Source organism: Anastrepha ludens, chromosome 4, assembly GCF_028408465.1.
Source record: "Anastrepha ludens isolate Willacy chromosome 4, idAnaLude1.1, whole genome shotgun sequence".
Taxonomy (NCBI): Eukaryota; Metazoa; Arthropoda; class Insecta; order Diptera; family Tephritidae; genus Anastrepha; species Anastrepha ludens.
In genome coordinates this window covers 75,488,475-75,551,664 of record NC_071500.1, presented here as the reverse complement: position 1 = coordinate 75,551,664, position 63,190 = coordinate 75,488,475, and the positions used below count along the sequence as shown (strand labels likewise).

At 37.1% G+C, this 63,190-nt stretch overlaps 1 protein-coding gene across 2 annotated transcripts; it reads right to left on the bottom strand.

Annotated features, from left to right (window-relative positions):
* Positions 1-11,866: 11,866 nt before the first annotated feature.
* Positions 11,867-44,371, bottom strand: LOC128859864 (uncharacterized). 2 transcript variants are annotated; one of them, XM_054096979.1, is made up of 6 exons: positions 42,955-44,371; positions 28,117-28,325; positions 20,123-20,306; positions 19,981-20,038; positions 18,956-19,921; positions 11,867-12,685 (listed from the first exon to the last, which is right to left on the bottom strand). In XM_054096979.1, exons 2-6 carry the CDS (start codon positions 28,193-28,195, stop codon positions 12,464-12,466), a joined length of 1,509 nt encoding a protein of 502 aa, XP_053952954.1. In that variant the 5' UTR covers positions 28,196-28,325; positions 42,955-44,371; the 3' UTR covers positions 11,867-12,463. The 2 variants fall into 2 exon arrangements, with proteins under 2 accessions (XP_053952954.1, XP_053952953.1); XM_054096978.1 differs by having other exon boundaries at positions 43,923-44,371.
* Positions 44,372-63,190: the final 18,819 nt, after the last annotated feature.

The window sequence follows — 63,190 nt, the reverse complement described above, 5'->3', positions numbered from 1 at the left end:
ACTCTGTTCCAGTTAGTATTGAAAACGAGTTCAATGATATGATTAATATCAACATTAATGCGTTTGCCGAGGTAAATAGGGCATTGCCCTATAACACCAAAGTACAGGGCAGAATTCGTATGACCACAAATGAGCCAATTTATACCAAAAGTTATCCCTACCCTGTTTCCGCTGCAGAATTCATAAATTCTGAAATATCGACTCTCCTAAAAGATGGAATAATCCGCAAATCGTTTTCCGCTTACAACTCTCCCGTTCATGTAGTTTCCAAAAAAGGACTAGATGAAAATGGTAGAGGAAAATTACGAATGGTGATAGACTTTAGAAAAATAAATGAATACACAATTTCGGATAGGTATCCTATCCCAGACACTTCAGTAATTTTGGCGAACTTAGGAAAGTCGAAATATTACACTACTCTTGACCTTAAATCTGGATTTCACCAGATTCTTTTGTGTGAAGAGGATCGACCAAAAACAGCTTTCAGTGTCAACAATGGAAAGTATGAGTTCTGCCGCCTCCCGTTTGGCCTAAAAAATGGCCCTAGCATTTTTCAACGAGCCATCGATGATGTTCTTCGTGAATACATAGGAAAATGTTGTCATGTTTACATGGATGACATTATCATTTTTTCACCGAATGAACAAACACATTTAGAACACATAAATACGATTTTGCAAGGTTTAGAAAAGGCAGGAATGAGGGTGTCATCGGAAAAATCCAGATTTTTTAAAACTGAGGTTGAATTTCTGGGATTCTTAATTTCACGAAATGGCATTCGGACATGCCCAAGTAAAGTAAATGACATCCTCAATTATAAAACCCCAAATACTCTCCGAGCATTACGTTCATTCCTCGGGTTAGCGGGGTACTATCGGAGATTTGTGAAGGACTACGCCGGCATTGTAAAACCGCTTACAAAATTTCTTAGGGGTGAAAATGGGAATGTTGGCGCGAATAAGTCCAAAAGTGTTTCTATAACTTTTGACTCCGAGGCTATAAATGCATTTCAAAAAATAAAAAAAATATTGGCATCGGAGGATGTTCTCCTCCAACACCCAGACTACAGTAAACCATTTGAACTTACCACAGATGCATCTTCGAGCGCCTTAGGAGCAGTTTTATCACAAAATGATAGGCCTATTACTATGATTTCCCGTACGTTATCTAGTACAGAACAAAACTACGCTACCAACGAACGAGAACTCCTTGCGATTGTGTGGGCATTAAAAAGTTTGCGCCATTATTTGTACGGTGTTACTAAAATTAACATTTTTACTGATCATCAGCCACTAATTTTTGCTATGTCGGATAAAAATCCAAACACAAAAATGAAAAGATGGCGCGCTTTCATCGAAGAATTCTCACCGAACCTACACTATAAGCCAGGCAAGGACAATAAAGTAGCCGATGCATTGTCCAGGCAATACATCCACAGCCTGAGTCAATCAAATGAAGTTGAAACCGTTCATAGTGAGAAGTCTTCTAGTAAAGTAATTAAAACAATCAAATACCCTGTCAACCAATTCAAAAATCAGTTAGTGATATCTAAGTCTGACCACTTCAGCAAAATAACAAAAATCCTTTTCCAAAGATTACGACGACATATCATTTGTTTTGACACCATCGAAAGACTAATCGAATGTCTGAAAGATGTTATAAATCCAACAGTTACAAACGGCCTGCACTGTGAACTTGAAGTCCTAGCCAAAATCCAGAATGACCTAACAAAGCATTTCGCCGGGACAAAATTTGTTCACACCGAAAAGTTTGTGATCGATTTAGTCAATAAAAACGATCAATTAGAAACGATAGCCACAGAGCATAACAGGGCTCATAGGTGTCTCCATGAAAATTTTCAGCAGATTTCGAATGAATATTTTTTTCCAAATATGAGAAAAATGTTAAAGTCTTTAATTTCCAACTGCAAAATTTGTATGGAAAACAAATACCAGAGGAAGCCACCTAACCCGGAGATAGGGAAAACTCCGATACCAAATTACCCTGGGGAAATACTCCACATCGACATATTTATTACAGGAAAACAATATTTTTTAAGTTGTATTGACAAATTTTCTAAATTTGCCATTGTCAAGCCAATAACTTCACGTTCTACCATCGACATTAAGGATGCTATGCTAGAAATACTTTTAACATTTAAAAATACAAAAATCATAGTGTCTGATAATGAAAAAGCCTTCCATTCTAACTTAATAAAAACAATTCTAAGGGACAATTTTTCAATTGAACAATTTTTCATCCCTACACTTCATAGCGAGAGTAATGGACAGGTCGAAAGGTTCCAGTCCACACTGCTAGAGATAGCTCGTTGTATCAAGGAACAACAACAAATATCTGAGACTAATGACCTAATCTTAATAGCTACACATAAGTACAATAATAGTATCCATTCAACTATTAAATCTAAACCCGTTGATGTTTTTCACAGCCCATCGATAGATACACTAGAAATTATTAAAAACGAATTGATGTTAGCCCAAGAAAAAACTTTAGAAAAATTTAACAAGAAGAAAAGCACTAAAACCTATCAGCCTGGTGAAAAGGTGTTTCTTAGACGAAATAGAAGATTGGGAAATAAATTTGACAAAGTGTTTGTGGAAAAGGTAATTGAAAAAGATTTAGGATCTACTGTTTTGATAGATGGCACTAGAATTCACAAAAGCAATTTACGTTAAAAAAATTATACAGAAATGTATTGTTGCCTCGATGAAAGGGGACTATCTGAGAAAGGTTAAGCAAGTGATTGATTTCGAAGCAAAACCAACAAGCATTTAAACTTGAATATTTACCATTATGGTTTAATACCTATGTATGAAAAAATGTATAAAAAATTTAAATGTTGTTTAAGCTAATTAATATTTTTAAATCAAATTCTGTAAGTGTTAAAAGCCAATCTTAAATGCCTACGTGTGACCGCTCACGCAAACTTTTTGATAACCAAAACTTACGTGTACCTGCATTACATACATGCCAATAACCGCTTTTACCTAACGATTTCACTACGCACACAATCTCGCTATCGAACCGCGGACGTTCCGATATTGAAAGGGGGGATAGTTAGTGGAACGTGCTAACTTCCCCAACTTATTAATTCATTCAGAGAGTAGTGAGAGCGAATGAGAACGAAGCTGCAACTACAACTATATGAATGATCTTCATTGATTGCAAAGGACAAATTGCGGGAATGGAAAAGGCTTTGCACACGGCACGCTAAGCGACAGATAAGTAGTAAGAGCGAATGAGAACGAAGCTGCAACTACAACTATATGAATGATCTTCATTGATTGCAAAGGACAAATTGCGGAATGGAAAAGGTTTTGCACACGGCACGCTAAAGCGGTAGATAAATTCCTGGAAAATGTTATTTGATGGAATTAGCAAAAACATATTCGATTAACGGTTAGCAAAATTGGATAGGCTTAGCTTAAGTAAAATATTGTAAGAGAAGTACAGAAGAAGATCGGCTTTGAAAGTGATCGGTTCATAAAAATAAAATTTGAAAATAAATTGAATTGTTTAATTTGTATAACACAGTGAATGCCGACAAGAGCAGAGAGCAAAGCCGATGAGTGCGAGAAAACAGTTTCAAAGCGTTTTGGGCGCTTTTTAGCATTGTTGATGTTTACATTTTAGAGTGCAGTTGTGTTTTTTAAAAATAAACAAAAATGGATATGGATCAAATAATAAGTGAAATTTTTTCCCGGCCTGCTTTGTGGGACCAAAAAAACATTACCTCAGAGTCACTATCAATCTTTCGCAAGAAGTTACTGGCACCTTAATAAAATTTGTCCAGTTTTTGTTTAGTTTCACACCTATCTTGTCCAGAATGTAATCAAATGTTTCAATTTTCATTCGGGTATATTGTTGAAATTTAGCGGGATATTTTCTTAAATCATTATATAAATGATGAAATTCACCAAATTCATTCCTTTTTAGTGTAATTGGATGTTTTCCAAACTCTTGTGTTAATAATTGCATTAATCACACTAGGAGAAGCAAAATACTCGTCATCAGATGAATCCATTACCGTGTACAGCAATTTTATAAACACAAATGAACAACAAAATGAAATGACATAAGAGCAAAATATATGGAATAAACAAAATTTCAGCGCTGATTCTCGCATTCACTGTGTTATATACAAATTTTCTTCTCGCATGAAAATAAGCGTCAATAAGCTCGGCTCGGCTCCGCTCGGCATCAGCGCTCACTCTGCTCGCACCCTTACTTTTCTTCCTTCGACGAGAGTAATCCAGGAGGGGATTAAGGCCTGTGGAGTTAGGCGGCCATAAATTCGGTTTATGTGGTCATGGAAATTTAAGCTATCCAGTCTTGTTTCGCCATCGCATTGTGTAAAGGAGCAGAGTCTTGTTGAAAGATGTGTGGAATGTCAACGCATACACTATGACCGCATACATACATATATACGGCGTCGCGAGTATTCCCCATGAGATTCACGATTAACCGAATAATAACAAACTGGCAAAAAAATTCTAGATACTAAGAAAAAACGTATTGTTCACTATTTTTGAGTGGATGTCAATGATTTTTTCACTTTTAGAATTAGAGTTTTGACTTCGTGAAGAAAAATTTCCGAATTAGGTGTGTGAGGGGAGATGTAATGCGCCCGTTTTGTGAATGCAGGGAATACATACATCCATACCTTTTTCCTAGTGTGGTGGAACTTTTGTTTAAATTGTTTTCGTTGTGCAATACAATATTTCAGACTGTTCAGTGCCCTAGCGGCTAAGAAAATTATAGCCGTTTGCATTGCGCTTATGAATGCCTTTTGTTTTTGAAGTTGCAAGGCTTAGAATTTTAGCTTTGGACGACATACGCATGTAGAGGTGCGGTTACATATATACGAGTAAGTAAATACATGTATACACTGAGAAGGATAGTTTTTTAGGCAATTTAGAATCCATGTATATATAGTAACAAAGTTAGAGCATCAAGTGTGCATACGTACATATGAGTACTTAAGTATCGTTCCCACGACAGTCGGTTCTACCTAACCGGAACTACTCGGATTTGTGTTCGGCCAAGGACTGTCACTTCAGCTGCATTCCTCATATATGCAACAACAGTACATGAGTATGTATGTACATATATGTAGATGAGATTAGTTTTTACATTTGTTAGGCAAAAATTCGATCATCTGGGTATTTACTTCTGAACTATTGTAGTAATATACATATGTATGTATAAGAATGGTATGCATCGTAAAGGGGTTGGTGTCGAAATTCTGTATGTACAAAATTCTGCTTTTTAAAATTCTGCTTTTTTAAAATTCTGCTTTCTAAAATTCTGCTTTCAAAATTCTGTATTAAAATATAATGTTAACAATGTTAAAGAGGTAATGTAATTATTTAATTTACTATTATTATTATTTTTTATTATTATTCGAGATATTAAATAAATAATAATAATAATAATTTTTTCTTCAGTTTCGATAGAATCCACAGTATTTTTGCGTAGAACTTCTTTTCGCAAGAAATGAATTAAGTCACACTACATATTTAAAAAGAATTCCAAAAAATATTGTAATTGGTTAAACTAAAATATTGTTATCGCTTAAACATATACATATGTATATTTATGGAATAAATGTTTATTTTGTTACTTCTTGTATGACGAAAGTCACAAAACTTGAATAAAGCAGAATGTTTCGCATTAAACATGCAGAATTTTAGAAAGCAGAATTTTAAAAAGCAGAATTTTAAAAAAGCAGAATTTTAAAAAGCAGAATTTTGTCACCCAGAATTTTGTAATACAGAATAATGACACGCTCCCTCGTAAAGTAGGTGGCTTTTCCCATTCCGCTGTCCACTGCCATATCTCTTTCTGCGTCAGGAGTTAACATGCTACCCGGAAAATGGGTTTCCAAGAGAGTGTTGTATATGACTAAAAGTAACGTGAACCAAAATCCATCAGTTTTCTCAGAGAACCTAGCCTAACCGCTATGTTCTGTTGGAATGCCTTACATAGTCTGGCAGATTCTTTCATGTCAATACTACTGCTGAATTTTCTATAAGATCTTAGTTTCGATGGACGAATTTACCCTCTGCACGATTTGATATTCGGAGCAGTTCTTTTTTCAAGTCTTTTATACTTTATTCAGAAGCCTCTTGGACCAGTAAAAGTAGTTGTTACCTGTCGGGTTGCCTCTTCAATTGATTTAAGATTTTTGAGTTTAGGGAGATTTGGAGCATCACTTTGAGCATTTTTGCATATGTACATATACATATATAATATTTATATACCAAATTGATATATGTACGTCTATATCTATCTCGACTCCTTTATGGTGCTACGTTATGTGAACAAAATTATAATACCATTAGGAGTAAGTGCGCGGGACTATAGTTTGTTTTCAACTTTAAATTAATAAACCCAGTTTAAGGTGATTATTGTTTATTATGAACCCATTAATGGTATACTCAAAGAGGCCAAGCGCCTCGGAATGTGCGGGACTGTCTCGCAATAGCTGCTATAATTCTGCTTTGTAATAATTATTAAAATGCCCCTTGGAAGACCTAATACTTCCCGCTTTCTAAAATCGGTTATTGAAGGATTTTCATGAATTACAGAATTTATTGCACGCGATTCGTTTGTTCCAATATCTCTTTCCAGGGCTTAAAGTTGCTCCAACATTTCCTACAGCAATGATTTTAGCGCTGCTTTGGCTTTGAAATGGAAGTAGCGACAGCACCAGCCCAAGTATTACTTGGCAATACGAGGGAGGGGGCTGTTGCTTTGACTTTGAACCGAACGAATTGCAGATGCGACATCACATGACAGGGCTGCAGCACACTTCGGTTGTCAGTTGTGGTAAATTTTACAAAATGATAACAAAAATATAGATCTTGTGAAAAAATGTCAAAAAAGTGACAAAGATTATTCTAAAAATAAATGATCTTACTACGTATTTTTACTTCACATATTTTCTTTTTAGGACCGGTATTTTATCCCCATCCGCGTTTACACTTCTTATTTTTTCTTGAAAGCTGTTCTACTGTGCTGTGCTTGTGATTCAAATTTACTTTTATCACTGACCATGAAGCTCTTGGCAACGTAAATACTTTTTTTACCCACACTGATTTAATGGTTTCAATCCCGATTAAGACTCGACTTCGATCAAGACTCATGCATGGTTTTTGGTATTGTTGTACTTACAGTTAGTAACAGAAGTAAGTATACACCGGATACGTTTTCAATTTCCCCCCAATCGATTCCTTCAAACAACCTAAGTTATAAGTTATGAAACACAAAAATCATATTTAATCCAAATAATGACAAAATTTTAAAAAGCAACCAAATTATAGTTTTTTATATTAAACTTTATAAAAATTCATGTCTCAAAAGTAAGTATACAGTTCATCATATTATTAATTTGTGAAATCAAAAACATAATTAAAATCAAATCCTAGTATTTACAATCTCTTTAAGTCGTGATGGCATTGATTTCACCATGTTTTCAGTTATAGCTGGTGGTATTTTATTTCATTCCTATTGCTCCAAGGGCCGATTTCGTAGCGCTTTCTTTTAAAATATTTTTCAAAATATTTAAGTAACCATATCGGTCCATAATATTTTCGATAAATACCAAGGTTTCAACCCACGTTCGTAGCCATCACAGAGCCCCCTCCATGCTTCGTTAACTTTTCTCCAAACTCTTTCACGGCCATCAGATCCACAGATACTGAACTTATACTCATCAGAAAATATGACTTGGTTCCAAAACGTTTGATCATATTTTTCATGATCTTTTGCGAATAAAATCCGTTTACTCGGATTGACACTACTCACGAAGGGCTTTTTCCTAACATTGCGCCCATGATAACCAGCACTATGCAAAACCCGGCGAATAGTTTGGGTGCTAAATTGTTTTCCCGTCTCATTTTCAACTTCAGATTTCAATTTGGTGGCACTTATTTTGGGGTTTGTCCTGATTTTCCGTACGACTAAGCTTTTTTCTCTGGGACTTAAGAGCGGCGGACGCCCACAACGCTCTTTATTAGTGGTGTTTCCCGCACTTTTATATTTATTCACAATCTTTTGAACTGTAACAAAAGTCCTATCTATCAAAGGACCGATTTCTCGCAATGATTTATGTTACTTGTGATATTTTATAATCAGTTTTTTTAAATCATCAGAAAGCTCTTTTCCTCTTGGAAAATGTTGCAAAAATTAATACAATTACTAAAAATGTTGCAAAAATTAATACAAAACGTACTTCCCTAAATTTTTATACTTACTTCAATTATTTTCTTTTTAAAGTTTTAACTTTTTTAATCAATGCGTAAATATAAATGTTATGCTAACTGAACAATCGTTTGCTGTATACTAACTTTTGTGACATCAATTTGGCTGGCGTCAAAGACAAAGCAAAGCGTGGATAACGGTACTTAAAATTTACAGCTAAATTAAGGCGCATATGAAAGCTTATCCCAGTACACAATTACCATGTAAAATATTTTGATTACATATTAAGGAAAGTGTTAGCGTCAAACAATTCCATAAATCAGGCTCCTGTATACTTATTTATGTTACTAACTGTATATTGAGGACGTGGTTTTTGGCTAAGCATTTATTGCAAAGGTGTTTGCCCCCAAAGTTTAATACGCAGTGTAGTCGGCTTCAAGTACGGACTTTAGTTTTGTCTCTTTCGTGGTTTTCCAAATATTTTACCCAAAAGAGTCAGCTGTTGTCAAGAACGCAGCTAGTAGCAGTGCTACCAGACTTCGTCCATTTCTTTAAATCGCACTCCATTTCATAGCTCATGCGTGAACCACTAATTAATGGGCCCGCCAACAGATGGCGCTTCTTGTCAAGGAAACATCCCAGTTGCAACTAGTAAGGTCACGATCTTGGAAAACCAATGCCAAAGGCAATGCTTCTTTTCGGCAAGTTCAGTAAATTCCAACGAAACGGATATTACAAAATCTATATCAAATGCTGAAAATTGGACCCAAGTGAAAAATACAAAAGGGTCTTTAGGTAGCCCACAAAATGTTCGGTCCATAAAGCAGCAAAAACTTAGCTATTGGCTAAGTAACGCAAATAAATTCGATACGCTTTCAGTTGCTAATAACAACGAATTGGATTCAGAAAAAACACCAGAAAACGAAAAACGTCTTAAAGCTCCTCCAATTTTCGTGGATAGAGTGGAGAATATTTATCCATTATTAAATATGCCCAACGAATTCGAAAGTAAAAACTAGGAAATAAGAGTTATTGGGTCGAATCGAGTCGAAATCCAACAGAAAAAAGCGGAAACATTAAATAGTTAAAAGAAGACCGAATTTCTGACACACAAACCAAGCTTTAAAGTAATTTTAGGAAATATGTATCCGTCAGTTGCGCTTGTGTACTGTGTGAGGGTAATCACCCAGAGAACTATAAAGGACGCACCGTGTACAAAAAGCTGTAAGCAACCACCTTTTCAGCAGTAAGAAAGAAAATAATGCCGTCTCAAAGCGTTCAAAATGATCCAAGCCGCCAGCAATTACAATTCGACTTACATCAACAGTAGTCATCGTTGCTAGCAATACATTAACCAAAACGACGTTTTGATCAGCGAAATGCGCGACATGACGAAGTTACTTCGAGATGTAATGAGACAAATAACTCCTATAAAATACCTTTTGTAAATCTTGTCTCAAAACCCATGCTCCATGCGCTTAAACCTTGCATTATGGAACGCAAATGGGTTGTCACACCACTCAAATGAGTTAAAAAAAAACGAGATATAGACATCCTCTTAGTGGCAGAAACCCACTTTACGAAAAAGAGTTTCTTCAGTATTCCTTTTTATTGTTTTTATCACACTGCGCATACTGACAGGTCTGCTCACGGAGGCTCACACTACAGAAGATTCGTGCAGACTCGTATTTGAAGTATCAATCGGTGCATTACTTATCTTGGCAATCTAAAGTCCGTCTAAACACAGTTGAAAGTAAAGATTACGTTAAGTTTTTTAAGACTTTCTTCTTCTTCTTAATTGGCGCGATAACCGCTTACGCGATTTTGGCCGAGTTTAACAAAGCGCGTCAGTCGTTTCTTTCTCGTGCTAACCGGCGCCAATTGGACACACCAAGTGAAGCCAAGTCCTTCTCCACCTGGTCTTTCCAACGCAGTGGAGGCCTTCCTCTTCCTCTGCTACCACCAGCTGGTACCGCATCGAATACTTTCAAAGCCGGAGCGTTTGTGTCCATTCGGACGACATGACCCAGCCAACGTTGCCGCTGGATTTTTATTCGCTGCGCTATGTCTATGTCGTCGTAAAGCTCATACAGCTCATCGTTCCATCGTCTGCGATATTCGCCGTTGCCAATGTGCAAAGGTCCAAAAATCTTACGCAAAATCTTTCTTTCGAACACTCCAAGCCTCGCTTCATCGGATGTTGTCATCGTCCACGCTTCTGCGCCATACGTTAGGATGGGCATGATGAGAGTCTTGTAGAGTGTTAGTTTTGTTCGTCGAGAGAGGACTTTACTACTCAATTGCCTACTTAGTCCAAAGTAGCACTTGTTGGCAAGAGAGATTCTACGAAATTAAAACTGTCAACTGTGACGTGGATGCCGATACGCGAGTGCGCCGACTGTTTGTTTGAAGATAGGAGGTACTTCGTTTTGTCCTCGTTCACCACCAGACCTATTCGCTTTGCCTCTTTATCCAGTTTGGAGAAGGCAGAACTAACAGCGCGGTTGTTAAGGCCAGCAATTGTACGCTCTTATAAAACTTAAGGAGCACTTTTTAATGCTGAAGGTGACTATAATGTAAAAAATACACAACAACGGGACGCGAACCTTTAAATTTTGCTTGAATCTTTTTTTAGACTATTCGCCTGCGATCACTATCATAAATGAAAAATGTGAAAACATAACTAAAACTACCAACTTTACAACAGCCGTACAAATTGAACTCAACTTGGCATAAAAACTACTCTTAAAATCGAGGAAGATATACCTGAGGCTACCGAGTATTTAACAAAATGCATCCAAGAAGCTGCGTGGTCATCCACTACTCCTGTGAGACCTCAAATGCAAAGGAGCCCCCCCAACGGTATCTTGCTAAGAGGCAAACTTAAAAAAAAAAAAACGTTAGGCAAGAAAAATATGGCAACAAACAAGATCCGAAGTTAAAACTATCAAAATAAATTAATTATTATTGAAAGAGAAATACGATAAAGTCTTGAGACAGTTTCTACGGGGCTTGGACCTAACACATCTCACCAATTACTCCTTGTAGAAGGTCAACAAGAAAGTAAGCATTACAACAGAGTCCGTTCAACACCTCAATTGAGAAATCAGAGCTGTTTGCTAAGAACCTAAAAAATACTTTTACTCCACACGATACTGAAGTTGACATCACCAAATGGAGCTTCTGATGAGGAAGATCGCCAAAAATGAAATAGTTAGCACCATCACAAAACTTAAAGCTCACAAGCCACTAGGGTATGATCTCATCATGGTCGTTTGAACCTTATAATTTAATTACTCTTTGCTCAATGCCGGCTTAACCAGAAATATTTTCCCAGCTCAGTGGAAAGTGGCAGAAATGAAAATGGTGCTTAAACCGGGAAACCAGGCGATGAAGTGATATCATATCGTCCTAATGGATTCTACCAGTTTTTTCAAAAATGTTTGAAAAAGATTTTCTGAAACGTTATTTGTTGGTTGTTATTGAACACAAACAAATAACCCCAAAACATCAGTTCGGTTTTAGGAAATTACGGTTCGTTTAAATTAAACATTCCCGGTACTTTTTGATCATAGGGTATTAACTATTTATGTACAAAGTGAAAGAAAAACACAAATCAAATTATTTTGTGTGTGTTGTTTGTATGTTGTTTTGCTCTAAACGTAATCAGTTTTATTATAAGAAAAACTATTGTACACCAAATCAAAATATACTAAAATAATGCTAAGTACAATACAATATATAAATTAAATAGTTTTTTAAAATTACATTACTTAATTATTTGTTTTCCAGCATACACCCTCTTAATTTCCTTCTTTCTTTTTTATTCATTTGCTCGAATTTATTTGTTATTTTTTTGTATATTTTTTCTTTTTAACTTTATTTTCTCATACTTGTTCCATCTATTTTCTTATATATTCTATATATTTTTCAATTTATGATTTATTAGTATTTAATTCTTTTTTATAGTTATATATGATTTTTAATAATGCATTTGGTTATGAATAGGATTAAACGTCGAAATGAGAATGTGAGAGTAATTTTTTGTTTGCGCCGCAGTTTACCCATTATTTTCTTTTTCTGCTTCTTATTCACATAGTATAGTATATCGTCGACTTCGCATTGTATATGGACGATTTGTCACTGGTAATTTCGGGGGCACTGAATATTGGGCTTAGCTGCTGCTGCGAACGTCTATATTAGTTTTGGCGCTGGGTTTCTTTTAATTGTATAGATATCACGAGCTTTCCTGCGAGAATTGGGTCTCCAGGGTGGGTCTTCGGTTTGGATTTTTGGCTTGGTTTCGTATCGGTGGTCCGGGACTTCCGCCATAACCCGCTGCGAACAATTGTGGGCATGAGTCTTTTATCAGTTCTTGTGTTTCGCGCAGTTGTCGCTGAACTTGAGGCGCGAGGCGTTGAACGCTGATTGCCGGCGGGAATTTATATTCCGTCGGCGGCTAAAAATAAATGTATAGTTGGATATCAGCTCAAGATTCATAGGTATGCATATTTCTGTAACAGTTTTGAATATAATTGAATAAATTCTATATTATTATCTTTAAAATGTTGATCCCTTGAGTGAATGATTGCTGGAATGGTATTCATATGGAATAAAATGCTAGACAGTTTTATTTTAAATACACATTTATATTTGGACATATAAACTTCCTACTGAGAGGCAAATATCTTTTTTTTTCGCAGAGATATCGCATTTTGAAGTTTTCATGTTTCGAAATTTTCCTACACCTGAAAATCGATTAAGATAACATAGACATGATATAGTCGATTACTAATTTCCAAGTATACAAGTGCATGTATTGCGCATGCACGCGGTTTACAGTTGCGTACACGAAAATAGCAGTACCAAAAAATATTAGATTTTTTCAGAAAAAGTGTAACCTATGATGTGATTAGAAAGTTATTATTTTGAAATATTATTCTATGATTTAACTCTACACATATTTAAATAAATTCTATAACGGGAAACAACATTTTTTTTATAACAAAATAACAGTGGTCATATTAGTAACGCATTCCGACTAATTATTAAGTTTATAAAACAATTAGGAAAAGAACTTCTCTGACAAAGTTTGCAGATACAAAGTTGTAACTAATATTTAGTTGAATTTCTCAAATATTTTATTACGGCAACTCAATGTGTTGCATAGAATCCGCTAATCGCTCACATCGCTGCTTCGGAATCTTCAGGCGCGTATCTTTAACAATTTCCGAAAGTTGTTGATTGTTACTCGGTTTGTCATTGTGTACAGCCCTTTTTAAGTCCTTTCACCGATTTTCTATAGGATTGAGGTTGGAGGACTGAACTGACTCGTGTGTTTAGGATCAGTATCCTGCTTTCGTTGTTCTGTGGTACAGTGTTTCGCTCATTATAGTCAAGACATAAGAAATATATGGATGGCATTCACCAAATTAAAAAAAAATAGAAATAAATAATAAAAACGTACTTTCGCCCATATCTGTGCAAAATTTTCTTAATATTCCTTGTATGTTATAACCTTAAAAAACTGCAGGCGCTGAAAACGCTATTTCAATGTTGCACTTAAAAACGTCACGACGCCAATAAAGAACCGTTATTTACGTAGTTGCCCGATTTATTTAGATAAACTCTACACATCTGAAATCTTTTAATCCTCAGATATTTGGTACTGAAATTTTCTGTTGTATGATTTATAGGAAAAATAAATAACTTTAAAGTATATTATTTTTTAAGAATACTGCTATTTTCACGTTTACAGCTGTACATCACACTGTACTTGTTGCACTATTCGTACTTATACTCGTACATATAAGTTAGCACCAATTAAGCTATAACCAATAATGCAATTGGGGCATGACCCAGACGCTGAATAAGCAAATCCAATAATATAGGGAATAACATCCGGCATGCGCCGATTTAAACCAATAGCCAAATCTGCTGACACCTCAATCAGCAAAATTAGTTTAAGCAATAAACATCCGGCATGCGCCGATGTAAATCAGTAGTCAAAAATACTGACACAGGTAGAAATAAGTTATATTAAGGAGAGATTTAGTAACTAAGCATTGAGTTGTAAGTTGGAATTTATCGAATAAAGGTCTTTCGACCAATAAAAATTTATTTTTTTCCATCGTCCAATTTTTCGGACGATAATTTATATGTACATATTACATGTTAAAGTAGATAACGACCAAATAGCGATTTTTAAGGTTAACCGAACCATACTTCGGACAATTTTTAATGTTCCAAGTAATAAAAAACCAACGACCTTTTGGAAATCAAATTTTTTTTCTGATAACAAAAAACAAAAAAGGTAATTTATATAGAGCTGATCTGCAATATTAAGTAATTGCCTACTAACCTCACATGGTAGAGGAGCAGAAAATATTTAAAGCAATTCCAAGTACAAATTTTAAGCTTTGATATATATAAAATATATACTTTTATACATATATATAAAATTGGTGCTTACACCCTTTTTGGGTGTTTGGCCGAGCTCTTCGCCCTATTTGTGGTGTGCGTCTTGATGTTTTTCCACAAATGGAGGGACCTAAGTTTTACGCCGCCTCCGAACTGCATTTGGAACAATAACGAGTATGTTTATACAATTTTTGAATGGAAAAAATTTTAAGAAATGTTCAGATTTTTTTGCAGTGGCCGAACTTTGCTCGTTCTTTAATTACAAGTACATCTACAGGTGGTATTCGTAATACTCGTATTAAGTATGTGATTAGTTCAGTTATATAGTCACAAATTATCACACTTTTGTGCCCAAAACAATTTTGGGGAAGGGGAAATTGGGAGCATAAAATGACATTTCATATTGAGGGGACGTTTCAAGTTTCCACTGAATAATTTCTGCTTGCAATAATTTGCCAGTAAGGGAAACAGTTGTTTACAAGCTTGTAGGTATGAAATAAAAGAAAAACACTGAGTTTTGAAAAATCTGTAGCATAAGAAAGTGTGCTATACTTAGCAAAATGCTTAATTGGCATTTACATTTTTTAAATGTTTTGTTTTTTTGGAAACTTTTCTCTTTGGCATTGAATGTTATAAAATTTTCAGAAATATGGTTACTAGCCAAGAATGATGCATTACAAGATTGCAACATCCGTGGGAGCATTTCAGCTATGACCTAACAGTAGGACAAACGAGAAAGAGAACGGCGTGATACGATAAATTCAATCGGTATTAACATAAAAGTATAAGAAATCCATTAGAGATGCGAAGCGCAACGTTTGGAAAGAGTACTGCGAATCCATTGAATACGTAAAAGACTCGGCCAGACTCAGCAGGGTCATCTCCAAGGATCATTCATGTAAAACTCTTGTCAAAAGAGAGAATGGAGAGGCGAATCTTTAAAGATCCTTGTTGATGCCCATTTCCCGGTAAATTCTAGTGCTCCTGTCTGTAACGAAGGCGCGAGTTGGCAGGAGGGGTTACCTGCGTCTGTCCCTGACATCTATCCTGTTCGTCAACAGAATAAACGGGGCAATCGATAGCCTTTCCCCTTTCAAATCTTCAGGTACCGAGGGTATCATGTCAGTGATGCTTCAGAAGACTAAAACCTTGGTGGTTCCCGTCCTTCATAAGATATTTTTGGCGTGTACCTCGTTAAACCACGTTACTGCTAGCTGGAAAAAAACCAAGGTGGTCTTTATTCCTAAGGTAGGAAGGAGGGCCCACGTCTTGGCCAAGGACTTTAAACCCATAAGTCTTACCTTCTTTATTTTGAAGGTGTCCGAAAGAGTGATCGACTATCACATTCGAGAGCACTTTGGAACCAGTACTATCTCCAGCTTAACGCGCTTACCTGAAAGGGAAATCTAACGAGACAGCCTTACAAGAGGTAGTAGGGACTGTAGAGAAATCTCTGGAGGGAAAATAATTCACTTTGGTGGCCTTTATAGACACAGAGGGCGCCTTAAATAATGTTGCAGCTGACACAATTGTCACTGCTCTAAATAGGCTACGGGTAGAAAAATCTATCTACCCCTGGATCTCGTCCTTGCTTGGTGGAAGGGAAATAAATGCTGTAGCAGGAGCGGCTAGAATCACTAGGTTCGTACATAAGGGTACACCGCAGAGCGGCGTCCTCTCGCCTCTCCTTTGGCTAGTGGCTATTGACGAAGCGCTTAAACAGGGGTGGGGTAATGGTGGTAGGATATGCCGATGGCTTGTTCCTAATGGTTTCAGGACCCTTCCCATAAGTAATGGCTGGAAGGTGCATTGGCTACACTCAGTAGATGGGCTGCCAGTTGCGGTCTCAGAGTCAACTCTGACAAAACGGAGTTGATGCAATTTACCAGAAAATACAAGCCTCCACCTTTTAAGCTTCCAACGTTGCGAACTTGCAGGAATCATTTCTCGTATCTGGGTTCCTGGACACAGGAATATAGAGGGAAATGAAATTGTCGATGAGCTTGCCAGGAAGGGGTCGACAGAACCGGTTTCAGTTGTCCGCATCTCAGATATCGGTGTTCCCTTGACCGTTGTTTGAAGGGAAACTGCACGATTTCTTTCTCAAAAAAGCGCAAGACAGATGGAGAGATCTCATTGTGTGCTATTTCAAAAACACTATGGCCTCAATTCTTGATATAAACAGAACGCTTAAGGTGATGGGAGTCCCCCGCCATTCAATTTTCAAACTCATTGCGGTGTTCACTGGTTCACTGGGTGATCGGTACTCATGCGGAGAAGCTTGCAATTTCGTACAACCCCTATTGCAGAAGCTGTGGGGATACTGCAGAGAAAGATACTGTGGAACACTTTCTCTGCAAATGTCCGGCTCTGGCGGCTAGGCGCTTGAGATTCCTTAGCATGCCCTTTGGGGATGACTTGAAGAAATTCTCCCGCCTAGATCCCTTTTCTCTCCTCCAATACATCAGCAGAACTGGATGGCTGTAGACGGTCGTATCTTCCCTAAATTTTTTCGCAGATAGTGATCCACCTTAATGTATCAAAACGGCACGTAAGTGCTACTTGAAGAGGTCCTGTCGTACTCTTGCCATCTAACCTACCTACCTAACATAAATATGAAACACAATACAACAAAAAAATGACAACAAATGTCCAATTATACCGTCAGCAAATCAGTTTATCCCGTCAAATTCACTGAGTGCGGAATAGCGGTTCGCGTATGTCGCCACTTTCTGTATTATTTCTGGTGTAGCTACTAGTCAAGCATGATTCAATAATAAAAGGTTTGCTCAGTAAGCAGCTTTCTCATTCCCTCTTGACAAATCGGCTCCCTTAGCAAGACACTGGGTTGCTAGCTCTAGAAATTTTGACTAAAAGTGGAGGAAAAGTAAAATTTGTAGAAAAAACATTTCATTTTCAAAATGGACTGCTTACGAGCAACAACTCGCTCAAGAGTTTTTATCGGTATGTTCAGGACTATGGTAGTATGACATGAAATAGATACCGCTTAAGTCAGGACATAATAGAGTATTTGACACAATCCTAGATCGAGATGGAGAATTTACAAAGCTTTATTTCTTATGATGTGGTGATTTAAACGGAACTCATGTTTTGCAAAGAGCTAGCATTTGCTAAAGAGTTACAGCAGGGAGAATTATTGAATAGTCCCGACGCAATCGATTACATTGCAGAACTCATTATAAAAAAGTTGGCAGAACTTGTTTCCAATGAGCCCACCTTCCTATGGATGGATGAAGTGTCCACAGGAGGCTTAGAAAAGCACAGTACCAGTATGAAAGAGCTTCTCATAAAAAACCATCTACCGGAATCGGCTTCCAATTGTGAAACGCGCGCTACAAATAAGAGGAGGATCTCGGCGAAACAAATTGTACGAAATTGTACGTGCCAATTATTTATTTATTTTTAACAAAATAGTTTCATATTGGCGAAACGTTGCGATTGGTTTTAAATTTTAAAAATTAATTCACGAAATAAAATCTTGGATTATGTGAAATAATTTCTTGTTTTAATATTAGACTTGGCAATTTCCGCTAATCACTTCTATCTATACCATTATTTACATTCAAATATTAATTAAAATTTATTTTTTAAACCGTTCGCAGTTTGTTTCCATTTAAGTAACAAAATACTATTTTGCTACCATTTCTCCCAAAAAGGATTTAATTTTTTCCTTCTTAAATACAACCTTTTGTAAGGGAGTGTCAAAAATCGAATGCCACTAGTGAGCAAACCTTTAATAATTGAATCATGCTAGTCAAGGAGGATAGATTACAAAGTTTGGCCATCCGAAACTGAATTGTGAAAGTAACTCGGTTGTCTTGTCATCGGCGATTTGACAGCAGAATTCTGCCTGCTCATTTCAGACGTGCAATCAGTCTTTGTTCAGACGGTCACGAAATAACATGAGGCTGCGCTCATAACCCCGGTGACGCCAGCCAATCAGCTGATTGTTTCAAATTCGTTTAGAGCCGGTTAACGGTCTTATCTTGGCCACACCTTCTGAATTCTTTTCACCATGCTGGCAATCTATCATCATTGGATATGTTCTAAACATTTTGACTCAAAAGAGTAATAAATTTAACATTGACTCTCTTCGTTTGTTCGTTCGTGCAAGTGATACGAGTATTAATCATAATAATAAGATACTATTTGTTGTGGTAACTCCACCGGTGGAACGTTATATCGTTTTATATCGTCTTCTTTGCTTTTTCATGGCAATTCGTGCAAAATTGCGTTTTTAGGATCACCATACTTCTAGATTAATTTTATTTTTTAAGTTTAAATTTACCTGCATTGTGTGCATTTGTATTTGGTCACCGTAATACGACTGACTTTGGCTTTGTGGAGTATGTTGGTCATTTTGTGTTGCCGTCATTGTCATGGTTGCCATGGCCATTGCCGCAGTAGTCGTTTGGTGCTGTTGTTGATGATACTGTTGCATCTGTTGTTGTGCAGTGGGCTGCCCGAAATATGTCAATTGCATTGGCAATGTGGGTTGGGGCGAACATCCACTATTGGCGCCCCCATTGGCGTAAGTAGCGCCTGCCGATACCACAGAAGCTGGCGTTGATTGTGCTGGTCCACTCATATATGCGTTGGGCAGCGGCATTGATACAGTGTGCATTTGTTGTGCAAGTGGACTGGAATTCATCAGCAATCGTCCATCCACTAAGCGTTTGGGACTTACATTCGATTTAATGTTACCCAGCATTTGTGGAGAGCTACCGGCTAACAAATGTTGTGTGTATTGCGCTTGCTGTGTTTGATTGGACGCCTGCAGTAGTGCGAGAGCGTTGGACGTATTTGCGGTGGATGCGGAAGTTTCTGGCGTCACGTTGATGGGTATTTGCGGCACAACGCCCAGTTGGTGTAACATTTTGGTGTTCATATGTGAAATAACAATCTGCTGGCTTCCTTGAGGATGCTTTAGAGTACCGCCGGGCCCTACTGTTGCTGCCGACAACTGAGCCGCTGTTGGTGATGCTCCATGCGAAAGAAAGTCTGCGGCCAATACTGGTTGCTGAACTGCGATAGGTGTCGGTATCGGTACAGCGACCGTGGGCTGCAGCACGGCTCTAGGTGTAGCCAGTTGTTTGATGGGTGCTTGACGAATTGGTGTCGTTTGCAGCGAGCGGCTGGTGGAGGAGCAAACAGAGGCAGTTAAGCTCGCTGACTCCCAGTGTTGCACTAAAGCGTTCAGTCGGGCCTCTTCAAGTGCGATCTCCGTCTCGCTGGACGAATCATAATCGGGTCCCTAGAAAAAGCGGTTAAAATTGGTTTCAATTGTTTCTGAAAATGCAAACATTTGCTCACCTCTTCAATTTTTTTATCGAGCATACGAAAAAAATTCTGCTGGCTCGTGGAAATTTCTCTGAAACAAAAATAATTTAAATGCATACAAATTGCAACTGCATGCAATATTTAAATAAGTATAAATAATATTTAGAGGCCTCACTGGCTTTGCAGCAAAGATAGATTTTTGGCTCGCAGTAGCGACACAGATACATCCTCATCACTATCCTGTGCATCTTTATTGCTTTGCTCGTCATTCTCGTCATTTTTATCGCGTTCGCGATTTTGACACTTCTCAGCATCTTCAATATGGCCTTCATCTTCGTCTGTTTCAGCGTCTGAGTCAGCTAGAAAGAAAAAAATCCATAAGGTGTGTTAGAAAACTATGAGAATATATTCGGCTTATTATAAAGTAGAAGAGTCCTTATCAATTAAGCGAAAGGCATAAATAGTACTGTACATATTTTATACATATGTACATACGTACATACCTACCTATTATTATATGTACTTAAAACAGTGACGATCAAGGCCACAATTAGCAGGGCGAAAAGCGCATCAATGAAAAAATTGCGTATATGTGCATGCATAATAAAAAAAGAACTTTGAGCTGCGGAGCGAAATAAAATATTGGGTATTATATTTTTAAAAACACGGTAAGAAGTTTTTGTGTCTTTTTTTGTTCGAAATCAGAGCTGTAAAATGATTCAATCAATGGAAATTGAAATCACACATAGATTATTGGAAAAAAAAAATATATATAGTCGTATAAATATATGAATGCGAATGTAGGCGAATGCAATCACTTATGTACATAAATCGTTCAGTACAATTAATTCATATTAAACAGTAAAATTGAGTAGTTAAATGTTATAGATCAATAAAATATCTTTTTCTCTATATCTTCTGAAACACTTCATGGTGAATGAAACTGTAACTGAAATGGAACTTAGCATATTTTTAAACATTTTCCAATTATTAAAACTTTTTAATTCTTATAAATTTTTTTAATTAATGAAAAAATGTTGCTTGCAAAATATTGAGAATATTGTAAAAAGATAAAGTGACTTAATTATGTGAGCATAAGTGTACATATATAATTGGCGCGTACTTGCGTCTTGATGCTGTTCTATAAATGAAGGCGTTATGGTTCTATGCCACCTCCGAAAGGGAAAGGGGGTTTTTTTGAGGACCTTTTTCTAGCAAAAATACACTGGTAGGTTTGCCATTGTCTACCGTGGTGCGATCGTTACTAAAAAAAACCTTTTCTGCCCACGCATGGCCCATTGCACAAGCCCCCACATAATAAGAGATTTTAAGCTTCCAATGATTTCACACCTGAATCAATTGTACGGGTATTAAAGTTTGATACTATGAAAATGGTTTGCCTGTAAAAAGCACATTTCGCGCATTACGCTTTGAGCTATGAAGAACATTTTGGAGTATTAAAAATCTACATGCCATTCAAGAAAAACTATACACCCAAACAAGTCACTGCTTGTCTGGCTTTTTTGATGGCGCAGTCATTGGACTGTACGTCGTCGGAAATTATGCTGTCAAAACTGTTGTGGTTAACGTTAAACATTTTGTGATATGATAATAATTTTTTTTTTTGGCTAGGACGAGAGCTTGCGATTTGACACCATTGATCTTTTTTCTTTGAGACTATGTCATAAGTATGGTCTATGCCAATAAAAAAAAACATGATGAAATATTGTAAAAAAAAATCATTTCGAAAAATGTTGTCGCATTTCATTTACGGCTTTATTGCGGCCATAAGTAATGATTGTAATTTTGTGATTCATAGTCAAAAACGATATCATCAGCCAATCTCTATTTTGCGAAATGTTCCCACTGCAACATTTAAGCTGAACCCCTTTCCCCCCGCGCGGGCACTCTCAATTTGAATTTATTTAACAAGAAACGCAACTAGGCTATCAGCTTTGTGGGCTTACAATACCAACTTTTACAAAATTGATTTTAATACTAAAATAATTAAGATTAAGTCTGCTAAAAAATTGCGATTGATTTTTACATTAGAGTCAATAGGTTTTCTCAGGATAGAGTGTGGGGATGAATTTTGAAAGATGGCAAAGTATGCTTGTGTGAGACTTTGACATTGGGATAAGATGTTGGTGATGATTACTGGGAAGATGTTGTAAAAATTAAAGACAGGCTGCGTTTCCCGGTTTATGGTGTAAGGATGAGTGCCTATACCGGTGTTTGATAACAGAGGGCGTTCCTGAGAGAAGTTGGTGTTAGCATCGTGTGCTGCCATCTATTAAACGACGTCAAAACAAATTTCAGACTGATTGATAGGATTTGGATTTGACAGCTATTTGAGCAAAACGTGTTTCGTGATTTTCGCTAAGATGGAAAAAGAACAGTATCGGTTTGGTAATTCGCGTTTTTTTTTTTTGGATGGGAAAAAATGCGAGCGCTTCGCCATCTATGACCACAATTAGATATTGGTTCAACGAATTTGTGGGCGAACATCCGTTTTTGATAAGGAGCGACCAGGACGCCCGGCAGACGTGGTTACCGAGAAAAGTCCACGACATGATTATCGTTGATCGACGAACGAAAATGCGCGAAGTAACAGAGGCCATTGGAGGTTGTATTTCGACCGGAACGGCAATTAATATTTTACATTATAAGTTGGCGATGAAAAAACTGTCGGCCCGATAGGTGCTGCGATTGTTCACGGTGGACAACAAGCGGATACGGCTGTTAACTTCGAAGGAGTGTTCGGAGCAATTTAACCGTTGATTAAACCTGGATTTATGGTTTCGCGGGTGAAAAAATTAGTTCAAACGAGAAATTCGTCGCCGAGACAGGGGCGTATTTTGGAGAGTTCGACAAATCAAAATTATCATTTTGTATTATTGTATATATTTTTATAATATATTTTGTATTATTGTGGTAGTTATAGGTTGTCTTAGAAGAGATCCACTGGGGTGTATTTGCTAGTAACTGTGGTTGTAGTTGACCCAGTCAAAGACAATTTCGCCTAAGTGAGTTTTTGGTAATTATAAACAAAGTTATGAAAAGGGTACATATATGCGGATTTAGTTGCTCCGATTGACATTCTCATTCCCTTGGTTATTTGCGTAATTTTTCAAATTGCGCAATTCGTAAATTCCCAAAACGATAGTTTTTATTTGACCATGGACGTTTCAACGGGTGTTGGCACTGTCTCACAAAGCTCAAGTGAATGGCTAAAAAATAACGTTCCGAACTTCATAACGCCCGCACAATGGCTTTCAAATTCTCCAGACCCGAATCGGGTAGATTATTCTCTTTGGGCCATTTTGGAGAGCAAGGTCCGAACCAGTCAATAGTCTCAAGGCTCTGAAAAAAGCCATTGTCCGCGAGTGGGACAAAATACCTGAAAGTCACATTCGGGCAACTTGCGATTCGTTTCTGGACCGTCTCAAGGCAAAACCCTCCCGGAATGCCTGTAATAACTACGTAATCTTAATCCATAAACATTATGGAATGGAAATAAGTTGCTGATCAAGGCGGTTAAAACGCATTTGTTTGAGTGTGCATTTTTGACAATCTGGCGAACACGTTTTGATTCGAAGAATTGCGATAATAGCGGCTGATCTTCCCTTTCAATTTAAACGATTCCGGTTTCCAGTCAAATTGTGTTTTGCAGTAACAATAAGGGTACCAGTTTGGACCTTAAATTCACAGTCCCAAAGCGGTCAATTTCCGGTCAATTACATGGCTAAGAATTCGTAGCTCTATCGCGTGTAACAAATAAATAAAGTTTATATGTTTCGGCTTCTGATTGATAGGCTGCGAGTGTTCTATGCACAGAAATTTTACACAAAATTTTTTTAAAAAGTAACATATGTATATTCAACTTATTACAGTTCATTTAATAGTGCATTCCGTGCATATGTGTGGACCATCGGTTTTTATTTTATTATTATTAATATTTTATTATAATACTTTTGTATTTATAATGCGTAGTTTAGGGTGAAATAAGGTGCGGGTTGCTGGTATGATATAAAATCATCGAGCACAAATCATACATAATTGGCGACATAATTGGCGACATAATTGAACAAAGTATCCTTGACGTAGGAACTTAGTTCCTAACTCATACTGGTTTACTATTTTGTACGTATATGGGTATATATAAAGACATACATACATACATATCTAAAATAGGTGGGAAGATACAGAAGTTAGAATGAGGAAGTGTGACGAAGTTATAAGGAAGCTACGATGCTTAAAATATGCAAGTATGTGCAAGCTCTGGTTTATATTGTCTGTTCGAATATGTTTGCATATACATATAGGCACATGCCGTTATACAAACATTATATTTCTATATGCATCTAGTATATGGGAGTACTTTAGGATTTTCAGGAGTGTAAGTTTGTGGCATTGTGCGGACACTCTGAGAGGACAACCTCATTGTGGGCATGATGAACTGCAATGTTGTTAGCAAGGCAGCATTTCCTGGCAGTTTTTCGCTTTCTTAGTGGTTGCCAAGAACTTCGACTGCTACATTCTAGATATTTAATGCAATTCGTGCATATTAGTAGGTACTATGGCACAAAGCAATGTAAATGAATACAGACATGTACGATACACAAATGAACAATCCTATAAAAATTCACTTGCATGTAATTATATTCATAAAAATATACTCGTAAATATGCACGTAAGCAGTTACAATGTTCATTTATACATTTATATTGTTACATTTATTTAATTTAGGATTGTGGCTTGTAAAATTAGTAAGCAAAATTTATAATTTAATTTATATATATAAGTATATATGTATGTATTTCTTATCAATACAATACGGTTGTTCAGTCGTACTAGAAGTATTGCCTCAAAGCCCTATACCGTTCTTGCAGTTCATTTTAAATATTTCGAATGCTCCATGCTGTCGTTTAAACCGGTGTTAGTGTTTGCCATGCCGCACAGTGCGACCGATTCCCGAAAAGCTGGCCAAAACTCAAAAAATTAAGTAATTGATTCAAAATTTCTTACTCGGGGGTGGTCGGGATCGCTGATTACGAATTTGATCTTAAAATTTTGAAAATCCACCCCCTCCCACCCCTATTGGCCACCCCCTCACGTGAAATAGCGTATATTCAAGAACATAATCAAGATGCATGTTAATTTATATGTTTTCGGGGTCGCAAGGTAGCAAGTGGTAGCAGCTGAATCTTGTTTTATTCAGTAACCATTACTTTTTTGAGTAACCTTTAATAGGTTTCAAAGCAGCATATGACGGCGTTGTATTACTATACAGTTTGAAAACTCAAATTTTATAAAAAAAATTGCAAAAAATGTATCTACGTATTGCTGCAGCTAAAAATTTTGTGTCGAGGTATTGATATGTACTAAAGATTTCTCGTATTTTACTAACCTTCCGAAGATGATTCCATTTGGTTTTGTTCAATTTACTCCATTACAAAATCTTTCAAATGTGTACAACTTTCACTATTCATCGACAGTAATACGATGCTCAAACGAAGGCCACGTTGCGACTGAAAATACAGAGGATACTTAGGGTACAGGACGTTGCTATGAACGACTTTCGACTTTTCGACTTTTGGCCAGCTTTTTGGGAATCGGCCGCACTGTGTGCCGCTCTACCACGGAAGATTTTCCATTAGGCTTTAGAAATTTCATCCCCTTTGTGGCAGGGTCTAGTCTCTTGCCTATTCACATGAAATACATTCTTTCTACATTGTAACGTTGTCACTTACAACCAACTAATACCAGTCGTTGCACCCACTACGCCCTGAGAACTATCACACACTTTCAAATAATCTGCCAGACACTGGAGATTCCAGTAAGGCTTTTGTGTGTTGAGAATTCTGATGCTAATAACAAAAAGCCTCACAATTATAAGATTAAATATTTTTTTTATCATTATAAAATATATTCTTATTATTATTACAAATAATTACTGACTAAATTTTATACATTAGTATATTGAAATTTGCTGCTGTTCTTTTAGTGGCAGAGTTTTTTTGCAATTGCATTGCCTTTCCAGAGTTCCAGCTTCTCCAAGCGAAACTATTTATGAATAAAAATCGAATATATGTATGCATGTGTCATCTTTGACGTTTGCCAGGTAGACAGATGTAAAATTTTTCACTATAGAACAGCGCGTCAAAATGATTGAAACTTATTCTAAAAATTATCGATTTTTAAGAACAACATATCGCGAAATTTCTAATTTTTTCGATAAAAATTAACAGAGCGCGCCAGTCGTTTCTTTTTCGTGTTAAGCGGCGCCAATTGGACACACCAAGTGAAGCCAAGTCCTTCTCCACCTGATCTTTCCAACGCAGAGGAGGCCTTCCTCTTCCTCTGCTACCACCAGCTGGTACCGCATCGAATACTTTCAAAGCCGAAGCGTTTGTATCCATTCGGACGACATGACTCAGCCAACGTAGCCGCAGGATCTTTATTCGCTGCGCTATGTCTACGTCGTCGTAAAGCTCATACTGCTCATCGTTCCACCGCTGGCGATATTCGTCTTTGCCAACGTGCAAAGGTCCAAAAATCTTACGCAGAATCTTTCTCTCAAACACTCCTAGCGTCGCTTCATCGGATGTTGTCATTGTCTCGCTTCCGCGCCATACGTTAGGACGGGCATGATGGGAGTCTTGTAGAGTGCTAGTTTTGTTCGTCGAGAGAGGACTTTACTACTCAATTGCCTACTTAGTCCAAAGTAGCACTTGTTGGCAAGAGAGATTCTACATTGGATTTCAAGGCTGATATTGTTATCGGTGCTAGTGCTGGTTCCTAAATAAACGATGTCTTTTACAACCTCGAAATTATAACTGTCTACAGGGCAATATCGCTATTCTTTCGGATAGCCAAGCTGCAATCCAAGCGCTGGACGCGACTATAACAACCTCTAAAGTGGTGGAGCAAAGTAGGAGTAGCCTCACCAACTTGAGTGAAAACCACAGAGTAACCTTAATTTGGGTCCCGGGACACCGGAACATAGAAGGTAATGAAAAAGCTGATGAACTGGCAAGAGGGGGATCTGCCATGAATAGCGCTCTTGCAGTACCAGTATTCACTCCACTAGGTGCGGTCAAGAATGCAATTTCCCTAAAATACCTTCGAATTGCAGATTGTAGATGGAGAGACCAGACGAAATGCAAAATCAGCAGAACGTTATGGCCCACCTACAACCTCAAGCAATCGTCGACATTAATAAACATGAAACGACGGGACACCTGTAGACTTACGGCAGTCATAAATAGACCAGAAGCTATCGGAGAACAAGCCGCCAAAATGGGCATCCCTCATAACACATACTGTCATAGTTGTAAACAACCGGGGGAAAAAGAAACAATCTTCCATTTCCTCTGTGAATGCCCTGCCCTATGGAAGGACAGAATGTTAACCCTGGGCAAACCGCTGTTCGAGAGTCTCGAGCAGCTGTCTGGCTTGGAAGTCAACAACCTAATAAGGTTCCTAAACCGCACAGACTGTATATAGTCCTGCTGTAAATAACTGTTAAACAATTTGGTAACGAGGATGTGGCAACAAAATGGTGCGGAAGCACTAGTTGGATTCTGGATGAATCACCACTCTAACCAACCAACCAACCAACCGACGTGGGTGCCGATACGTGAGTGCGCCGACTGTTTGTTTGAAGACAGGAGGTACTTCGTTTTGTCCTCGTTCACCACCAGACCCAATCGCTTTGCCTCTTTATCCTGTTTGGAGAAGGCAGAACTAACAGTATGGTAAAGGTATTGTAGTGTCCTAAGAGTTCCATTTACTCTTTATTTCATAGCGGGGAACCTGAAGTGCGCCTTCTAGTCCCCTAGTGAAATGTATGCATTTCTGATCTCCTTCCTAACGTACATATGTATGTATATACACATGAAGTATGTATTTGTATAAACATACAAATAGCCACGAATTGCGTATTGTATAAAAGAAAAGGAAATCAGTAAATCTCTGTAAGAGTACGACGCCATATCTGTTAGTTTACATTTGTATATGTGTACATATGTACATACATACCTACATACGAGTACATACGTATGTATGAACACATGTTTTATATCTACATATGTAATAATTTAAGTATCGAAATCCGGACGATCAAAATGGTAATCATATATTTTTAGTGATTTCTATGACACTTACCGTGACCTCCTTTCTTTCCATTTGCTTTGCTCTTTGATTTTCTGGGATATAAATGAATTTTACTTTGTCCACAGCCCATAATCCGTATAGCAGCGTTGCTGCTGGCGCGGGCGCTGCTACTTCTGCTTTCTAATCGGCTCCGCAACCAACGCGTTTTACCGCTGCCCCTTTATTGGCTGAATATTTTGCGTCCGCTTTTTATATGATTCCTGTAAAGTTCCAATAAACAAATTAAATTAATTAAATATCTCTTTGCTGGGTTGGTATTCGGACAATAGGATAAAATCTAAACAACAAACATAATTTCGTGCGTACATATGACATCCTAATAATGGTAAAAGTTTATAATAAACTTAAAGTGAGGTGAATTATATCGAACTTTTGTGAACTGAGCTGAACCGTGCGTGGTGAAAATAAACTTGAGAACCAATGAATGAAGTTGTATATATGTACATGTGTTATAAAGAGCCAACGAACTATACAGCTATGCGGAGAATCTCTCGCTTCGTAATGCAAGGAAGGATTGAAGGACTTGAGTGTAAGCATATGCATGTGTATGTAGACATATCTACATACGCAAAGTATTTATGTATATACATACATATGTACATTTGTACGGACCATGTTCAGTTGCATGCAACTGTGGTGGAGAGTAAATATTTGTAGTAAAAATGCAGTGGGGTTTGTTTAAATGTGGAGGAGGTAGTGCGCTGGTGCAGCAAAGAAGTTCAGAAAAGTTCAATGGAACACATGGAGTTAGAGTATGGATGTGTGAACGCCGATTTTGTTAGTTTAGAGCCTAAAAGTAAATCGTTTTTTAAGTTGGGATTTCCCCAAGAAGAGAGAAAGTTGTACTTAAAAATATAAAATGTCCGAAGTAAGGCAATATTTCTTGTACTCAAAACCATGATAGAAAATAAAGTAAGGTCGAACCGCTGAGAGTCACTTTTAACATTTTAGACGTTTGCAAACTATTTAGTCCCTAAACTCTCTGATTTCCATTGATTGACTTGGGTTTGTGTTTTCATGCCAATAAATAAGAAATCAAAAATATTTTTATAAGAATTTAATTTTTCTATGCCGGAAAACGTGTAAAATTCTGATAAAAACATTATTGTAATTACATTTTCGTTCTTAAATTATAATTTCATGTAAGTGGGTGTGTATGACTGTGAATCGGTGACCCCCACGGCTAGGATTGCTAGAAATACATTATTTCACTGAAATTAAAAGTTTTAATTTCAATTTTATTTACGTTATTGCAATAGTGTAATTGATATAATGTAGTATAGAACATACAAAAATATTTTATTTAAATATGAGAAATGTGTGTATAAATTTCATGTTAACATAATATGTTTTGCATACTAACAAATTGATGTTGGCGCCACGGGCAAACCATGTAAAATCGGCGTGGCATTCAACGTGTTAAGTATCATTTGGAAAATAAAAGGAAGATTTAAATATTTTATTTCATAATTTTATTAATTTTTTGTTGCATTCACTGTTTGTGTATCCCTTGTGACTGATTTTTCATTCTTTTCGAAATGGGAGTCAACATCAATCTCTCAAAATCATTCAATCTCGAGGTGAACGTGGAATTGAGTCGTTTATTTCTAAAAAGAACATTTATATGTAGAGGAAATATTTCCATTTCGACACTTACGCCAGTTTTCGGTCCCGCTTTCAAAACGTTTTCCGGTACTCAGTTGACAAAATGATCCCCGAGGTATTAAATCATGATGCAATAAAATAACTTTCCCCCTGTGTCAGCCATCTGGAGATACTAAATAAATCCGAAATGTCCTCTTGGAAAAGCTACTTGCTATTTCAGAGCAAATTGTAAAGATAACGTATTCAAAAGCATGGAAATGAAAATTTTTGTTAAACAATTTGCAGGCAGTACTGTTTTTGTTGGGCAACAAAACGTGGGAAAAGAGGGCGTTAAGTTTGTTGATTTCCCAAAAGACGAAATGGCAAGAAAAATTTTGTTAACTCTTGCGGCACTTCATTGAAACCAGGCGAAAAACTTTGCGTGTATCACTTTTCGGTAACGAATTTCGAGATCGGCAAAGTTGACTAGTGATGCTCTTCCGATGCGGGAATCACCTCAATAGGAACATCCTTCAATTGACGTTTATACGCAAACAGAAGTCTAGTTTTATTTAGACTCAAATACTTTTTGATGAGTAGATTAAAAACTTGGAAGGCCCAACCAAAATAATTAGACAATTTTACGCCTCAAATAATAACGGAACAGGCTGACAGTAAAGCAAAGAAATAATATTAATTTATTCCAAATATTTAAACATCAAACTAATCTTTCACTGCATCCTTTTTAAAGAAGCGAAACACATTTATTTACATAAAAACCGATTTGGTAATTTTCTTGTTTTTATTCGCGTAATCTTTCCGAACATTTAATTTGTTAGTCAAATACTAAATTCTAAAGTATATTTGATATTTATAAAAAAGTTTTGATTCCTTCTTCTAAATTTAAATCAGAACTTAACTTCAACAAATTTAGCTACTAAATTTGTGCAGTGCCAAATTTGCTTTCCATTAAATTTATTAAAAATTACTTCTAATTTTTTACATCCACAAGGAGTTCTGTCTGACCACCATTTGAAATATGGTCAATTCGGTAGGGGATGGTTTTCGTATACAACTCACGCGAAGAGTTTCCTACTTGACTTGACAATTAGGACATTTAAAATGACGCACAAGTTTATTGTCCCTACTCTTGCCACACGCAACACACCGTTGGTAATTCCTTTTCCTTTGTTTAAAATCAGTCGCGCAGCTAACAAATTGAAATTTGAATGAATAATAGCATTTCAGCCGTAGTTAAAAAGAGAGAAATGCCGAAATAACTTCTATCTTGTTGAATATGCCTTTTAGCTTAGCTTACTATGTTTTATCATGCTCAAAACTATAAGTATGATACACAAGCGGATATTAAAGAGAAATTCTCGTTTGACTTGTTTGCGAATTTGAGGTTAACATCTTTCATTTGGTTCATTTAAAAATATTGTAATATATTTTTCAAATAAGTGCCTTAATTCGAACGCTCTCTTACGATTGAGAACTTTCTTATGATCTAACTTTCAACTTTCCAGATAATAAAAACATTTTTTGCAACATTTTCTGAAAAAAGTATCTACATATAAAGGAATTGTACCTTATCACTTTTTTTGCATAATCATCCCCTATTGGAATGAACTTCTTCTGATGTTTCTTGGGCGCAAATTGGAATCGAATGCAGAATGTTCGTACTAATGCTTTACCGGCGCCCAGATTTTTATAGCCAATACATAAATGCTTAAGTTTTTATGTGACTTTGTTCATATTACTTCTTTTTAAATTTTTTAAGAAAACGGATGCTTTTTAGTTGCGCTCCCAAAATTAACCAAATGTATGTAGGTGATAGGGATTAAGGAAATCAAAATTTCATATGAAACTTGATAATAAATAAAAATCCCATCGTGACATTGTAAGAAAAAGAAAACTATATGTGATTTAGATATAAAACAAATCTGTTAAAGATTTTTGATACCCAAATTGTAATAATAAGTAAATTCGTCGTTTCTTTAAATGAATACTTGATTTCTTCTCTTTGTAACTTAAAATATAAATATAAATTTTATTATGAAAAATGCAATTGTAATTATAAAATTTACCCTTGCTCTGTTAGGATTCAATCACCAAATAAATGAATAAATAAATAAATAAAATAAATTCGCTTTATATTGTAACATAAGTGCTATTTTTTGGGGTACTAACGACGTAATTGCAGTATGATCCATATAATCATGCGGGCAGATATGCTATTCGAGAAAAAGGCTAGTCAATTTTTTGGTTTAAAAAAGTTTTACTTTCCGGTGTGAATACATGAAAATAAGAAGAGCTAGTTTAATTTTTTGATAATAAAATCCGGAAATGAGACTTATATAGTCTGTGATTATCAGGCTATTACACTGGCTCTTGGCGGCCGCCGTGGCCGAATGGGTTGGTGCGTGACTACCATTCGGAATTCAGAGAGAGAACGTCGGTTCGAATCTCGGTGAAAGATCAAAATTAAGAAAAAGTTTTTCTAATAGCGGTCGCCCCTCCGTAGGTAATGGCAAACCTCCGAGTGTATTTCTGCCATGGAAAAGCTCCTCATAAAAAATATCTGCCGTTCGGAGTCGGCTTGAAGCTCCATTTGTGGAACAACAGCAAGACGCACACCACAAACAGGAGGAGGAGCTCGGCCAAACACCGCAAAAGGCGTGTACGCGCCAATTATATATATATTAGGCCGGGTCGATTTGTGGGGAGGCAAAAAAATCGCCCATTGCTCTGTGAAAATCATATTCTAGGGATCAAAATAAGAAACTTTGCCGAAGGAACCATACCTCTAAAACGAATTCTGATGTCCCCCAATTTGGGTCGAACTTTTTAGTTTCTTTTCTCATGTAAAGGCCAAAAATGGTGATATTTTGAAATGATTGTATGGGGAACCCCCCAGGGGATTTCCAGGGGGTGTGCCACTGGCATGGGTGGATCGGCTGCCCAAAGTTAGTGAGGGTCGGTCATACATTTGGACTCGATTGGAGAACTCTAAATGGGTCAAAGTGGGATTTTTCGTTCGACCCAAATTGGGGTACATCAGAATTCGTTTTAGAGGTATGGTTCCTTCGGCAAAGTTTCTTATTTTGATCCCTAGAATACGATTTTCACAGAACAATGAGCGATTTTTAAATCGACCCGCCCTAATACATATATATATATATATATATATATATACTGGCTCCTATGTGACATTTGCCATTAAACTATTTGTTATTCCAAATGTTTTATGCTCGATCACTTAAATATCAAATCATTTTTTAATTTCAAACTATGGGTATTTATTTCCACGTTTTTAATACAACCTTGACTGCAGAGGAATCACAAACCTCAGCTGACATAGGCGGAATATAATTCCAAAAAGTAATGCGGGAAAGTGGTGGTGGCAGCCAAAGTATAATTTCAGAAAGTTAACCTGCAGTCCACTATTTGGTTGCCTCCGAAAAGTACTTTACATGTATGGTGTGGCAGCTCTTGCAGTTAATTTTGAAAATTAAGAAACATTCGAAAAGCATTTTGCTTGTCACGTAAGACGTCACCTTTAAACAATGAAGGCAAATATAAAGCATAAAGAACGACAAAATATTTGGCGCAGGCGTGTTATGGCTTCGCCTTTAATATTGGGTATTACACAAGTATGGTATGTATGTAATTTTGAAGCAGTACATCAATCTAAGGCCTTAAAATGGCAAGGTAAATGAATAACCAACCGATAGTAGATTTATAACGTCTGAAGTCAAAACGATAAATAGGTTAGGTGACCTACTTACACCTAGCGGCCTAATGCGATACCTCTAGTTAGGACTCCTAATGTAGTGAAACCACTTCATCTCTCGAAGATACACGATAAATTACTGTGGATGACAGCCGATTTCAAGTCTGTTGGGTATTCAACGAAGTAAGAGTTTAGGCAGCGCTATTGCATCCTGTAGATAAGTAGTAACTTATTTGTGGTATGTGGCCAATGGAATGTAGTACCTCACTTCCTTTATATTTTTCTTATGCACTAGAGTATCTACGCGAAAAGCAATTATACAAATAACCTACTTGAGTTGATGTAACCGGTTCGAGTTGGAGGCGCATAACTACATATTTTGCTGATTTGTGTTTTTATCTTGCGATTTGGTGGTTTCAATGGCGAAGAGCTCTGCTTTCTTGTTATTGTTTCGCTTGTTCGTTTGCATTTTGATTGAAATTTTGGCTCTCAAACCACCAAATTGCAAAAACAAAATCCGTGCAAAAAAGTATTGCAAATTTTCGTCTTGCATTACCTCTCATGGATCCCCCTTGAATAAAACGAAATGCAATAAAAGTAAATGTAAGTTTGCATGAGAACTATCTATATCGATAATTATCCAACCAGCTATCATGGAATGCTTCGCTTTCTCACTTTAGCTCACTCCCGAACGGGTGTTCGGAAGCTACCCAGAGAATACTTGGGCTAATCCCGGGAGTTGGGAGTTGCTTCAACTATATGTATGATAGAAGAATTGTCCTGGCCACTCCCAAGTGAATAGCGATCTGTAACTTTCCCCACTTGCATGGACTTCTACACATGGAACCATCCTCCAAATCACCTTAGAACGCAGAAAATTATGTCCAGAGAAATGAATGTATTGATCAGATCAATGTCAAGTTTAAGTCACCATCCAGCTTCCGTAATGGTTTGGTGGGGAATGTCTTGTAAAGACGTTACATCTCTTCATTTCTGCGAAAAAGGGATTCAGATCGTGGCAAAAAGGATGTCTTAAAAGACGTTGTGAAGCAGTTGATCAGCATTCTCTTCAGTAGAGAGCGTTGGACTTCCCAGCAAGATTCCGCTCCAGCCAATAAGGCAAAAATCACCCAGCAGGGGCTAAAAGACAATATTCCTGAGTTCATAGCCGCAGATGATTGGCCGTCTGGAAGTCTAGATCTGAATCTATTGGACTACAGTATGTGTTCAAAATTGGAGAGCATGGCCTCTCGAAGGCCTTACAGAAATTTTGAGAGTCTCAAACAATCTTTGATTCGAGCAGCGACGTCAATATCCATGGAAACTGTGAGGCCTCACATATGCACCTTCAAATCACCAGTATATTATTAGAGCGAACACAAAAATAGTATCAGCAGCGACACCTCTTTTACGAGCGCGGAAACTTATTCTCATACTCAATATTGTATGTCCAAATACGAGCGCGGATCAATAAGCCACTGAAAATTTAATCGATCTTTGTATTCGATAAAAGTGCACTTAATACTACGATTTCTCGAGGCTCGTAAAATGTACGTTTGTTACTTCTTTCATTCTTGTGTGCGGATACCCTGTTCTGGTGGCGCAACTTGCACTAGGTCTCTAAAAATGTATCGTATCATTGTCACTCAGTATTAGACGTATTAAATAGAGTTTTTTACAAATGAAATTCAGTGGGAGTTTCGCAAAATGGTTGCTTTCAGAAAGATATTTTAAAAGGAACTCATTTAATAATTAATGGAAGTGATGTTATATACAAGCTATTTTGTAGGTCATATCCTTGAAAAATTAGTCAGTAAAATGCATTTTTAGATGACGCTCATCTTAAATACTTTCAGATAAGATTACCAGATGAACTTTTAAAACAAAGCCATATTTAATAGTACAGAAATATGGTATATGTAAGTACATATTTATAGGATTTGCGCTGTTTCATAGCCATATTCGATTCGTCAGTTCTCTGCTCACCATGTTCGAACTCTACTTACATGATGGAAGTTATTGTATGATTATACTTCATAAAACTGCTATAACTCACTATACCATATTCAATGATGTTACCTCTCTAGCAAAGCTAATGTCCATAAGTTGAAATACTGTCAACGTATGTTTATTTATGCCAGTTGTTGCATCTATTCACCATTCGCTTATGCATGGCGATTCGAGGGCGGCTATGGTTACTATTCGTAAACTTAAAAAACAAACCTGCCCATCTGTAGTAGAAATAAAGGATACCTCTACATGCTCCCATTGGGATCGTGCACAACAGGTGTTTCGAGTCAGCGTTATCGTGGATGAAATTTGATGCATATATATGGACGTAGTTTTCGAAAGAAATACGTAACGCTCAGTGATTGAATTCTTGACTTATTCCAAATAGTGGCGGCACCGAAATTCATAGAGAATATGCGCCGCCGAACCCATAATCGCTGATGACGAAGCCGACATCCCCTTAGCAGCTAAGAAATAAAACTATGTGTTAGAGCTGTTGGCCTGCCAATTGAATTATTTCATATCTGATGTATGCTGAATATGTTGTACATATCATATTATCACATATTATCTATCTATGAAATTTAAGGGCCTTCGCAAATAAAGGTGTTTACTAATTAGGGTCTGATGGTAGATAAGAACATTTCGAGATGCCATCTGTTCTCATCTGTTCCTTTCGAGTGGTAAATACAACGCATTAACGTCGGGAATAAGATGAGTATAAAAATCCAATCCACAGTGCTGAATTGAATGGATACTGGATCAACAATGCGCAATGGTGAGTATCGGAGTTGATGATATGACGGGCAGTATGAATAGAATTGGTATATCCCAGTCATTTGTAAAGGTAAAATATCACCGTGTATATTAACGATATGAAGTGTTGTTACCTATTCAAAACACCATAACTTTTTTGTGTGAAACTAGTTTTTATTAATTTCAAAGACAAAATTGTTCAAACACGAATACAATTTTAACATATCGCACCCCAAATATAAAAGGGTCACAACTCAAAATGTACCTTCTGCTCAAATATGACATATGGCAAAAATAAATTTTTTGTTTTTTGGTAGGAATGTTATAAGCTTACATGGCAAATTTCAGCGTGATATGTCACATTATTTGTTGTCTGTGCTACTGTAAACAAGCAAGCTCGAGTGTGGAAAATTTTGAGTTGTGACCCTTTTGTATTTAGGGTGCGATGACTATAGCCTTCACACGGTCAAAAAATGAGTTGCATGCTGCACGAATGTGATCTTGAGGTATTTTGGCCCATTCTCGTATAATCTCTTTTTTCAGTGCATCCATACTGGCTTATTTTTTAGTCCTCTCCTTGTTCTCCCAAATGGACCAGATGGAATAGTCCATAGGATTTGCGTCATTGTGTGGACGAAATGAAGTGTGGAACATGATTTTTTAACCATTCTTGATTCACACGAGCTTTGTGAGATGGTGCAGAGTCCTGTTGGAACGTCCATGGTCGACGACCGAAATGTTTGCGTGTCCACGGCTCTAAATCAGCTTCTAAAACATTTTCCCGATAATAAGTCGCATTCACTTTAACACCAGGCTCGATAAAAGCGATTGGAGAGCGTCCATCAGCGGTCACTGCGGCCCAAACCATTACTTGCGATGGGAAATTGCTTCGAGTAGCCATACGTAGGCTCAAATTCTCGTATGAGCGTTCGGTCAAATAAACACGATCGTTTTGAGTGTTTATGAATTGCTCAATTGGGAAATTTTTTCATCAGAAAACACAATGTTAGGAAATTCGCCACGTTCGTGCAAGCGCAACAATTCCTTTGCTCTTTCGCACCGAACTTTTTTTTGCTGGGGTGAAAGATCGTGTGCTGGAACTTGTAAGCCTTGACCTTGAGCTCATTTTTCAATATGCGTCGAATGCTGTCTTGCGATATTTTCAGTTCTTTGGCCATTTTTCTTCCACTTCGACATGGATTTCGTTCAAGTCGAGCCTTCACTTTCCGAACCATTTCTGGCGTTGTTGCGGTTTTTTTGGTCCACCTCCATAGCGTTTTGCAATGCTACCAGTATCATTGTAACGTTTTATAGTGCGATACACAACATTTTATTCACTTTGAGGTGACTGAGCTCACGAACAATGGCTGGTTGTGATTTTTCGGCCAAATATAACACAATCACACTATTACGTTTGAATTCCATCACAGAAAAAAAATCAACAAAACTGAGACGCAAATGCTTTTGATGGCATAAACAATATATTGAACTGTCATTAGAACAATTTTGACGTTGATGTCATGAGCTGTTTTACAGATACAAGCAGTGTGGAGTTGGTAACACTTCATATCGTTCACCCTGTAATATCAGACCCTGAATTTAAATTTTTCTACCTACAGAATTTGAGTAATAAGTTTGCTTGGGAATGTCACACACACATTTCACAAAGTGTATGTGAGCGAAATTCCAATATATTATGTATGTACATACATATATATAGATACACGTGTACATATGTATTATTCGGCTTTGACCAGCTTTGACAACTGTAATTCGCAGAAGGGTTTCGCTTATTGTTGTCTATTGTTACTGGCATACATTTGTGCAACAAAATAATCTTTATGCTCTGCATTTGCGAGCAGTCGCTCTTTTTCTTCTTAAACAATAACTTTCTCTCTTTCTCTACGGATATAAAGCAGAGCTGACTTTGTATAAACATTTGTATGCACATATATGTTTGTATGTATAAACGCTTTCAGACGCGTTGTTAGTCTAATATGATACATATTTAAATTGGTATTGGGGGCACTAACTTCCTCTTTGCTAATGGAGAAATATTAAGTATACGGTGAAGACTCACTTCTATTGGACGGTCGTTTCTATTGGACACCGTTTAAGTCGGTTAAGCTTACATAAACACCTATCCTAAGTGGACGTGGGTCCATCACCAAAGACTACAATGATTTCCTTTGAATCCATATTGGAAAACTGCCATAATCGGACACACACACATCCCTATTAAGCACCCACTGAGCTGCAGTGGGATTATCTGGATATTTTATTTGGTATTCTGCTTAAATTTAAAATGAAGGCTAAATACGGTTTTGACCGAACTTTATATACTCCAGAAAATTTTAGTAAAATCAAAATTGAACTGACTGTTAATTTTGGAATAAAACAAACTCTTGGATAATGAGAGTTATAGCTTGAAACGTCAGAGGAACCTGTATATTTTAGAATATGTTCTATTTAGTTCACACTTTTGTTTCGTATGTTACTGATATTTCTGAGAATTAAATTACATTGAGTGCTCACTGGTTTCGTACTGGTTCAGTTTACGTGAATTTAGTTTGTGTTTTATGCTACAAATTCCAGTAGTTGCAAAATTTGTGAAGTTTACTATTAAACAAAAAAGTGAGGTTAATAGTGGTGTCAAGTATGTCAAGAATATAATGTACATATACATATCTATCAATATCTAGAATGCAAAAAAAAATAGAGCTTTGTTGAGAAAATTTGTTGCGGATTTATAATCTGGACTAGGATGCTGCTTAGCGATAACAAATTGTGAATAACAAAAAAGAAAATGGCTTTTTATTAGTGATTCTTACAGCAAAGGAAACTAAATGTGTGTATCTGTCGATATCATCAAATTAAAAACACACAAGCTTCAAGTTATTTTAAGGTCATCCAGTATTTAATTACACATAACAAAAAACACGAGACAAAATTTTTGTTCTTTGATATTTATTTTTTGAATATGATATCCGGCATATATCCGCCCCGGCTACGAGTTACAGAGTCCATTCGATCAGTTCAAGTTTTTACCACTTTTCCAATAAATCTGAATTATAAATCCATACGAGCTCAATCAACAAAAATGCGACGCAAACGAAGGCCCAACGACGAGGTGAGGGCACCGTTCATTACTCCCATTGTAAATAGCAAGGACCCACAATTCTAACTATGCAAGTGTCAACCTCCTATAAACCTGTAAGAACCTAAGGGTTCCTATAGAATCCCCTGGAAAAGTGTAAAAATTACGTTTCTTCACGATCGTATTTGCTTATTCTATTAAAAAAAAGTGGCGTACACTTCTGTTAGGTGTTTGGCCGAGCTCCTCCTTTGCAGCGTGCGTCTTGATGTTGCTTCACAAATGTAAATACAGTGCACTCGCGATAACTCGAACTAATTAAAACAGGCGCTGTTCGATTTATCGAATTTGTTCGACTTATCAATTGAGTGTGCTATGTTAAAAAAACAGTCATCGATATCGATTTTTCGATCGATTGTTGAAAATGGAAGCCAGTAGAAAATTTCTGGTCCATTGGCTGGATCAATGGTGTCACATTCGGCGGCATAAACATAGTTAAAATTAAACCATCCTCGGACTTTAATTCGATTTCTTTGGGATGTGATGGGGCATTATCAATTAGAAGAAGAGCCTTCTCAGGTAGTCCCCATCTTTCAAATTTTTTCTTACCTAAATATTAAAGTCATTTAACTTGGTTAAAACAATTGTTTTAATTAATCTGGATTTTACCTGCGGCACGAACGAATTATGAAACCAGTCTTTGAAAATCGCCGAAGTCATCCAGGCTGATTTGGAATTTTTGTACTCCACCGGACAGTTAAAATTTTTGAAAACTCGAGGATTTCTTGCTTTGTCAATAACGAGAAGTTTAAGCTTATGGTTGCCGGTAGCGTTAGTGCAAGCCATAAATTGCCTTATCTTTCTTTTTTATAAGACTTATGGTGGACTTGGCTACCCCATATTCCTTCGCTAGAGAAGTAACACTACGTCCACGTTTAATTTTGTTAAGGACTTCAGCCCTCTCTTTTAATGTTAAACACTTCAACCTTTTACGATCCATTACTCACGTGCACTGATATACTACAAATGACAAATTTAAAGCAATTTGGTCAATGCAAGATGTTGTTCCCAGAAAACTAACGGGATATTAACGCCGAAATATTCATATGGACAATACACTAGTATACATATAATTTATATACATATACTATTACATATGTATCTATGTACAAAATATACATGTTTGAAAAGAATGTGTGTACAAATAAATTTGTTTTTTTGTTCGAGTTATAGCGCTTTTTTATTGTTCGAGTTACAAAGAAGTCAATAGGGGAAAAAATGTGTTCGAGTTAGCACGTCGTTCGACTTAGCGGCTATTCGAGTTACCGCGAGTGCACTGTATATAACATAATTGTCAACCCAGCGAGCACAATTAATAATTCATAATATTTATGAAAATGCTCTTGTATCGTAAATGTTATACATACATATATTTAAAAAATAATAATCGCCGCAGGCGAATATTTGGACTAAAAATGACCCGAGTTTATATTCCAATATTTCACTATCTAAAGATATTGTTTTAGAGTCGCATGTAAATATGTAAAGGGTCTTTCAAAAGTGACGCTTAGGTGTTAGTAGTAAGTTACACAGAGAACAACGCGTTTAAATTATTGAAACTTATTATGCAATGGTCGAATTTTAAGAACAAAAAAAAAAAAGTTTTAAGAAACTGGTTCTGCCGAGTATAGAAAAAGGACTGGCACTCCTAAGTTCTGATGAGAATATTTCTGCTCCAGCACTAGTTTGAAAATTTTCAAGAAAGTACAGAATAGAGCGTCTTCATTTCTGAAAAAAAAAATTACGTGGCTTGTCTTCTGGCCCCGTAGCCAAATAAGCCAAAAACCAATCAGGTCGGGATTGCCTGTGAAGTGCGGAGAAGGAAATGGCAATGGATTGGTCACACACTTCGAAAAGACGACAATAATATGGTTAAACAAGCATTAAGGTGGGACGTTCAGTTAGAATACCTCGCACAACGTGGCGAAGATCAAACGAAACCGAAATGGCAACTCTTGGCTTATCATGGAGCGAACTTATGGTTATAGCACAAATCGTATTCGCTGGCGATCTGGAATTGTTGACATTCTGTGCTGCACAAAGAGTTAAAGGAAAAAATATATATATATACTTATATAGTCTGTTCAATTGAATTGTCTGAAATTTTAATATGTTGTTCACAACATTAATGGCTATCGCCCGTATTAGAATGATATTACTTTTCAATTATTTCGTATTTCTTTAATTCAAAAAAAAACCCGATTTTTAGACTGTCAAATTCAAAACCAAAATCGTACGGTCAATTTTTTTTTATTTTATTTTAGCGGGACATAGCTACAGTACTGATTAATAATTTTTTTGGCTTTTGTGTTTCAGATAAATATAAGAGCCAAAATAGACAACACCGTCCAGATCAAATCTTTCGGAAGGGTCAACTACAGCGTTATTTTTTAAATAATGAAAATTAAAAAAAAATTGTTTTTCATGTTTGTATGTAAAAGAATAAATAAAAAGCCTAAACATTTTAAATATCGTTTTTAATTTTTTTTATTGTAAAAAAAATTCCTGAAAATACCCTAAATTTTCAAGCTCGAGACCACCGGGACCCCTTAAATAATTTAATAAATAGTTTATATGTGTGGGATTGATTTAAAAATTGTCATGCTCATGACGTTAAATCGTCAGGTTCGGGAGATTCGCCCATAACCGAACGAAAAGTAACTTTATTAGTTTTCAGGTGTGGTAATCGTATATGTACTGTTATACATTTGCAGATTGTATAGATCCTCAACTGTTGTAGCAATGATGCTGCTGTTTCCCATATAAAATGAAACTACAACAAATTCAACCATACCCAGCATAGTTGAATTTGTGAAATACATACACATGTATGCGTATAAGTACATACATAATTTACAGTTTCCAGAGATGCTCACAAGCCGCACATTGTTTAAAATTTCGACTTCCATCTCCCTACTTAATGATTCCCTAATAGTCTTTCGATTTGCAAAATCGACTTCATCGCTATTGGACCCAAATATGTACATATTTTCAGTCAGAAGTTAAACAAAGCCAAATTCAAGATATGATCTCTGAAGCAAAACAAAATGTTTACGTCAAGCGATTTCTGAGTTTTTTTTAAATACATATACAAATTATGTATATATATATATATGCATATACATATGTATAAATACATGTACATTTATCACATATTGTATAGGCTTGAACTGATTTCTTTTTTTTATTGATTTACTTTATGTTCACTTAAATTAGAAAATAATGTGTTGGCCCTTTGATAGTAGACGGACACCTCTCTTGGGCGGACAAATATTACTTGACGTTGACTTTCGGCTCGAGAGAGTTTTCAGTGTACTCTTAGATTTTTTGTTTTTTAAAGCAGCAGTAAAACAGAAACAGAGGTGAATATAAAATACACAAGCACATACATTTATATATATTTATACGTAGAGAGAAAATGGTATTTCGGTGTGAACTATAGCGCTAACAAAAAAAAGCAATGATATCAAAACAAAGACGGGCTGGGATAAGAGTCATACATGCATATTTACGCACTGCCTTAAACTTTAGCAAACATATCTACATACATACACACGTATGTCTGTAATGTGCTTGCGAACATGACACATACTTAAATGACAGCTGATACCGCGCGCGCTCGGCTGACGCCTCTTCTTTCCAGTGTGGCTGGTTGGCGGTGGTTGTCTTACTTTTCCCGTTTGTATTTGTTATTTTTTCAGGGGAATGTTGTACGGGCTCGTCTAAAATGTATTATTAAATTGTTATATGCTGTTACTTCTTGCTGCCAAATATGTGGATGCTTCGGGGTTGTTGTTTTTCGCTACAAGTGGCATTTTTCTTTACGAAATTCTGAAATACTTTCCAGTAGTGCAAAAATCACTTAGCGCCTTGCAATCATTGTATCACTGCGACATTGGCCATTTTAACTGTGTTTATGATCTTTGTTGCTTTTCTTCTTGGTCTGGTGCTGATTGTGTTTTTTTACGCCATACAAGTACGATAAATACGTAATACTTTTCGCGTTGGCGTTTGGAAAACTAAGCACCTGCATGCTAGTCTTTTACTGCATGATTTTTATCAACCCTATTATATTTCACATACCCGCTTCCCAGTGTCGGATGCAATTCAGAGCAATTCCTATAGGAAACCACCACTGGTAAATGGAATAAAGCTTTTCGGAACGCGTAAAGGAATGCCGCCGTCAACACTTAATAAAGTCAACTACAACGGTACCAATAAACAGCTTTTTAAATATGTCTATGGAATCGACTATGCACCGGAGTAGAAGCCAGCCGGAGTAGCGACGTGAGGGAGTGGAACGTATTGGGAATAAAAGCAGGGCGCGTCGCTTTTTTGAAGCAGGCAGTTGATAATGCTGACGGTGGGCCAGTCAACCACCAATTATATGGAGAGTGAAATTCATGCGAAGAATCGAAGTATGGTATGCCGGCTAATTAGACAACTACTGCAAACCGCTAGATAGCCCAAAAATACCTTTTCTTTCAGATGCACAATATAAATGGTTAATAGTCGCACTCTATTTAGTTAACCATCTATAACTCCTACAGCCTTTCTCACCTTCTTAAGTTTTTCAATTCCAAAGATTTTCAACTCTTTTACTCGTCTATCCACCATTACTTCCGTCGTCCTTTTTGCTTTTCGCAGCTCCCGTTTTCGCTGATTGGACTGGCGAATCGGTTTTTGCTGCTTCCTTTCGGCTCCAATACTGCTACTTAATGTGCCTTAAATGCTTCTTCTTCCTCCTGATTTTCTTCTCGACATACATACATGGATACACATACACACACACACTTACACACTTTCACATGAAATTGCTATGAGTGCTGTAGATTTTCATTATCATTTGCCTTTTTCAGGTCTTTTTACAACTTCTATCAATTATTTATTTATTTATTTTTCATATTTTCTCCTCATTTTCATTAAGTTTTCACCAGATTTTCACAAATTTTCCACACGCGTCTTTAGGAAGAATATGTACTGCGCCGTATTTCTTAGTATTTTTCTGCGCGCATCTAACCGAAACTAAACTACTCGTACTTGCATGGAACAGTTCGTTCGTTCTTAGGAAAATACGGAAGCTTCACAACAAAAATAAGCTTTGCTTACCATGGAAATTCACCATCCACTCGCACGAGAGAGCAAGTTTTCGGCTTTTAGGCAGTCGTTCGCCCCATATCAATCATCAACAATTGTCAGCAGTCTAGAGAATTTAGAGAAGAGTGAGCGAAATAGATGGGGATGACTATAAGTATGTGTGAGCGAATGCCTCACGTTTCGGCGTTTTATTTCGCTGCTCCGGAAACAGCCCTAAAAGCTTTTTTCGCCGTTTTCGAAACTTCTATCCATTCAAGAATTATTATGCTGCTCTCAAAAATACTCTCATACTCTTGCTCGGTTGCCAGCTAGCTCCTGTCTACAGTTGGTCGCTTGTATTGTCGCCAACACAAATTCATGACGTTTTATGTTGCCTATGTTGTTTCATTTTCGTCGGCATTGTGGTAGTTTTTTCCATTCGAGCGCTGCGTTGCATAAAATTGATTTTTCTATTTTTACAATGGTTTCCCGAACGTCGGCGTTGCTGTTTCTGTCACTACATTTACAAGTGCGGACACTTCAAATTCGGTTGGTTCGAGTACCCATTTTCAAAGCGAAGGCGTACATTCACAGCTCATTGGCCTAAACGAGTACAAAGCGAATGTATCTCCTGTGATGGAGAATATCTTTTCTAGTAGCCTATTTTATGTACAATACTCATAGACCTTCCGCACAGAAGGTAACACAAGAAGATCGATTGAATAAATCATACGGGTAAAATTCCACCCACAAGGCGGGAAAAACCATTTTTTATAGGCCTGTTTTTTATTGCAATAGTAATCGCAACTCAAGGCTGAAAATCTTCATGATAAAGCCAAGGCGATGTAGCACGAATGAAAACATTTAACCTGAAAAATTAGTGGTGACTAGAAAGAATATTTCAATCAACCTGTTCAAAGCATAGGCTGATCATGTAGTAATAGTAGTTTTTTCAGTTGTGGTGTAACATCAGCTATTAAATTACCAATAGCGTCCAGCCGCGAAATTTTTTACCGACGAGCATTTTTGAAGTGAAACTTCTTAGGCGTCGATGGACGAGCGAGAATGGAGAGTAAAATTTCAAGGCCATGCAACGTTTTGGGCATTTTCGTTCCGCAAGAGAGAAAAAAGATATCACGTAGAGGAAAAGGAGAGAGAGAGCTATACCTTATATATATCTTAGATACACTTTAGGCTATTTTTCCTGAGTTTTTCCTTGTGGTTGCTAGTTTATAGTGAGAAATAACACTGCCTACTTTTTGGCGCTTGTTTGTTGATGCAAACTTGCAGGAAATATATTTTTGGTGCCTACTTTTTGGCGTTATATTTCCTTGGCGTCTACTGTTTGGAACGTTTTTTGGTCCTAATTTCTTTGGGGGTTTTTTGGTGCCTACTTTTTGGCGCTTATTTCCGTTTCCTGCCTAGTGCTTGTGCGTACTAAAAGTGCTATCCATTCCGGCGTCGGATTTATTGGTATTACCTTGCGGTAATTTGTGCCGTCGCTGCGTTTGTGCGGGTGATAAACGCTCAGAGTAGTGCGCGTTGTTGCCACGGTTTATGGCCGGCGTTTACCTACACCGGTCGACCCTTCTCCGTTTTTTGTAAATTTTGTCTATTTGTATTCTCTGCAAATGTTGTGAATTTATTTAGATATATATTCTTTCTCTCTCTCTTTCTCTCTTATTCTCTCTCGGGTCTCTCCCTCTTTCTTTGTCTGCCTTGAAAGTTTCACTTCTGTTATGTGTACTACGCTACACGCACTTTTTTTTTGTCTGCGTACAACCAGTAGTCGCTGGGAGCCAAATCTCGAAGTTCAACTCATGTAGTTTTGCCATTGTTTGGATTGACTTGTCGGTGCGTTGTCTTGATGAAACAAAACAGTTAGCAAACGCGGCACCCACTTTGAACAGAGCTGCTTTATAGTCAAATGCTTATAAAATATAAAACCAACACATTCTTTTGATATCTTTACGATGTCAGTTAATTAACGCAACTTCACTCATCGATCATTCAAAACGATTTTGTGGATTTTTTTGATGTTTTCTGGCGCGTGCGACTCATTTGGATGCCCACAGTCGTTTTCAAGCTATTGTTTCGCTTGAACGGAATTTTTTCTCATCAAGAAGCAGTGTCAAATTAAAACACCAAAGTCTTTTTGATCCATTGTTTTGAAAATAAAAAAATTAGCGTCGTTCTTAGCAAAAGAACTCACGAATAAAGGAATAGAATATCAAGAAAACAGCCGTCTTTTTAAGTTTAGTACTAACTGAAAAGGAGGTGAATGCAATAAAACTAGTGCCTAACACATAGGATCGGGACTTTTCAGTCTTTGTGTTACATATATGTAATCGGCCATAAATGAAAACGGCTACTTTTTTAACATTTTAAATAATAATTTCAATTAATCGTTAGAGTGCCCTATAAGTATACCATACATATAAGTACGTTTGTGTGTATGAATAGGCATGCAATGAGCATATCTATGTGTGAGTTAACCCAAGAATTTTTTATTAAATATCTGTTGATCATAAGCTCATAGCGACCACCATGAATCGCTATTATGATTGCCGTTTATGAAATTATAAATATTTAATACACCAAATAAAATACATAGTTAATAATCAATTTGCGACAATATTCAATTTAATACTCAAAATCAATCATTTGATTTCCTCTCAAACGTACAACCAGTTGTAGATCCACATAAGAAAAACCCTTTTTTTAAAAAAGTTCATTCAATCTCATTGTTGCGTAGTGAATGCATACACATTTTCCAGTCAAGTTTTCACAACTTCTGTCGCGCCATGAAATGTACTCGTATACATATGTTTGTGGTCAGGCGTTGTCAGCAGCAATTTTGACACTTCAATTAAATCTCGAAGATTTTAAAGACTTAAGAATAATATATAATAATATAATATAAAATTCCATCGCCACACCTACAATTTCTTGATGGAAGGATCTAAAATTACTGGATGGCCGTATAAAAATAACTCATCTTCAACAGACCTACATAATTCCAGTAGATCTACTAGCCGAGACAAGACAAATCTATGCAAGGTGAAGCACTGAGTTTTTGCAATTTAGTGACTTAAATGAATTCTAGTTGCATTCATCTTGGGCAGAGATCCCCGCAGCAACCGAAGCCGCTAAGCTGGCCGCCAAATGAGCGATATAGAGAATACACAGGTGGCACCATTCACTGTACTGCTTATTTGTTGGTGTATTTGACCGAATCGGCTGTATTGATTGAAGTCAGCACAGAAAATAAAGGAACCTTTTTGTGCAAATTACTTGTTTGTGAATCAACCACGAACTATTTTTATTTTTTTATTTTTAAATTAAACAAAATAATAAAAGTAAAGTGCAGCCTATTAAAATGTGAAAGCACGAAGTATAATAAAGCCTGAAAATACAGTTTTTTCCTTGATTTCCAATTGCTTTCGCTCATTCATCTTATCTTGTAACTTACATATCATTGTTGGTTCAACTCTACTAGCGGTGGGAAGACCGTCAGCCGAAGCAAGAATGTATCATTGCGTTCATATATCTCGGCGGCGCGCGGAATTTTCAATGCTTCGGCTGACGGTCTTCCCACCGCTATAAACGCAGCTGACTATCATTATTATATTTTCATATGTGTCCAAAATTATGTAAAAAAATTTAATCGGCATAAAGTAGATTTACTTTTTAATTTATTTTACAAGTTCGCCTGTTCAACTAACGTATTTTACCTCCTCTACGGCGTAGCTGACTATTTTTTTATTCTACTAAATGTCAACAATACACAAAAAAAGTTTCAGGTATTAAATGACTTGTTAAAAATTTTTTTTTCGACACGTTTCGCAGCATCCCACGCACGTACCTACCGCTACTGGGCCAGCTGACGGTTGGTTTCGTCATCCATTGGATGGCGTCTACCTTCAGTATTAAAATCAGTCGGCATGACATGATGAGGTCGAAATGACCCCTGGCTCCCGGACTATTCGGCTGACGGTCTTCTCACCGCTATAAATGCAGCTGACCATCGTTATTACATTTTCATATGTGTCCAAAATTATGTAAAAAAATTTCAATCGGCATAAAGTAGTTTTACTTTTTAATTTATTTTACAAGTTTAGCTCACGTGTTTTCCCCCCTCTACCGCACAGCTGACTTTTTTTTTTATTCTACTAAGTGTCAACAATACGTGAACAAAATTTCAGCCGGTATAAAATGAGTTGGTAGAAATTTTTTTTCGACACGTTTCGTACCCTCCCACAATCACTCCCACCGCGGATGCGCCAGCTGACGTGCACTTTCGTTATTCATGAAAGCTAAATCACAAGTATAGTCAAGAATTTAACGGTATAAAAACGCAGTCCAAAATCGACCCCTGGCTCCCGGACTATTAAGACGGTATGGGATGCGATGACCAAACATTTGCGTTAAAATACGAGTCTCATCCTGTAAAACTGCTAAAATTGTGCTTCGTTCATACAATGAACAATCACCAACTATCTGTTAATATACCCAAGGGTAGATTCTCGACTAGTGGTTAGGGTACTTCCGGAAGCCTGTCTGGTGCAAGTAGAAATATGCCAGCTTACAACGAAGCCAATTTTAGAGTCATTCAGGAACACTTGATTTTGCGGAATTCGTGGAATGCCGTGGATCAGAGGATCAGCAAACAACTAAAGTTTACGAAGCAGGGCATCCTGCCCGGCATCCAGGACCCGGATCCTGCATTTCATATACTAGGAATCAGTTCTAGTCTATTTGAGATCTATGTGAGCTGGTATCGAGTCCAACCCAGGACCAAAAGTATTCTATTGCTGCGTTTACCACAAACGCCTCAACCCGAACTCCACCTCGGTTAGGTGAAATAAGTGCAATGGGTGGTGCCATCTTAAGAGCTGCTCAGGCCTTAAGACAAATAGGGAGTGGTCCACACGGTTTGTCGTCATGTGTTGCTCCCCTCAATGGCTTCAACGTCAAATGTGCTGGCACGTCAAACTGCCGCCATTGATCAAACCTTAACGGTTAGGAGCCCACCGCACAGTGCGGCCGATTCCCAAAAAGCTGGCCAAAAGTCGAAAAAAAAAGTTTCTAGATAGAGTTTTTTTGTCTTTGGGTTGGCTACAGTAATGCCTTGAGTAGTGAAAACCGTTCATAGCAACGTCCTGTACCCTAAGTATCCTCTGTATTTTCAGTCGCAACGTGGCCTTCGTTTGAGCATCGTATTACTGTCGATGAATAGTGAAAGTTGTACACATTTGAAAGATTTTGTAATGGAGTAAATTGAACAAAACCAAATGGAATCATCTTCGGAAGGTTAGTAAAATACGAGAAATCTTTAGTACATATCAATACCTCGACACAAAATTTTTAGCTGCAGCAATACGTAGATACATTTTTTGCAATTTTTTTATAAAATTTGAGTTTTCAAACCTATTAAAGGTTACACAAAAAAGTAATGGTTACTGAATAAAACAAGATTCAGCTGCTACTACTTGCTAATCAGCGACCCCGAAAACATATAAATTTACATGCATCTTGATTATGTTCTAGAATATACGCTATTTCACGTGAGGGGGTGGCCAATAGGGGTGGAAGGGGGTGGATTTTCAAAATTTTAAGATCAAATTCGTAATCAGCGACCCCGACAACCCCCGTGTAAGACATTTTGAATCAATTACTTAATTTTTTGAGTTTTGGCCAGCTTTTTGGGAATCGGCCGCACTGTGCACCGGTGCATCATGACTTCCTCTCTGACTCACGACCCTCCCGCACAGTCTGTCCCGTGTGTCAGACCAGAGTTCCTCGGTACCTGACATCAGTCAAGTGCAATTCTTGCAATGACTGGTGCCACTTTCAAAGGTGCTCTGGCCTGCGCACCACCCGTGAGTGGACACGGGACTTCGTTGCCCCCTGCTGTAGAGCTCTGCTGTACCGCTGGTCTGATAAATAGCATAACTTGCCCATTATCATCTCGATCGAGAGACCTGCTGACTTTGTTTCCGCGGATCACCGATCTTACATTGACTTTAACAAAGCTAATTGGGCCAGATTCGTGGAATTTACCGAGGACACCTTCGCTGCTCTCCCCATCCCCACCGATGTGCGCGTAGGCGAACGCACATTCCGCAAGGTGCTCACAGCTGCCGTGTTTTTCACATATAGTTGTTTATAGCCATATTTTTAAGTGAACCCTAAAGAATCTAAAGTTTTGCATGTTTTTTTAAACATCATCTAGGTGCGTCTCTTGAAAGACCCTCTACAATCGATTTCCTCACAACCACATTGATTGGAACCGTTTGCTTTTGGTAAAAATTAAATGGCATAACTCTTATATTTACTGGCCATAGAAACGAATTCACGATTTTCGGGTAATGTCATGCAATAATTGCATACATATATTTCATGTAAATAAGTAAATATGTATGTAAATCAAGTTCGTTTGTTATGATTGCAGTAGTGGAAAAGTTTCATAAGAATATTCGCATATTTTGCCATATCATTATTTATGTCATCGACACTTACGATCGGCCCAAAGAAAGATAAGTGCAAAGCTTAAAGCGAACAGTAACGCTCAGCTCAGAGTTATCATTCGAGCCAATAACAATTAGAGCATTTTGCTTTTTATTCATTACCTCAGTTCGTTCAGCACTGCTTTATGGGGTTTTATACAGTAAGAATTTTCCAAAAATCGATTTTGTTTTTATTTTATTATCTTAATGTCCATATATTAAGAATGCACACAGAAAATTTAATATCGTTCCGGTGAATATTTTCAAAGTTACATGCAAATTTGAAAAGGCGTTTCAGAGAATTTTCACCCTATGCAAAGTGCTTTTCAAACTTTAAACGCGTTTTTCTCAAACCCGTGTTTTCGAAGTCGGTGGACAAGATTTCTCAAAAACGGCTGAACCGATCGTCTTGAAATTTTAATACTACCTTCTCAGATATATTCTCCGGGTACTAATCGCAGAAATAAGAATTCTGATTATTTTTTCTATTTTTTTAAGCAGTTTTTCGCGCAAATTTTTGTAGAAAATTCGATTTTTTTTCCTATAGCCGCCATTTTATCAAAAATTAAAATTTTTACTATTCCTTCGATTAGTACCTAGCTTTATCTATCCACAAAAAGAATCTAATTGGTTTTTCGATTTCAGATATATTTTGTCCACCGCCGAACGCTTTTTATTGGAGGACGCTTGGGAGATCATCTGCAGGAGCCGTGCACTTCAATGTTTTCACTAACTTTACGTATTATAATTAACTTTAAAGTAGGCATTATTTGAAATTTATAATAAAATAAAAATTGTATTTGTTTAATAAAATCGTTCTTTGTAAAAAATTCTTAAAAAAACGTGATTTTTCAGCCCAACCAGTGTATATAACCCCTTATGGCTGAAGAGATTAGGGATGACGAGTCTGCTGTCACTATTCGGCTTTGTTTACTGCACCCGATTATAACAGTCATATGCCTGTATGTCACGATGTAGAGAATACAGACGGTGGTGCCTTCCGAACGCCTCTACTTTACTCTGGGCGAATTTTACGAGTGAAGGTCAATAGTGTGTGCAAATTTATATTTACACTATTTAACTATCATTCTTGGCTTTCTGCTTACTTTTGTTTGCTTTCCTTCGTCATTTTTTTTGTTAATTTTCTGTACAGACGTCAAGGCCTTCCGGAAGTGGCTTTCTTGTATTATTCTATTCCTGGTTTTTACTTTGCTTCCAAACAGTAGTTGGTTGCTCGAAATCGCCCAATAATAACGCCCGTCTCCTACACAAAGACAATTTCCAAAAAGTAAGAAACGTTCGATCTTATATAAAGTAAAAATGCTAAAATTTGGTAGAAATGATGATTCCAAAAAAGAAGAAAGTCGAATTTTGGAAAATGGGCGGTGCTCACGTTGCTTTTACCGCACTCAGCACATGCTACCGAAGTACGGAAGTTGTTATTTGATCTCGAGCGACAGACATCCAGCAGGTGCAGCTACAACTGAGAGTAGACGTAGTTTCGACGAAAACGGTACAATAGACGTACATTCTGTCAAAAAAAAATCGGAAATTGTTCATTCTAATTTTTTTTGCTGGAATGTTGTTAGAACTATCCCTTATAGTGTCGCAGAGTTTGAGCGAGATCTGTCAATTAGCTTGTTTTTGGCATTTAATTATGTCAACCGCAGGTGTGCGCCGCGATTTTCACTATGGATAAAAACATTGAACCAAGAATTTGTCTTAAATTTTGTGTGTTTCAACGGGATTCCGTGCGCCGAATCGTTGAAAATGTTGCAGAAAGCCTAAGGCGATTGTGCTTCATCAAAAGCACAGGTCTACGAGTGGTATAAGGCTTTTGCAGAGAGCCAAGAAGTCGTGAAAGATTTGCCCCGATCTTCAACGGATGAAAACGTCGACAAAGTCAAGGAAATGGTACTAGAAAACTATCATTTAAGTTTGAGAGATGTCGCTCGTAACCTTAGCGTGTCTCACGAATCAATTGGGCATGAGACGCGTGACTGCTCGACTCGTTTCAAGAGAATTGAATTTCTTTCAAAAAGGTGGCTGAAGACATGTTTGAGCAAATGAATTCGGACCCAAGTTTTATCCAGCGCATCATAACGGGTGATGAGATGTGGGTATATAAGTTTGACATGCAAACCAGTCAACCAGTCAACAGGCGGCTGAATGGCCCCATCCACATGGGCCAAAAGTTATGCCACTCGATTTCTTTGATTATCATTTTGTTGCGCACTCGGAATCTCGGAATTCGTTCCAAATGGTTCTACGGTATATAAATAATATTATTTGGAAGTTATGCGACGTTTGAGAGGGAATGTGCGTAGAAAAGGGCCCAATTTGTGGAAAGAAAATTCATGGATCATGCACCATGATAACACACCGTTTCACAAGGCTCATATTGTGAACACTTCTTTGACCAAAGACTCGACAAATATCATCGAACAATCACTTTTGTAATTTTTTCCTTTCCTCAAAACTTAAACTGCCACGCCGCGGGCACCGCTTTGCGTCGATAGAGGCCATTAAGGTGAATTCACTGAAAGAGCTGAAGAAGATCTCCTCAAACGCGTTTAAAAGTTGCTTTGATGACTGGACTAATCGTTGGCAAACATATGTATTGCTTTGAATGGAGCCTATTTTGAAGGTGACAAAATAAATTTTGGTGATTAAACAATGATTTTGCGTTTTATTGAACAATTCCCGCTAGTTTTTTGACAGAATGTATAAGCACAAATATGTAGCTTAGGGTAGAAATCTACCCCACGGTTGTAGGTAAGGGTTAAATGTTCATTGGTGTGGATGGCATCCAAACACCATCCACGGACAAAGCAAACGATGCTCTCTGTGTATATACAAGATTTACGTCTACTGCGGTTGTCGGCTTATCTAAAATATTTTGCAGCCACTGTATTTCATTACGAAATGTTTTGTGGCAACAATAAAATCAAATTTCTTTACACATAACTAAGTATACGAGTCTTCGCATTTGTTTAGCGCCGTATCTCCGGTTTGTGTCTGTAATAAGTAGTCGACTAATCGGTATATCTTACCGTACGTTCTCTGCCACTATTTGCTTCCAAATACCGTATACAGTAGAGACTTGATTCTTGCACGTGATGAAAATCGGTCTCTGTGCAAGTTGGGGAGCTCCGTTCACCCGAAAATTTTTTTTTCAAGATTTATCGGAACTTTTGTTTTTCGGCTCAAAATCGATTTTTTTCATTATATAATATAAGTAATTTTTTTTTTTAAATGCTCATAACTTAGTCGAAAATGAACTGATTTTAATGATTCTGGGTTCAAAATGATCGTCATTACTTGCACGAGCGACTTCATGTAGAATGTGTATTTTTTTTTTACTTTTTCCAAATCAAGAGGACAGCTCAAACTTCAATTGAGTTCAATGCCCAGTAGATAAAATGAGTCGTTTTTGAGTAATGAATTTTTGAGTAAAAAACCTGTTTCGCACTTTTTGTGTTTTGCAAAATAAAAAATTTTCAACTACTTTTTTGCTATTGTTTGTACACGAAGTCGCTCGTACAAATAATAAGGATCATTTTGAACCCAGAATCATTAAAATCGGTTCATTTTTGACTAAGTTATGAGCAATTAAACAAAATTTTCTTATATAATTGAAAAAATCGATTTTGAGCCGAAAAACAAAATTGCCGATAACTCTTGAAAAAAATGTTTTTCGGGCGAACAAAAAAATACATGTCTCATTATTTTGACCTGAGAGCAACATATTTGAGTTACATCGAAATCGAAGAACATGTCCCAATAGCCCGGTTGAATTAAAATGGAAAGCATCCCTTTTCATTTTACTGCGGGTGATTGCGGAGATGCAATACATCCTGATGACGACAGTGTAAGGGAAAATTACTTAAAATAAGAAGAAGATGTTGGGCACAAAGTATTTGAATACAATCATTTGAAAAAAAACTGCACTCCTCAGGTTGATAATTTAGAACAAACTCATCCGAATATCGGAGGCAAAGACCCACGAAATGGTGTGGAAGATAATCGCAACTGGAAAGTAAAACATCATAAAACAAGTATTTTTGATTCCTCCTTACTACAAAGACTTGTCACAGGATTTTTCGATACAGAAAATGGCGGAAATGTGATATTGCAACCAAATTCGAATGCATCTCATAGATTAGGAAATATTGGTCAAATTTTGTCCAAGGAATATTTGAATGTTGTAGTTTACGAAATATTCGATCGAAATCCTATTGTAAATGGGTTCGTATCTTTGTTTTGATGGGGAAAACAAACTATTTGTTTTAAATTAAAGATCTACTATATTTGTGAGAAATTCCATAAAAAATACCTTGCCTTTCGCAGTACAATGAAATTAATTCAAATAGTACTTTATTCCAGAAAAACTTTTAAAAGACACGAATTAAATAATATGTGTTTATTTTATTAACAAAGCATTTGAATTAAAAAAAAAACGCTGGACATTTCGTCCTTTTTAGTGCTCGAGTGAGACTAATGGCACGTTTGAAAATATCTTACCTTTAAACATATTTTTCTAAACAGGTATTTTTATACCCAAAATTAAATCTCGTTACATCTCTCATACAGGGGTCGTTTGAAAAGTCCCTGCAAAAATTAAAACTTTTTAATTGTTTGGGGTAAACCTATTTTATGTCTCGACTCTTTTAGGCTTGTACACTTCATGCAACGCTGTTGGTTGATCTCTTCCGAATAATAGGACTTGTCCAACGCTGATGCGTTGTCGTAAACAAATATTATAAAAATATGCAATGAATGGTTTACAAACCAATTTTTTAAAATAAATTATAAAATGATGCCAAAGGATCATTATTATGCCTCAGCTGCCTCATTATTTTTTCATACCCTTCACTATCACTTGAACTTAAATAGAAAAACAAAGTCCGTACATCTTAGAGTTTGCTTAATTCAAAGAAATTTTAAAAATAATTTATTGTGAAATAAAAATACAATCCAAAAAGCAGTGCAACTTAAAAATTACTGTGGATTGAACAGCCATTACGATGAAATCGCATTCGTATGTTATTATCCCATTCACATAATCGTAGGCTTTTCACGTAATTTTTTTTCGTTCGACGGCTCGTTCACGGATGTGATGAATACTTTTCTCTTAAACATTTCTACAGATTTAAATACTTACATATATGTACGAAACCATTTGGTTATTAATGAATCTCGCATTACTCAACTGTGTAACTTGCTTAAGAAATTCAGACATTCCTTTAAATTATTACTGCCTAATATGATATTTATTAATAATTACAAGGAATTAAAAAAATTGTATTCGTCTTTTTCGTCCAATTCGGTAGAAGAAAAAAAGTAGTCGTTTCAGTGGTTGGCTGTAAGGTTTGGCAACAAATTTGAAAAACTTGCAAGTGCATTTTTTGTTCTTTAGAAAACTTATTTCGAGATGCATCCCCGAAATTAAAAACTTACATTAATGGTATGTCGTTGTCAAAGCGATAAAGTTTTCACATTTGGGAAATTTTTAAGGGCAGACTACATAATACTATACCCCCGCATATGTTTTTAATTCATAAATTTTAATTAATATGAACATTTTACACTAAGCAAAATATTCATTAAATACCCACATCGCCAAATGAAAAAATGTATTCATTGCTAAATTTCAGAATTGGATACATTCTACAACAGCTTCATTTCTCTTGAATACAATAAACTGAATTTTGCATTTCTAATAAAGCGAGCTGTAAAGGTTACTCAGAAAGTGGAATGGATCTTCCAGTTAGATGGTTTTTGGAAAGGTTTTTGAAATCACGACCAAACTAAAGTTGCATCAACATTTCTTATAATATTCAAAATGCACATTTCGACTATCGGGTTGATGTTTCCTCAGAAAGTCATCTGTACTTTTTCGACGATCTACAAATCTACAATATGACTTTCTCTTAGTTCCGTTTAATATGCCTTATAGCAGAGGCTTCTTCTACAAATAATTCCTTTACCTGTTCATTTTATAAATTCTAAAGTAATAAACGAGTTATTACGAGTATTATTGTTAGAAAATGTGTATAGTGAAGTACATAATTTCTGGGCCATTTTGTAACATCATTCTGCCAGTAAAATGAAGGCCATCCGACACTTTTAGACAATAAGGAAATTGATACCTCTTTCTAATGAATTTAGATTTGCCAATTTCGTTTTATTTCAACTCTATACTTTGAAAAAAATAGATCAATATAATCCGACAAACTACTGTGGGCAATAAGTAAGGTGATTTGTCAAACTTCGCGGGATTAAAATTTCGCTCTAGTTATTTTTTTCATGAGTTGGCAGCACCGTTAGTAACATCTGGGCCAACTTTCATGTGAATGTCATTACCAGTAATATATTTACGCTTGTGTTTACCAAACGACCAAGAGTGCATTTTGCGATTTTTACAATGTCTGATTTGATTGAGCAGAAAAGTGCCATCAAATTTTGTTTGCGGAATGAAATTTCGGCTGCGGAAACGTTTAGCATGTTGCAGAAGGCATTTGGTGATTGGACCATGTCGCAGAAAAACGTTTATAAGTGGTACAAAGACTTCAAAGAGGGTCGAGAACGTGTTGATGACTTGGAGCGCTCCGGACGACCATCGACGTCAACAGATGACCAACACATCAATAAAGTGAAGGAGTTAGTGCTCAAAAATCGTCGGTTGACTGTTAAAGACCTTACTGATATAATCGGAATATCAGAAGGATCTGTGAAAACCATTTTGAAAGACCATTTGGGCCTACGAAAAGTCAAATCTCGTTTGGTACCGAAAACTCTCAATTTCTTGGAGAAAAGTCGTCGCGTTGATGTGTGTGAAACAATGCTTTCAGACTATCAGGACAAGCTCAAATGCATCATTACGGGGGATAAGACTTGGATTTATGCTTACGTCCCTGAAACAACCGACCAATCAAGCGAACATCGTACATAAAGGTCATGATGACAGTTTTTTTCGATTTTCGTGGTGTGGTGCACTATGAATTCCTTCCACTTGGCCAAACTGTTAATAAGGAATATGATTTGAGCGTTATGCGTCGTTTATGTGAAGCAATTCGTCTAAAAAGACCAGAATTATGGGTCAACAACTCTTAGTTTTTGCATCACGATAATGCACCGTCTCACACTGCACTCGTTCTTCGTGACCATTTCGCCAAAAATTCCACGCATATTGTTCCGCAACCACCGTGTTCGCCTGATTTGGCTCCGTGGGAACGGGTTTCGAGTCGATTGAGGAGATAAAAGCTGAATCGAAGAAGGTGCTGATTGCTATACCGGAAATGAACTATTTGGCATGTTTCGGGGATTGGAAAAATCGTTGGCATAAGTGTATTTCATCGAGAGGGCATTATTTTGAAGGGGATGAAATTGATTTACAAGAATAAATAAATATTTTTAATTTTACAACCAAATTCACCTTACTTTTTGCCCACAGTAGTACATACTATTGTATATGTATGTATTTGATAAGCTTTACAACTAATTTTCAGTACTCGGATTCAATATTCTTTTAATTTGCAATTCGACCTTTGCCTGAGTGGAGACCTCTCGGGATTTCCTGGATGTGTGCATATCATTTATTCGTTTTTCGGTTAAGAATTTCTTTTCAAGAGTGTTATTTTTCCTAATAAGAGTAATGCTTGAAAATCCCCGCATTTAATTTTTTAATATTCCTGTTTCTTTAAAGTAAATGTTGTAATAGGTGATCCAGATGCTTAAGACGAATATCGATAAAACCATTCATGAGATAAAGACAGAAAACGTCAATATCGTAAAGGAAAATTATTTCATAGGTTGAGCATAAGACGGAAAAGCAATTTGAATGAAGTTATATCTGAAAATTATTCAAAAGATTTGTTTTAATTGAATGAAATCTAACGATTAGTGAATTTGTCGAAAAAAAACCTGCCTTAGGATCAGTCTTTATACAGTAGAAGTCCGCAAAACGTTCCATGGCTCAATCAAACGTGTATGGCTCATATATTCAGTATAGATATCAAAACACTAATATCCTCAATCCATCAATTCGCTTTGCTGTTTTGTACTAAAGATCCCGTCGAACAGCGCCTAACAGTATGCTTCTGTACAAATCTCTTGGCAGTACTGGGAGCATCGCAGTTAAGGAAATGCTCTCTACTTTCCTAAATGGCCCGTGAAGAGGGCAAAGAACAAAACAGTGGAACATGGAATTAAAAAAACAGACCTAAAGGAGCATATCAATTCACTGCCCACTGAAATACCATTTGACAGCATCTATCATTGTTATTAGTAGGTCTGTTAAGAATAAAACACCAACTACCCTCTAACTGTTTGACTTCCACTATATATGTACTGTATATATTATAGTATTTACATATGTATGTATATACCCATAAGTATTGTAGTCGATCAAAAGTAAGTAGGCAACTATTCTAAACGCTTTTGTTGCAATTCCGAAATGGTAGCATACATGTGGCGACATCCGTTGCGGTTGACAAATACACAAAAATTTCATATTTTCCTCATAAAAAAGTGGCTCACATTCACACACATGTGCATACATATGCATATATTTCGTATGGAGGCGGCTGGGTAAGTAAGGATGAGTTTGACAGTAAAATGTTTGCTATGAGTTTTCTGGCATCGAACTGTAATTTATGAGATAGACAAACTCCGTTCGAACAAAAAACTTCAAATGGATATACCAAAGCTATTCAATGATCGGCAATAAAGTCCAATATATAAAAAGGTATTCTTAAGAGGGTGATGGGTTGGGTGCAGCAAAAGGAGACTAGCATCGGTGGCAGCAGCCAAAATAGCATCGGCGCGTGTCGAGTGTTTTGATTTGTAACGTTTGTCACTTCATTATTATGCGATTTATTAATATGTAATAAATAAAGCAACAACAAAAATCATAATATAGGCAAACAATGTTACGTAGATGAATGGATATGAATGCGATACCGTCACTGATACAGTTTAGGGGTGAGCTTCATTGGTCAGTGTCAACACGTGCACATTAACATAGTTCGATGGTTATGCAGTGTCTCAGAAAAAACGAAAGTAATGACACTAACGCATACAGTGTTTCGATGTGGACATATATTGCAGAAATTAAATTCACCGATTCATGGAGCAGAGCTTTCGCAATTTATGAATAATAAATGATATTTTCCAAAAATGTCCTGTGTGCCGTCTTATAGAGTTAATTAGATCTTTTTAGTGACATAAAACATATCGCTAATTTTGCACCGAATGTATATTTCAATTAAATTTCCACCAGAAAATACAAGCCTCCACCTTTTAAGCTTCCAAGACTAAACAACCAGTGTCTTACACTCTCGTCTCCACTGGAAGCTGCACATAGAAAATCGCATTAAGAAGGCCAGTATAGCCTTCTACGCCTGTAAATCTTGTTCTTCAAAAAATGGGGTCTCAAGCCACGTGTTGTACTCTGGATGCACAACTTAGTGGGTCTGCCAATTTTGACACATGGTTGCCTAGTGGGCAGCACTTCAGAAGGGCTACAATACCACTAAATCAGAGAGAGTGCAGAAAACTGCATATGCTGGGGCATGTAGAACATGTCCCACTGCTGCCCTCAATGTCATTCTGCACTTACTTGCCGTGGATCTTCAAGTTAAATCCATTGCTGCTCAGAGCGCTATTAGGTTGAAGGAGATTGTCCTCTGGAGGCAACTTCCTGTAGGACATAGAAGCATCGTAAAGTAGTTCTCCCTTTCCTTCTCTGTACTTCGTACAGATCTCTCCATCCGCAAACTGGGTTTTGAGGGTTGTGCTAGGGCTATCTTTCCAAGCAGGCAAGAATGGAAGGAGGGGAGAGTCGGCACGGATATAGGTACCTCTGTTTTCACTGACGGATCCAAGATGGAATATGGAATGGGAGCGGGGGTTTTCTTTAAACGATCCAATAATTCAGTCTCCTTTAAACTGCCGGGAACGAGTAGCGTTTTTCAAGCAGAGGTCTTCGCGATTCTGCAAGCATGCAAAATGTTTAGGGATCGCTGTTGGGAGGGTGACATTAATATTTTTTTCGATAATCAAACTGCGATCAAGACCCTGTCGTCGCCGTATTCCAGCTCTCTTCTGGTTAACTTCTGAAAGGAGGAACTCAAACGTCTCGAACGTGCAGGAAACATTTCTCTTATCTGGGTTCCTGGACACAGGAATATAGAGGGAAATGAAATTGCGGATGAGCTTGTCAGGAAGGGGTCGACAGAACCGGTTTCAGTTGTCCCCATCTCAGATATCGGTGTCCCCTTGACCGTTGTTAAAGGGAAACTGCACGATTTTTTCTCAAAAAAAAAACGCAAGACAGATGGAGAGATCTCATCGTGTGCTGTTTCAAAAACACGATGGCCTTAGTTCTGGATATAAACAGAACGCTTCAGGTGATGGCAATTCCCTGCCATTCAATTTCCAAACTCATTGCGGTGTTCACTGGTCACTGGGTGATCGGAACTCATGCGGAGATGCTTAGACTTCCATACTACCCTTATTGCAGAAGCTGTTGGGATCCTGCAGAGAAAGATACTGTGGAACACTTTCTCTGCAAATGTCCGGCTCTGGCAGCTAGGTGCTTGAGATTCCTTAGCATGCCCTTTGGGGATGACCTGGGGAAATTCTCCAGCTTTGATCCCTTCTCTGTTCTCCACTACAACAACAGCGCCGCATGGCAGTAGATGGTTTTCTCTTCCCTAAATTTTTTCGCAGGTAGTGGTCTACATTATGGTATCAAAACGGCACGTAAGTGCCTGCACACATTTTAGTAAAATTTCATTTGGACTTGCTGGTAATTTTTGGAATCAAACAAACTCATGGGGCGTGAGAGTTATAGCTCCTAACATCAGACGGTGGGACGGAAATTAAGCCTTAACAAATAAAGAGTGGACGTTGTTTTTATCCGATATTAATAATATAAAATATTAATCGGATCTAAGTGAGGTGGTGAGCAATTCGTGTACCAAGTTTGCGAGAATTTTATTAAGCAGTTATGGAGATACATGCATTTAACTAAAAATGGGTGGAGTAGGGCCCATATTACACAATTTTACTCGCATTGTATCTCCTTCTTTGGATTCATCATTTATTCAAATGGGTGTATTGTGCTGTATTTATAACAGAGATTTCCAGTTTTTTTTCTTTTTTGAAAATCTACGTTACATGGGAAGTGGGTGTGGTTATTGATCGATTTCGCGCCTATTCAATAGCAATAAAGAGTAATAATACATGCACTAAGTTTCATAGTGTTATCGTGCGTACGGATGGGTGGTCAGATGGATAAAATTGGCTAAACCGATTCCTTTCAGCACTTTGACATACATTTTGGCATATATATGTCTATATCTTTCTCAATTCCTTTATGCTGTTATGAACAACCGTTTTATGAACAAAATAGGTATATCCTTTCCCGTGTGCACAAGTGCGCGCTAGTATAAAAACACTGCTAATATATACTATATCTACATCTCGATATAGTAATCCAGTGGCGGTGAGTACTTTTCCTGCTGTACATAGTTTCGTAGATTAGTAGCCTAATGGTACCTGCCAATTTTATTTGTTTGCGTTCCCGTTCGAAATTGGATTTGTTTGAGAAGACGATTTATTCAACATTTGAGAAGAGGATTTATTCACCAACGTCGTTTTCAAAAAAGTACGGACCAATGACGTCGCCAGCCCAAAATCCACACCAAACGGTAACTTTTTGAGGATGCATTATCACCTGGTGAACCTCATGTGGATTGATGTCGTCCCATATACGGCAATTTTGTTTGTTAACACAGCCATTCATCCAAAAATGCGCCTCGTCACTAAAGATGATTTTTCGCCAAAAACTGGGGTTCTCTTCCAAATAATTTGAAGCCCAGTCAGCGAACAAACGGCGTTGTCTATGGCCATAAACTTTGAGCTCCTGGGTCAGTTGGATTTTGTACGGGTGTAGGCCCAAGTTCCGACGCAAAATTCGCCAAGTTGATGTCTGCGAAAGGCCAAGTTCTTGTACACGGCGAGGAATAGACTGTCTCGGGTTCTGCTGTACACTTTCACGGATCGCGGCTGTGGCAACCCTGTTCGAGCGGAACGGAGAGCGCCACGATTGAGAGCGAGGAGGATAGTTTTGACAGTTGATTTGGGAATGTTTGAAAAGAAGGTAGCGGAAAAAAACGAAAAATAAAAGCTGAATTAAAAACTCAAAACCGTGTTTTATTTATGCGGTATTACAGC

Coding starts and splice junctions, on each gene's coding strand:
- LOC128859864 (XM_054096979.1), bottom strand. CDS start 28,195: ATGGGCTGTGGACAAAGTAAAATTCATTTATATCCCAGAAAATCAAAG. Junction 20,307..28,116: donor TGGAAAGAAAGGAGGTCACG/GTAAGTGTCATA, acceptor TTTTCTTTCTAG/CTGACTCAGACGCTGAAACA. Junction 19,922..19,980: donor TCGATAAAAAAATTGAAGAG/GTGAGCAAATGT, acceptor CGCTTTTTCTAG/GGACCCGATTATGATTCGTC.